The sequence below is a fragment of the Euphorbia lathyris genome, chromosome 3 (genome assembly GCF_963576675.1).
Source record: "Euphorbia lathyris chromosome 3, ddEupLath1.1, whole genome shotgun sequence".
In the NCBI taxonomy this organism is placed as follows: domain Eukaryota; kingdom Viridiplantae; phylum Streptophyta; class Magnoliopsida; order Malpighiales; family Euphorbiaceae; genus Euphorbia; species Euphorbia lathyris.
Genome location: NC_088912.1, coordinates 83,398,876 through 83,470,964, shown reverse-complemented (window position 1 = coordinate 83,470,964; position 72,089 = coordinate 83,398,876). Strand labels below are relative to the sequence as shown.

The following is a 72,089-nucleotide window of genomic DNA, read 5'->3' as shown; positions in this document are numbered from 1 at the left end:
GCAAGAAAGCAATTAGTTGAGGGTTTGCCCAAACTTAAATTTGAGAAGGATCAATTATGCAATGCTTGTCAGCAAGGTCAACAAACCAAAAAGTCTTTTCATAGTAAAAATGTAGTCTCAACCAAGCATCCATTAAAATTACTACACTTGGATCTTTTCGGACCGGTCCAGCCACTGAGCTTGGGTGGTAAGAGATTTTCCTTGGTCATTGTAGATGATTTCTCTCGGTATACTTGGGTCATCTTGCTGAGTAGCAAGGATGAAGCTTTTGAGATGTTCTCAACACTGATTAGAAAACTAGAAAATGACAAAGACCTAAAATTAGCTCACATCCGAAGTGATAATGGCGGAGAATTCAAAAACCAACAATTTGATGAATTCTATGAAGTCAGCGGCATTGACCATAATTTTTCTGCTCCTAGAACTCCTCAACAAAATGGGGTAGTTGAAAGGAAGAACAGAACCTTAGTTGAAATAGCCAGGACAATGTTGTGTGAGAACAGGCTTCCAAAGTATTTCTGGGGTGAAGCTGTCAACACAACTTGCTATATACTCAATAGGGCTCTAGTTAGACCTATACTTGAAAAAAAAAACCTTATGAACTTTGGAAAGGATGAAAACCCAACATTGGATATTTTCGTGCCTTTGGCTGTAAATGTTTCATTTTAAATACTAAAGACAACCTTGCTAAATTTGATTCTAAAGCTGATGAAGCTATCTTCTTAGGGTACTCAACAAACAGCAAAGCATATAGGGTGTTTAATAAACGAACTCAGGTCATAGAAGAGTCTGTCCATATCGAGTTCGATGAAACTGACCCTGCAGGATAGACAAGTCAGCTTACCGAAGATGACCCATGCTCAGCTTTCGCTGACCAAAATGGAGCCACTGAGTCATCACCTCAAGGGCTGACCAAAGGTAAAAATGAACCTGAAATTATCTTTGCTGACCAATATAATCCTGCAGAGATTGTTGAAACACCGATTCCTGAAAACTCAACGCTGCCAAAAGAAATCAAGATTCCAAGAGAACACTCAGAGAAGTCCATCCTTGATGCTGCTGAGAACACCCTGATGACCAGAAATCAACTCAGGAGATATTTGTTGGTCCCTAGTAATTAGTTCCAGGGGGGTTAGGAACTAATGTAACTTTTTCGCTTTTAATTATGCTGACTTAATGTTATTTTAAGAGTTTGATAACTCAGTGTGTTAGTCAGCACGACCGATTGATTAGTCGGACAGTTTTAGTTCTATGCAGACTAAGACTGCTTGACCTGAGAGTTGGGAATTGACACTTGAAAGGTCAGCTTCCAACTCAGCACTCAGATTTACTCAGTTTCAGTTTTAACAATTTATAAGCTGAGTAAATTTCACAAGCAACACATGCACATATATATATATATATATATATATATATATTGAGAGAAAGAGTTTAGAAGTTACTCAGCACGACTTATCCTGGTTCGGCCTCTCTGCCTACGTCCAGTCCCCAGTTCCTCCTGGGATTTTCAATCCAATACTGAGCTCTTTCAAGGTAGAGCACAAACCCTTTACAAGGCAGTGAGTACGCAAGAGTACATCCTCTATTCGTCTACTTAGCTCCTACTAAGTACTACAACCCAGCACTTAGATTTTTCTACCACTGAATACTTACAACCAAGTACTCAGCTCAACACTCTCAGTATTCCTATTGATTACACACTTGTTCTTTTTCAAGTAAAGAACATCTTAGATGATTACAAAACAATCAATCTAGCATTTACACAGAGAATAGAAATGTTGGTGTAAGATCTTTTTGTATTTGAGTGCTTTGAAGATTTTCTCTCTTGTATTTTTCTTTTGATACATCGGCAAATGTCCAAGTGAAATCCTTGTCCATTTTATAGACGAATTCTGGAGATTAGACCGTTTGAATTTGGTGTGTCCGTTGATTCCAAAACGGCTCTTTTAGGGAACATCTTCTGGTCAGCTTCAGACTGTTCTGCCATTCCCTTCCTCTATTTTCTTCAGGCGTCAGGTTTTGTCTTCTTGTATCAGACTTGTCTTTTTGTGCCAGTTGTCTTTTACCAATAATCCATTGGCCCATGTTTCTTGGAATTAGTCTTCTGTGTATTTTCGAGGCTTCAATTATTGGTGCAGAAGATTGGCAGACTTTGTCCTTTAGTGAACGGATCCTTCATGCTGTCCTGACTGTCACTCAGCTTCATTCGTTATCTTCGAATGTTCAACTTCCATGCTGAGCTCCTTCTTAGTCAGCTCCGTTCTGGCAACTTTAAAAGAGACTTCTGATTCGAGTTCTACTCCACTCAGCTTCTAGTCTTTCATGCTGAGTTCCGTTCCACTCAGCTTGTATTCTTTCATGCTGACTTTTGTCCTGTCTTACTTTATATATATATATTTTTGCACTCAATATTGAACAAACACATTAGTACAATTAAATCAAAGCATTTAAATTTAATTGCTTCTTAATCATGGATGATTTTGTCAAATCAAAATCTTGTGGAAAGGTGTTTCAACAAACTCCCCCATTTTGATGTTGGCAAAATACATAATTATGGAACTCTGTTATAAGTTACCCCATGATTGATTTGTTTTTAAAATGACTCCCCCGTAAGGGTTGCACATATTGTCTTAACTTAATTCTAAACCTTCCAATATTTAATTGAATTATCCTTAAGACATTTGTGTATACTGACTTAATTTAATGTTAGATTTTTCAAGATCTGAGCTAATTTGATTTAAGTCAGTTTTCAAAAATATTAGAAGTATGTTGCTACTCAGTTTATTACATAAGTATTTTAGTGTTAATGTATATTGAGTATATTTTACTTCTTAATTTGTTTGTTCAATTTTATCGATCAGATTGAGGAAATAGTACTTGTCATAGATTAAGCAAGAAGAAGCATATGAGCATATGAGGAAGGAAAGATTTTATGCTATGTTCTAAACATTAACTAGGTAGTATCTAGTTCTTCTTCTTCTGAGCTTGGTGGTCAGCTTGAGCTATTCCTTTGCCTTTGTCTTTACTTCCTGAGGCATTACCTGCAAGCTGAGTTCCTTCTTGGCTTGTCTCCCCCGTTTTGCCATCATCGGGTTTATAAAGGAAGGTATCGTTGCGAGCATGAGAGGAGAGGTGAGTTGAGTAACGCTGGAGCCTCTTAGTACTTTCACGCAAGCCATCAATTATAGGAACACTGTCATCTTGGACATGGCGAGGAACCCGGAGAGAGCTACTAATCATGCTGAGTAGGCATTCATGGGATTTGCTAAGCTAGGTGAGCGTGCTGGTGAGCTGAACAAAAGATTGGTGGTACATCTTTAGCAAGGCAGAATCATAAAACATGCGCTGAGCATTGTTGATGCGCATTGCCTTCATAATTGCTTGTGAAAAGCCCAAGAGTTGACTATTTGAGACTGGATCAACATCCATTTGTGCTTTGTTGATGTTGAGTAAACTTACTGCTTCACTCAGTTGGTCAATTGTGCACTGGGAAGAGGAGGTGACTAATTCATGCGTACTGGTCAGTTCGGCAGTTAGCTTGGCAAAGCAGTCTTGCAACTCAGCAGAGGTAGCATACTCAGGATTGCCAGTTGCGCTTGATTTGGACAGTTCTGCAGTTAACTTAGCAAAATGGCCTTGAAGCTCAGTAAAAGTTGCATACCCTGGATTAACTTCTGACGATTGTTGGATTTTGCCTTCAAGCGAGTTTAGATGGTTCACCATTGTGAGTACCAATTCAGTCAGCTTTGCTATTTGGTCTTGGCTTGGTTTCTGAGTTTGAACAGTGGTTATAATACTTACCAGATCCTTGAGTCCTCGAAGTTCATTGAGAAGCTGAGTGATACCAGACAGTTGAGAGGACTCAGCATGAGAAGATCTAGTAGCATCAGCTTGAGGAGGGTTCAAATCTTGAAGCAAGGACTGAGCAGAGGCAATGATTCGTCGTCCTGACTCAGTAGCATTCAAGTATTGGAATTGAGCAACATTTGACTCAGAGGCTGGAATTGAGCTTGATGGTGGTGGAGTTGGCTGTTTGCCAGATTGATTATCTTGATTGGTGACAGGACTTTGATGCAGGTTGGTTTCAGGAGCTGAGTTATCAACATGCCCAGTAGGAGGTGGAATTTGGTTAGTCATGTTGACCTGCTCATCCTGAGTGGGTGAAGTTGAAGCAGGATTTGTTCCATCTTGAGCAGTTTTTGGATTCTTCGGAGTCTTGGATTGTTCCTCAATATGAGTAACAGAGGCTTGGTTTTGCACAAGATCCATTGGAGGAGACTCAGGCTCAGCATCATGAGAGAAATATTTGAGCTGAATTTTGGAGAGTTCAGCATCAATATCTTGAGGAGGGGAATCATCCAGAAGATCAATTTGCTTTTGTGCTTTCTTCTTGAGTCGCTTGAACCTTTTTTCTTTAGGAGGAGATGGGTCAGCATTAATAACCTCCTCATCAGTATCGACTGTCTCTTCTACCACAGTTTGATGCTCATGTTGCTCAACATGATCCTCAACAACAACATTTTCTTCTTCCTCAACTCTTTGCTCAACATCACATTGAGGTTGCTCAACATCAGCATGTTCTTCCTGCTCAGTATGGACGTCTTCCTCAACATGAGTTTCTTTCTCAGTTTCCTTTTCTAGGTCAGTTCCATGACCTTTGGAAGATACAACCCAATCTAGGGGATCAGCTTCAACTGTCTTTAAGGTATTAACCTTCTTCCTTTTCATCAAAGGGGATTCCGGAGTTCCCTCTTCTTCATCCTCAGGCTCTTCTGGCCTCTTTCTCTTCTCTGCCGACTCAGTTTTCTCCTTAGCTTGGTCAGTATCAACATTCTTAGCTCTGCTCATAGCCCGCTTCTTTCTGGGCACTGAGTCAATATCTTTTGCGCATGTTGCCAGCGCTTTTCTCTTCTTCTTGTCCTTAGGGGACTCAGCAGGAGCCTCCACTTCTTTCTCAGGCTCATGCTCAGGTTCAACTTCTTGCTCAGCTTCATCATTTTCCTCAGCATCTTCAACTTCTTCATATCCTTTCAATGGTTGATTGTATAATAATCCAACCAGCAGAGCTGCAGTGATTTCGCTTCCCAAACTGTCTGTTTCATTCACGGTCTCAATCTGCTTATCCTCCAGAATTTTTGTGATTAGAGAGCCCAATCGAAGTTTCTTACCTCCTCGTTGAAGAGCTCCAACTAGAAAGACTGGAAGGTTGAGAGGAGTGTAGGTTAGCATGTGCCATATGAAGCACTGCTCAAAGTTGGAAGCGGATGAGGCTGAGTTGAGTTTGGGGAATATGAAGTTGGTCAGTATGTAGTGTGCCATCTTCTGGTCTTGCCCCATACACATGCTGGGTATTTCACCTTTATGATTCTTGGGTTTACAGAACCCTTTGATCTTGTCAAGCTTTTCCTTTGGTACCTTCTCTTTTGTTGTCCTAAATTCTATTCCTTCGTCTGGTAAATCTAGCAAAGTAGCTAGATAGGCAGGGGTTATGGTGATTTTCTGACCTTTGACCGTGGTCTCCAAGTAGTCAGCATCTTCTTCATCAACAAACATGTTGGAATAGAACTCTCTGACCAGTCTAGGGTATGTTTTTTCGGCGAGTGAGAAGAGACCGGTCCATTTGTTCTTCTCGATCCAGTCACAAAACGGTTTCTCAGAAGTGACGAATCCTGGAGAGAACCATCTGTATTTTAGAACCTCCAAGTTGTTGACCTTTTTATGGACCTTGATCATATTCCTTTCTATTTGATTCGAAGAACCAACGGGATCAGCTTGAGTGGGTTTGCCAGAGGTTTGGCCAAGCTGAGTGGTGACGTTAGGGATTTCATTTTTGCCGGAAGCCATTGTTACAAATGAAGGTTTTGAGGTTTAGGGAGAGAGAAGGGTTCGATTACAGAAGATCGTAAGCGTAAAGAGTAATGAGTGGGGATTCTTCCACTACTTATAGAGTTTTGAGTCACTAATGAACTAGCCGTTTTCATCTTGGGACTTTAATCGACAAAGATTATGCCATTTATAACAGGTTCGGCGCATGGGTATTCATTATTACTTGCGTTTTTCTAGGTATGATTTGTTACACGTGTCATTGTTTATCGGTGCAAGTGGGCTTTTACTCAGTTTGCCAGGATATGAATCGTTTATGATACTGAGTATTTAATTCTACGTAGATGGATTTTCTATCTCTTAGTAACTCAACATATGTTAATCACACAGCATGTACATCTACTCAGCATAAGATGATTACTCAATATGTTTATCTACTCAGCACAGAATATTTTACTCATCATTTGTATCCACTCAGCATAGACTTTTAAGCTCAATGTGCAGTAGTTACTAGATTGATATCAGTCAGCATGGTAATCACTCAACATTTATTCAAATAGTTAGAATTATTGAAGAGGATTAGACATACCGATTGCTTCCCTTAGTATGTTAAATTGCTCACGAGCCAAAGGCTTGGTGAAGATATCTGCAAGCTGTTCATTTGTTGGCACATAGGTTAGCTTGATCTCACCCTTTAGTACGTGATCTCTGATGAAGTGATGCCTTATGCTGACATGCTCCATCCCGCTGTGTTGGATAGGATTCTTGGATAGATCAATGGCACTCTTGTTGTCACATTTGATCTCTATTGTCTCAGTTCTTACACCATAATCCTCAAGCTGTTGCTTTATCCATAGGACTTGAGCTACACAGCTTCCAGCAGCAACGTACTCAGCTTCAGTTGTAGACAGAGCAACTGATGACTGCTTCTTACTGAACCAGGATACTATACAGCTTCCAAGGAAATGGCATCCTCCTGAAGTACTCTTACGTTTTAGCTTATCCCGTCCATAGTCAGCATCAGTGTATCCTATGAGTGTGAAGTCATTTGAAGCTGGATACCACAAACCTGCATCAACTGAGCTCTGCAAATATCTAAAAATTCTTTTTACAGCAATTAAGTGAGATTCCTTTAGGTCAGCTTGATATCTTGCACAGTAACATACTGAGTACTGTATATCAGGTCTACTAGTAGTGAGATAAAGCAAGGAGCCTATCATACCTCGATAGAGTTTACTATCTACTAACTTACTTTTCTCCTCTTTGCATAGGACAGTATCAGTACCCATAGGGGTTGATATGGGCTTACAATCTTCCATATCGAATTTCTTTAGCATCTCCTTGGTGTACTTGGACTGACTAATGAAGATGCCGTTCTTACCTTGCTTGATCTGAAGTCCAAGGAAGAAGTTGAGTTCTCCCATCATAGACATTTCGAACTCAGTCTGCATCTGTTTGCTAAACTCTTGACACAAAGATTCGTCAGTAGCACCAAATATTATGTCATCTACATAGATTTGTGCAAGTAGGGTATGTTTACCCTTTTTCTTAATGAACAAGGTTGTGTCAGCTTTTCCTCTGACATAATTCCTGGTCATCAGGAAGTTGGTCAACCTTTCATACCAAGCTCTTGGAGCTTGCTTCAGGCCATATAAGGTCTTCTTGAGTTTATAAACGTGGTTTGGAAATTTTGGATCCTCAAAACCCGGAGGTTGATTAACATATACCTCATCGTTTATAAAGCCATTAAGAAATGCACTTTTAACATTCATTTGATACAATTTAAAGTTCATGAAACTAGCATATGCACACAATATACGTATGGCTTCTAACCTAGCAACTGGTTCAAAAGTTTCACCATAATCAATGCCCTCTTGCTGACTGTAGCCTTGGGCTACAAGTCGGGCTTTGTTCCTAACTACATTTCCATGCTCATCTAGTTTGTTTCTAAAAACCCACTTGGTTCCTATGGATTTTTGATTCCTAGGTTTCGGTACTAAATCCCATACCTCATTTCTCGTGAATTGGTCAAGCTCTTCTTGCATAGCATTGATCCAATACTCATCATGCTCAGCATCAGCAAAGTTCTTTGGTTCATGAATTGATACGAAAGCAACGTTGCAAAGGAATTTCCTAAGTTGGTCTCTAGTCATTACTTTGTTATTGGCATCATCAAGGATGGACTCTTCTGAATGTCCTCTTGGAATTTTTATCTCCTTGGGTAATGTTGAATTGTTTGGAACAGGTGTTTCTACAATCTCTGCAGGGACAGATTGGTCAACAAAGGTAATTTCAGTTTTAATTTTACCTTTGGTCAGCTCTTGTGCTGATGGCTCAGCACCTCCAATTAGGTCAGTATGAGCTGAGTTCGGCTCATCCTCCATGGGTTGAGTTGTCTTACCTGCAGGGTCAGTTTCATCAAAATCTACATGGACTGACTCTTCTACAACTTGAGTTCTTTTACTATAAATTCTATATGCTTTGTTGTTTGTTGAGTACCCTAAAAAGATTGCTTCGTCAGCTTTGGCATCAAATTTTGCCAAATTGTCTTTTGTATTGAGTATGAAACATTTACACCCAAAGGCACGAAAGTAGCCAATGTTGGGCTTTCGTCCTTTCCAAAGTTCATAGGGAGTTTTCTTTAATATGGGTCTAACTAAAGCCCTATTCAATATATAACATGCTTTGTTGACAGCTTCTCCCCAAAAATACTTCGGAAGCCTATTTTCACTCAGCATTGTCCTAGCAATTTCTACTATTGTCCTATTTTTCCTTTCAACAACTCCATTCTGTTGAGGAGTTCTAGGGGCAGAGAAATTGTGGTCAATACCATTAGTTTCACAGAATTCATCAAACATTTGGTTTTTGAATTCTCCACCATTATCACTTCTAATGTGAGCTGCTCTTATGTCTTTGTCATTTTCAAGATTTTTGATTAATGTAGTAAACATCTCAAATGTTTCATCCTTGCTACTCAGCAAGATGATCCAAGTATACCTAGAGAAATCATCTACAATAACTAAGGAAAATTTCTTACATCCTATGCTGAGTGGCTGGATAGGTCCGAAAAGATCCAAATGTAGTAATTCCAATGGTCTTTTGGTTGAGACAACATTTTTGCTATGAAAGGACTTTTTGGTTTGTTTACCTTGCTGACAAGCATTACAAAGTTGATCTTTTTCATACTTTAATTTGGGTAATCCCTCAACTAATTGCTTTCTAGCTAGTTTGGCAAGGAGGTCCATGCTGACATGCCCAAGTCTCCTATGCCATAGCCAGGAGTTGTCATATACTTTTTGAAAATTGTTTTTCCAAACTCAACATGTAAACATTTTCTACACGAGGGGCTGTTAAAATCAAATCATTTGTTTTTCCCTCGAGTATTTGACACTTAGTATCATCAAATATAACCTTTCTTCCACTCTTGCAAAGCTGAGCTACGCTTAGAAGATTATATTTGAGACCTTTAACTAAGGAGACTGACTCAATTTTAGGGTTACCTCTGATAGTTCCTGAGCCAACTATCTTGCCCTTCTTGTAGTCTCCAAAGCTTACACTACCTCCTCGTTTAAGCTCTAGTGTGATGAACTGAGTTTCATCACCTGTCATGTGTCTTGAGCATGCGCTGTCTATATACCAAAGTTTTGATTTCTCCACGCATGTCAAGCTGACCTGCATTTTAAACTATTCATCTTTAGGTACCCAATTCCTTTTGGGTCTTTTCTTGTTAGTATGAACAGATGCAGAGTTATATTTCAACTTGTGATGACATACTTTTATAGTGTGGCCAGGCTTACCACAGAAGTCACAGAAAGGTACCCTTTGAGGGTTGTACTGAGTATGGTCAGCATTGTTGTGTTGGGCGTGCCAGCATACTTTTGTGGAATGCCCTTTTCTTCCGCAGAAGTCACATTGGACAATCCGCTTGTTGTGCCAACACACATCTTTTGCGTGCCCCCTTTTTCCACAACACTCACATTGAGTGAATTGCTTATGCTGACTAGTACTTGCGTACTCAACATGGGGTTTATTTCTACTTGAGCCTTTCATTTGGCTCTGCAAGATTGTGACATCCTTCCTAAGTTTCTTTGACTCAGATTGAACCTCCGCGACAAACTTATGCAAGATTTGCATGTTGGTATGTAAATCTGAGTTGTCCTGGAGGAGATATCGGAGATCACTCAGTTTGACCTCCTCAATCTCGTCGCAGCGCCTGCTGAGTGCCTTAATCTTTTTGTTACACTTCTTAGTTAGTGTATATAAGTCACTCAGGGCATTTACCATTTCGTTTCTAAGCAAAAGTAAGGATGTTACCTCATTGTTGTTCTCCTCCTGCTCAGAATCTCCAGAGAGGTCAGCTTGCTCAGATTGAGATTGGTCAGCTCCATCATCTTCCATGAAACATATGTTGGCTGTTTCATTTTGCTCAGCTTCAGATGATGTTGACTCATCAATGTCACTCCACGTGGCCACCATTGCCTTTTTGCTTCCATTCTTATCTTTCTTCAGATTTGGACAGCTTGACTTAATATGCCCAGTTTGATGGCACTCATAACATGTGACAGGCTTGGAGCTGTCCTTTTTGTATCTGGTGTCACCGGACTCAGCTTTATATCTGTCTCCTCTCTTGTATGGCCGCTTACTATTTCTTTCATTTCTTTTGAACAGCTTTTTCATTTTTCTAGTAAACATAGCCATTTCCTCATCATCAGTTGACTCAGCTTCTGTGGAGTCAGCTTTCATCACTAGTGATTTCTGTTTCTTATCCTCAGATTTTTCTTTAGCTTCAAAGTTTTTCATGGAAATTTCATGAGTCAGCAAGGAACCGATCAGCTCATCATATTTGTATGTGGTTAAGTCCTGAGCTTCCTCTACAGCTGTCTTCTTAGCTTGCCAGCTTTTGGGAAAACTTCGTAAGATCTTCTTCACTTGTTCTTCTTCAGTGAAATTCTTACCGAGTCTTTTAAGCTCATTTATTATGTTGGTGAACCTGGCATTCATTGCTGAGATGTCCTCATTGTCAGTCATCTCGAACAGCTCATACAATCACATGTGTTGGTTTACTTTAGATTCCTTGACCTTGCTGGTGCCTTCATAAGTCACTTCCAGCTTCTTCCAGATCTCCTGTGCTGACTCACAACCTGAAATCTTATTGTATTCTGCAGCATCTAGAGCACAGTGAAGCATATTGATAGCCGAAGCATTATTTTGCAATTTTTTGAGGTCATCTTCTGTCCACTCAGTTTCACTTTTGATAACTTTCTCATTATCAACAGTTTTGTAAGGTATATGTGGACCTTGAACTATTGCAAGCCATGCACTCATGTTTGTGGCTTGAATAAAGTTCTTCATCCTATTCTTCCAGAATGTATAATTAGATCCAAATAATAGGGGAGGCTGACTAATTGATAATCCCTCAGGGAGTATCTGTGTTGTTTGGTTCCCTAGAAGGAAACGAGTGCTGTTTTCAGCCATTTATCGGGATCAGCTCAAGATTGTTAGATCTTTGAGTAGTGAGCTTTTGGCTCTGATACCACTTGTTGGTCCCTAGTAATTAGTTCCAAGGGGGGGTGTTAGGAACTGATTCGGGATATGAAGAGGGCCCATTCGGGCAGGTGGGCTTTGGGCCCAAGCAACCTCTATAAAAACACACCTCACATTGAAGGAAGGGAGAGGTAATCACTAAAAACCATTTTGACATCTTACTTTGAATAGTTTCTTGGACCTCTGACTGTCTTGCTCGTCGGAGTATCCGCAGGGACCATTCCCGGTGCAGGGACGATTAGTCGGCAAGCTAAAGCCTCTTTCCGAAGACCCGGATCACGGTGTTCACATACCTAATTATTTGGTGCGATGAACGTGGACTACGAGTGACCCCGGATCTTCAGCCAAGATGGAGACCCCAAATGACCCGACACCAACGGCACTGCGAGAAGCTGGAGCAACTAGTTCTGTAACACACGCCAGTGGCGTGGGCATGAACGCTCGAATATCCCCCAGAAATCTTGGGCCGTTATTGGAGGAGGTAGGCCCAGAGGAGGAGGCGACCTTTAACGCCACTCAACTCCTCAGTCCAGTACAAGGTTTTCAGACGACGCAGGCCGTGCACACGGCGGCTCAAATGAAGATCATCGACCAGCAGAGAAGCCTGCAGGAGGAAAACGCTAAGATTTGGCAGTACCTCAAAGAAGCAGCGGAACTACAGAGGGAAGGAGCTGCCCCGGAAGAAGTGATCATAGCAGGAAAAGGAGCCACAACCGCAGACGCCGAAGAAGGCGAGGATCGAGGAGCTGGAGCCACAGCCGTGAGCAGCGAGGAGCTGTTGGAGCTGAAGATCCAGCGTTTCCTTGACAAAAGGGCGCTCGGGGGTGTAATGGGAGGCAGCGTTACATCCAGCAAAACGCCGTTGGTGCAGAGGATTATCGAAAAGAGATTTCCGCGTGACTGGAAAGCTCCTCGACTGGCCCAGTACTCCGGGACCGAGGACCCCAATGATCATGTGGCGTCATTTATGAGTACCATAAATTTGTACTCGAAAGACGAGGACATCATGTGCAAGGTCTTCCCCACCACTCTCTCCTCCAGCGCGCAGGAGTGGTATCGGGGACTTGCCCCGGAATCTATTGATTCGTTTGATCTCTTGAAAGACCTTTTTCTCTCTCGGTTTGCCGCAGCGGCGAAGGTTAGGAAAATCAGTTCGGACCTCAACGGCCTTAAGCAGCGAACGACTGAGCCTCTGCGCAATTTCCTATCAAGGTTCCATCACATGGCATCGCAAGTCAAGGGTCTCAACCTAGAAGTGGCCCACGATGCCTTAGCAAAAGGGACCACCTGCGAGCCTCTCAAGCAGAAGTGTTTCCGAAAAATGCCCAGGTCCTTCGAAGAGCTGATGACTATGGCACAGAACTTTGTCCGGTACGATGACTGTGACCGACCGGCCGGTTATGAGGAAACTGAGAAGGATAAGGCCAAGGGCGACGCATAGAAGCAAGAAAGGAGCAGAGCAGTCCCGGAGTCGCGTGAGGATGTCCGGGTCCGCAGAGAGGCTCCAATGCCCTATCCCACCCGGGCCGAGCGCTCCCACCCAGAGCGAAGAGGGGATCGGTCCAGGGGCAAGGAGGTCCATTACGCCACTCAACATCAGCCACGCCGATATGCGCAGCAGCTCCCGGTCGGTGAGAAGGGAAAGACCCGAGCAGAGAAGGAGTACTGCAAGTATCACAGGTCCTCCGGACATTCTACAGACAACTGTTTTCAACTACAGAAGGAAGTCGAGCGAATCACGGAGCAGGGGGCTCCGCCCAGGTTGGGCAGGCAAAGGGAGCAAAGCCCGAAGCAGCGGGAGACGGGGCGGGCAGAGGAATCAAAGAAACCAAGATACCAAGGGGAGATACACGTGATCAGGAAGGGAGCGCTGGCTTTCCTCGCACGGCCTGACGGCTCCCGAAAGAGGAAGGCAAGCGGGCAGACATTAACACTGCAACCCCCACTCCAGACTAGTCACTCGGAAGCACTTGTGGTCACCGTGAGCATAGCAGGTTTCAAAACTCATCGGGTACTGGTTGACACCGGGAGTTCGGTGAATCTGCTCACGTGGTCGGCCCTCCGCGCTATGAAAAATACTCGCGCTGCCCTCCTGGCAGGGACTTTCCCTCTGGTCAGGCTATCAGAAATCGAGGTGCCAGTAAAAGGAGTCATCTCACTGCCGACTAGTTTGGCCGAAGAAGTTGAGGGGACCGAGCAGGCCGTGGAATGGGTGGTGGTCGACATCCCCCTGGCTTACAATGCCATTATCGGTAGGCCACTCCAGGCCGCACTGAGGGCCACAGTGGATATCTCCGAGTTGTGCCTGACATTTCCCTCTCCTCGTGGAAAGATCATTATCCAGGGGGACCGATTGTTGGCCAAAAAGCTACAGTGGGAGGCGACTCAACCTCGAGAAACGCTCTACCTAGAGGACGGGCTGATGGACGTAAGGGGATACAATCCCGTACCTATTGAGCCTATCGCGGATTGTATCCTCGGAGATGGCATGATGGTAAAAATGGGAACGAAGCTCACTTCCCCGGTAGCTGAGGAGATCAAGGCCGTTTTGGAAGAGCATTCAGATGTGTTCGCATGGCACACCGAAGACATCACGGGGGTCGCACCTGAAAGCGCAATGCACAAGCTAAATATCGACCCATCCGTTGAACCCGTCAAGCAGAAGATGAGAGTGCAAGCAAAAGATAAACAGGCGGCAGTAAAGCAAGAGATCGACAAGCTCCTAGCTGTAAAATTTATCCGGGAGGTGAACTATCCGGACTGGCTTTCTAATGTCGTACTTGTAAAGAAAGCCAGCGGAAAGTACCGTATGTGTGTAGATTTCACCAATGTCAATAAATCCTGCCCCAAGGATTCTTATCCGATGCCTAACATAGATCAACTCCTTGATCTGACGGCTGGTCGAAAGATCTTGTCACAATTTGATGCCATCGCAGGTTTCCAGCAGATCCCTTTGGACCCTGCCGACGCCAAAAAGACCTCCTTCATCACACACGAAGGAACTTATTGCTATAATGTCATGCCGTTTGGTTTAAAAAACGCGGGGGCCACATACCAGCGATTGGTGGATAAGATGTTCGCTCACCTCATCGGGAAGACCGTGCAGGTCTATATTGACGACATGGTGGTCCTAAGCTCCGAGGAAGCTGACCATTCGCGAGATTTAGCGGAAGTACTCAAGATCTTCAGAGCCTATAACCTCAAGCTCAACCCTGAGAAGTGTTTTTTCGGAATTCGCAGCGGAAAGTTCTTGGGATGTGTAGTCTCGGAAAAAGGCATCGAGCCTAACCCCGCAAAAATAGAGGCCATTTTAGCAATGGAGCCACCACGCGACCTGCAGGGCGTGCAAAGGCTCAATGGAAGGATCATCACCTTGGGACGTTTCATCTCCTGCTCGGCTCAGCGATGTCTCCCATTCTATAAAGCGATCAAGAAGGAGCACCCCTTTAGGTGGTCGACTGACTGCCAGGCCGCATTCAGCGCCATAAAAACTTTCCTCGCAGCTCCCCCCTACTCTCGGCGCCAAAACCTGAGCGGGATATTCACTTGTATTTCACCATTTTAGATGAAACGGTAGCCTTCGTCTTAACTCAGGAGGAAGGGGCAGAACTGTTTCCGATATATTTCCTGAGCAGGGTACTGAAGGGAGCTGAAATCAGGTACTCCGAGGTGGAAAAGGCTTTATTTGCCATCACTCAAGCCTCAGAGCGCCTGAGACCATATTTTCAAGCACACACGGTAATTGTCAGGACAAATTATCCGCTGAGAAGGGCCGTGCAGAGGCCGGAGGTTTCCGGACGCATCACAAATTGGTCGGTTCGTCTCTCCCAGTTCGACATCCGTTTTGAGCCCAGAACGACAATCAAGGCTCAGGCCTTATCTGACTTCATTGTCGAATTCTCCGGCCACGTAAACACCAAGCTTGAGACGACACTGTCTCTTTCGGGTGACGTCTGGACTATGAGCGTTGATGGGTCATGTGCCCCGGGGAGGGCAGGTGCCGGGGTAGCAATTCAAGGGCCCGGTAACCTCCGTTTGCGATATGCCGTCCGGCTGAATTTTCCAACTACCAACAATCAAGCCGAATATGAGGCCCTCATCGCTGCCCTCCGACTATCGAAGGCAATGGTCACCGGAAGCGTGACAATATGCTCGGACTCGAAATTGGTAGTCAGCCATGTCAGCGGAGCTTATCAAGCAAAGGACCCCGTAATGTGTCAATACTTGACCCTCGCCACATCCCTGCTCAATGATGTGAAGAGCAGAGGTGTAACCCTGCACCTGGTGTTGGTCCCGCGAGAAGAAAACGAGGAGGCTGACGCTATCGCTGCTCTCGCAGCAGGGGAACAATCTAGTGACCCGCTCACCTTTATTGAGAGTGCAAGCGCCCCGGCTTTTCACACTCAAACTCTGTTATCAATTCACTCCGAGGAGGTTACGCAAGGAGGATGGAGAGGCCCGATTATCGAGTACCTTCAGGACGGGACTCTTCCAGCAGATCGGGCAGCGGCGTCACTGATTGTCCGACGTTCTTGGCGTTATGCATTACAGAATGGCTTGCTCTACCGCAAATCGGCCACGCACCCCTGGTTGCGTTGTATATCTGAGAAAGAAGGAGATCACTGCCTAAAGGAAATTCACCAAGGTGTCTGCGGCTCGCACCAAGGAGCCCGAACCATTGTGAGGAAGGCCCGGCTCTAGGGGTTTTACTGGCAGACCATGGACTCCGACGCAACGCGTTTGGTCCGCAGTTGTCAGGCTTGTCAACTACACGCCAATATTCATCACACCCCAGTGGCCCCATTCAAGGGTATCATCACTCCATGGCCTTTCGTAGTATGGGGCATTGACCTGCTCGGCCCTTTCCCAATGGCTTCAGCGCAAAAACGCTTCGTGGTCGTGGCAGTCGATCATTTCACCAAATGGATTGAGGCTGAAGCACTAGCCAAGATAACCGCTAGCAACGTCATCAACTTTCTCAAGCGAGCTATCATTTACCGTTTTGGGGTCCCCCATTCGTTCATCACCGATAACGGGAAGCAATTCGACTGTGGCCAGTTTCGTGATTTTTGCGCAGACTGGGGAATCAAAGGCCGATACACATCGGTCGCTCACCCTCAGAGCAACGGCCTAACAGAAGTAAGCAACCGCATGCTCCTTCGAGGGATCAAAGCACGATTAACCGATCAGGGCAGGGGGTGGCCCGATCACATTGCGGCAATCTTATGGTCATACCGAACCACCCCGCACACTGGGACTGGGCGCACTCCCTTTTTCCTCGCTTACGGGTCAGAACGATGGCACCATCTGAAGTCATTTTCCGATCTCCTCGACAGGTAGATTACGAAGAGCGCGACAATAATGCAGAGCTACAGGAAGCCAGTGACAGACTTGAAGAAGAGCGCCTTAACGCCCTGTTGCACATTACGACCCATAAGCAGAATATGGCGTGATATCATGATAGAAGAGTTCGCCCACGCATGTTTCAGGTCGGGGACCTGGTGCTTCGAGACGCCGCGGCTGCGCAGTCTCCTTTGGCCCAGGGAAAGCTCGGCCAATCATGGGAGGGTCCGTACAAGATCGACACTGTTCTCCATAATGGAGCTTATAGAATTGCCTCTCTCGAGGGGGTAGTTTATGACAATAGCTGGAATGTCCAAACGTTAAAAAGATATTATCAATAATATGCGAACTACGTTTCATAAGGCAAGGGATAAAACTAATCAACAACTCCAGGCGTCCAGAACCCTAATGTGTTCTCCGCCAATCAAGCATTCGAAATGCTCCTCGGATAGGCTCTTCGATCAAATCGAATGCCTCCCTCATCGTCTAACTCACTTAGTTAACGATTTTAGGCGCCCAAAACCCTAATGTGTTCTCCGGCAATCAAGCATTCGAAATGCTCCTCGGATAGGCTCTTCGATCAAATCGAACGCCTCCCTCATCGTCTAACTCACTCAGTTAACGATTTTAGGCGCCCAGAACCCTAATGTGTTCTCCGCCAATCAAGCATTCGAAATGCTCCTCGGATAGGCTCTTCGATCAAATCGAACGCCTCCCTCATCGTCTAACTCACTTAGTTAACGATTTTAGGCGCCCAGAACCCTAATGTGTTCTCCGCCAATCAAGCATTCGAAATGCTCCTCGGATAGGCTCTTCGATCAAATCGAACACCTCCCTCATCGTCTAACTCACTTAGTTAACGATTCTAGGCGCCCAGAACCCTAATGTGTTCTCCGCCAATCAAGCATTCAAAATGCTCCTCGGATAGGCTCTTCGATCAAATCGAACGCCTCCTTCATCGTCTAACTCACTTAGTTAACGATTCTAGGCGCCCAGAACCCTAATGTGTTCTCCGCCAATCAAGCATTCGAAATGCTCCTCGGATAGGCTCTTCGATCAAATCGAACGCCTCCCTCATCGTCTAACTCAGTTAACGATTCTAGGTGCCAAGAACCCTAATGTGTTCTCCGACAACCAAGCATTCGGAACGCTCACAGGACAGGCTCTTCGATCAAATCGAACGCCTCCCTCATCGTCTAACTCACTTAGTTAACGATTTTAGGCGCCCAGAACCCTAATGTGTTCTCCGCGAATCAAGCATTCGAAATGCTCCTCGGATAGGCTCTTCGATCAAATCGAACGCCTCCCTCATCATCTAACTCACTTAGTTAACGATTTTAGGCGCCCAGAACCCTAATGTTTTCTCCGCCAATCAAGCATTCGAAATGCTCCTCGGATAGGCTCTTCGATCAAATCGAACACCTCCCTCATCGTCTAACTCACTTAGTTAACGATTCTAGGCGCCCAGAACCCTAATGTGTTCTCCGCCAATCAAGCATTCGAAATGCTCCTCGGATAGGCTCTTCGATCAAATCGAACGCCTCCCTCATCGTCTAACTCACTTAGTTAACGATTTTAGGCGCCCAGAACCCTAATGTGTTCTCCGCCAATCAAGCATTCGAAATGCTGCTCGGATAGGCTCTTCGATCAAATCAAACACCTCCCTCATCGTCTAACTCACTTAGTTAACGATTCTAGGCGCCCAGAACCCTAATGTGTTCTCCGCCAATCAAGCATTCGAAATGCTCCTCGGATAGGCTCTTCGATCAAATCGAACGCCTCCCTCATCGTCTAACTCACTTAGTTAACGATTCTAGGCGCCCAGAACCCTAATGTGTTCTCCGCTAATCAAGCATTCGGAATGCTCGTCAGACAGGCTCTTCGATCAAATCGAACGCCTCTCTCATCGTCTAACTCACTTAGTTAACGATTCTAGGTACTAAGAACCCTAACATGTTCTCCGACAACCAAGCATTCGGAACGCTCACAGGACAGGCTATTCGATCAAATCGAACGCCTCCCTCATCATCTAACTCACTTAACAAGTTCTAGGTGTTCAGAACACCATCTCATAAAGAGCACCAAAAATAAAGCAATTCAAAAAGAGCACAGAGCAAACATGAAATTAGAAACAAGTTCTCCAACTACCGATAAGATTCTTTCATCTAAAGCAAGGAATACATAAAAGACAAATCAAAGGCTATATGAACACAGTACAAACAAGCTGCTCAGAAAGGTTTCGGACGGTCAGGGTCCGGTATTTCCTCCTCGTCCATTAGGTCCTGATACATCGCCTTCCAGTCCACACACTCATCAGTGTTATGACCATTTTGCCTATAATACAGACAGGCTTTGCCCACATGAGTCACATGATGGTTAGGATTAGCCGGAACGGGACCCAGGCTACCTTTCCTCGCAAATTCCAGGAAGACTACACTTTGCGGTTTGAGAGGGTCAACAAAAGTCGGCCCATAAGGACGTGAGGGGGAAGCATGGCGCCCTACCCGATGATACTCCACCTCATGAGGCAGATTCAACACCCTTTCCATCTCATCCGCTAAAAGCCTCTTAATCCAAGAAGGATGCGGGTTGAGTACCGGGGCGACAGTCTCGTCAGGAAGAAGGTACCCGATGCCTTCGTGAGACCAAGTTTTCTTTTCCGTTGATGAATGTGCGCTGACAGCAACCTCGCAAGAATCAGTAATGGATCCGGTGTACGGCATGGAAGTCTCACTCTCCACTCTTCTCTTCTGCGGAGCCAAATCACGGTTCAGCCAAATAGGGGACGAGTACCTCACTTTTCTCTCCGCATCAATCTCCTCGGATGGAGGGCAATAAACATAAGGATGCGGCATCGCCGATATGGCTTTCTGAACTTCGAGCACCCGAGCAGGATCAATAACATCCCGAAGCGACATTTTCCAAAGAAACTTAGAAAAAAGAGAGAGCAGAGAAGGAAACACAAATTGCCATTTCATACCACAGCAATCCGACCCCTTTTTATAGCAGGTCGAGGAAAAGACATGAAAGACGGCACAATGCACAAACAATCACATCAAGCAGATAAAACATCATTAGATACAAAAAGATATCCCAAAGAAGATCCAAAGTGTACGAAGTCATCATTACATCTAAAAAATCAAAAAGCAAACTCCCTATTACTTATTAAACCGACTGCAAAATTCAACAGCTTTCGCCTGAGCAGCTTTGTCGTAGATATTCGGAGCGAAGATCACCTCCGGGGGAACATTGTAACCCGCAGAGTGAGCTGCGGTAATCAGCATCATCCGATCTAATTTCCTTAATTTCTCCTCGCGTTGACCTGCCAGAGCACGAAGATCGGCGGCCTCTTTGCGCGCAGCCTCCAGTTGTCGCATAAGAGACTCGTTCTCCTCGACCAGCTCCGCCGAGCGTTTCATCTTCTCCTTCACAATCCCCGCCACATGACGAGTCCACCCGACTGCCATCTTCAGCAACACCCGATACGCGCAGATCTCCTCAACATCCTTCTTCAAATGCTGCGAAAGTTCCACCCGGCCGGCAGTTTCTACCTTCAGCTTCTCCGACAACACCACTATCTCAGCTTCGCGATGATCTAAAATTTCCCGAGCAGTTATCAGATTTTGGTTCGCCTCCTCAAGATCTCTGACAGATCTTCGCAGACCCGCTTCCATATCGCGAAAAGAGTTTTCATCATTAACACACATATCGAACACCCGAGTTGCATTTTGAATTGACTGCGTGAAAGAATGAAAGTAAAGATAAGGCACAACAAAAATCGAAGCACTCGATACAAACAAAAATGAACAATAGAGCTCACCATGCCAAGAGCCGATAGGGTCTCTAAACCCAAGTTCATTTTTGAAACACCATCCATCCGCTGTTGCTCACCAGGAACCCGGGCCACGCGGGCCATTGCACGAGCCAGGTCGGAGGTCATCATATCAGAATGCACTGACAGATCCATCACATACTCCTTGAACTTGGCAATTTTCATCTCCATTCTCTTCACCATTTTCGGATGATCCCGTATCCGATCTGTCACATCCGTTGACATTTGATTGGCACCATTAGAGGAAAGTTTCTCCCCGCCTTCGCTAGCACCAGCAATTACTTCCTCAGCATCTCTCTCTCCGGCTACATCTTCAACAACGGTTTTTTCAGCGTCCCTTTTTCTTTTCCGAGCAACCATCCCACGGTTGGGACTACCAGATCCCTCTTCGCCCAACTCAATCATCTCCACCCCTCCCGTCGGCTCCTCAACAGCCGGGACAGTTACAGGTTTCCCCTGAGGGACATCAACCTCCCCGACAGCACCTTCCCGGGTAGCAAGAACACTTCCGATAGTTTATCCTTCAGACCACCCATCACTCTAAATTTCTGATGAGAGAAAGTCACATGCTGCGATCTTTGCCCTTTGCTCGGCTTGAAAAATTCTCGAAACACTAAGCCTGTGGCTCGATATCCGGCGGAACGACACAAGGAGTAGAAAGCAACCATCATTCTCCAGCCATTCGGATGTATTTGACCAGGGCACAGGTCATATTCTTTTAATACCTCTACAAAGAAGGGCAGGAGGGGGAGCCGCATCCCCGACTCCAATTGCTCTTCGTAGATAATGAGTTCATTGGCACTACCCGCATGGTGAGCTCTGGTCTCCTCGTTTATCGCCGCTAATTCATAGGGCTCCCCAAGCCGGTACACCGCAGAGATCGCCGAAAGATCATCCGCGACAATTATGCTATGAGCATCTTCAACAACGAGGGACTCCGGCCTCCTAGGGCGCTCCACTTTTTCGAAACGCTTACCCTCACTTCCAGCAGAACCAGGGGCTCGCGACCACACTTTTTCACGCATTTCCTCGTAGATTGCGGCAAGAGGACGTTCTACAGTAATTAAACCTTCCGGAACAGTCACTACCACCTCTAGCACATCGGCGGCAACGCCCCCAGCTGGACGTTCAACGGTGGGGAGCGGGCGAGCAACGGGTATTTTCCTTTTCTTCAGAACTTCACCCGTCGCGCTATTTTCACCCACCTTTTCAGCTCGCCTCTTTCGCACGACTGAACGAATTCGCGCAGACTCTCGAAGCGTGAAGTCACCTGGGGCGACCGGCGGCAGTCTGCTTAAAGCTCCCCGAGAAGACTCCTCTGACATAATACCCCTACCCCGAAGTCGAAATAAAGCGAGAAAAACGCAGAAATCAGAGAAAGAATAATGCGACTAACCTCACTAAAGGCACGGCAAGTTCTGCAGCAAGCAAAAAGCTCCCGACGACGGAAAATAGACGACAAGCGAACCAACGGACCCTTGCAAACACGAACAAGTAGGTATGGAAGGTTACAATTGCAGAGAGGTGGAGCGCAACGGCACGAACTTTTTTAGACGAATTTGAAAGAAAAGATTTCCTATTCCCCTCCTAAATATTTATAGTTGAGGGAGAATTCATTACGCCGGCACAGCTGTCAATTCGCAATTAATACTGGCGGCGCACGGGTAATTTAAAGCGAATAAATAATGGCACTAAAAACGAGACGCGCATGCAGTGAAAGGGCCGTTTTTGCGTTTCCAAAGGCGAATGTTCTCGCATGACGAACGGACACATCCGGCAGTATTCTCGCATCAAATACTCGACCGGGCTTTTCGATGGGGGGGACTACTTGATTCGGGATATGAAGAGGGCCCATTCGGGCAGGTGGGCTTTGGGCCCAAGCAACCTCTATAAAAACACACCTCACATTGAAGGAAGGGAGAGGTAATCACTAAAAACCATTTTGACATCTTACTTTGAATAGTTTCTTGGACCTCTGACTGTCTTGCTTGTCGGAGTATCCGCAGGGACCATTCCCGGCGCAGGGACGATCAGTCGGCAAGCTAAAGCCTCTTTCCGAAGACCCAGATCACGGTGTTCACATACCTAATTAGGAACTAATGTAACTTTTTCGCTTTTAATTATGCTGACTTAATGTTATTTTAAGAGTTTGATAACTCAGCGTGTTGGTCAGCACGGCCGATTGATTAGTCAGACAGTTTTAGTTCTATGCAGACTAAGACTGCTTGACCTGAGAGTTGGGAATTGACACTTGAAAGGTCAGCTTCCAACTCAGCACTCAGATTTACTCAGTTTCAGTTTTAACAATTTATAAGCTGAGTAAATTTCACAAGCAACACATGCACATATATATATATATTGAGAGAAAGAGTTTAGAAGTTACTCAGCATGACTTATCCTGGTTCGGCCTCTCTGCCTACGTCTAGTCCCTAGTTCCTCCTGGGATTTTCAATCCAATACTGAGCTCTTTCAAGGTAGAGCACAAACCCTTTACAAGGCAGTGAGTATGCAAGAGTACATCCTCTATTCGTCTACTCAGCTCCTACTAAGTACTACAACCCAGCACTTAGATTTTTCTACCACTGAATACTTACAACCAAGTACTCAGCTCAACACTCTCAGTATTCCTATTGATTACACGCTTGTTATTTTTCAAGTAAAGAACACCTTAGATGATTACAAAACAATCAATCTAGCATTTACACAGAGAATAGAAATGTTGGTGTAAGATCTTTTTGTATTTGAGTGCTTTGAAGATTTTCTCTCTTGTATTTTTCTTTTGATACATCGGCAAATGTCCAAGTGAAATCCTTGTCCATTTTATAGATGAATTCTGGAGATTAGACCGTTTGAATTTGGTGTGTCCATTGATTCCAAAACGGCTCTTTTAGGGAACATCTTCTGGTCAGCTTCAGACTGTTCCGCCATTCCCTTCCTCTGTTTTCTTCAGGCGTCAGGTTTTGTCTTCTTGTATCAGACTTGTCTTTTTGTGCCAGTTGTCTTTTACCGATAATCCATTGGCCCATGTTTCTTGGAATTAGTCTTCTGTGTATTTTCGAGGCTTCAATTATTGGTGCAGAAGATTGGCAGACTTTGTCCTTTAGTGAACGGATACTTCATGCTGTCCTGACTGTCACTCAGCTTCATTCATTATCTTCGAATGTTCAACTTCCATGCTGAGCTCCTTCTTAGTCAGCTCCGTTCTGGCAACTTTAAAAGAGACTTCTGATTTGAGTTCTACTCCACTCAGCTTCTATTCTTTCATGCTGAGTTCCGTTCCACTCAGCTTGTATTCTTTCATGCTGACTTTTGTCCTGTCTTACTTTATATATATTTTTTTGGACTCAATATTGAACAAACACATTAGTAAAATTAAATCAAAGCATTTAAATTTAATTGCCTCTTAATCATGGATGATTTTGTCAAATCAAAATCTTGTGGAAAGGTGTTTCAACAATATCTCAGTAATGTTGTGTTCGTCTCAGTTCGTGAGCCAAAGAACTTCTCAGAAGCTGAGCATGATGAATTCTGGATAAATGCTATGCAAGAGGAACTTGATCAGTTCAAGAGAAACGAAGTATGAGATTTAGTGCCTAAACCGAAGAATCAAAGGACCATTGGAACGAAGTGGGTATTTTGCAACAAACTAGACGAACAAGGTAACGTAGTCAGAAAGAAAGCCAGACTTGTAGCTCAAGGTTACATTCAACAGGAAGGTATTGACTATGGTGAGACCTTTGCACCCGTAGCTAGGTTAGAGGCAATAAGAATATTGTGTGCATATGCTAGTTTTATGAACTTTAAATTGTTCCAAATGGATGTTAAGAGTGCATTTCTTAATGGAGTTATAAATGAAGAGGTTTATGTTAGTCAGCCTCCAGGGTTTGAGGATTCAAAATTCCCAAACCATGTTTATAAACTCAAAAAGGCTCTGTACGGCCTAAAGCAAGCACCACGTGCTTGGTACGAAAGGCTGACCAGCTTCATGCTTACTAGGAACTATGTCAGAGGAAAAGCTGACATAACCTTATTCATTAAGAAAAAGGGTAAAGATACCCTGTTGGCACAAATATATGTAGATGATATTATCTTTCGTGCTACTAACGAAACCATATGCAAGGAGTTTAGCAAACAGATGCAAACTGAGTTTGAGATGTCAATGATGGGAGAACTCAACTTCTTCCTTGGACTTCAAATCAAACAAGGTAAAAATGGCATCTTCATTAGTCAGACCAAGTATGCTAAGGAGATATTGAAGAAATATGATATGGAAGGATGTAAGCCCATATCTACCCCAATGGGTACTGACACTGTGCTTTGTGCTGATGAGAAAGGTAAGTCAGTAGACAGCAAGTTATATCGAGGTATGATTGGCTCTCTACTTTATCTAACTGCTAGTAGGCCAGACATTCAGTACTCAGTATGTTACTGTGCGAGATATCAAGCTGACCCCAGGGAATCTCACTATATAGTTGTGAAAAAAAATTTTAGATATTTGCAGAGCTCAGTAAATAGAGGTTTATGGTATCCAAACACAAATGACTTCACACTCATTGGATACACTGACGCTGACTATGGATGAGACAAGCTGGAGCGTAAAAGCACTTCAGGAGGATGTCACTTCCTTGGAAGCTGTCTAGTGTCTTGGTTCAGCAAAAAGCAGTCGTCAGTTGCCCTGTCAACCACTAAAGCTGAGTACATTGCTGCTGGAAGCTGTGTGGCACAAGTCCTATGGATTAAGCAACAACTGGAGGATTATGGAGTACAAACAAAAACAATCAAAGTCAAATGCGATAACAAGGGTGTCATTGACTTATCCAAAAATCCAATTCAACACAGCAGGATGAAGCATGTCAGCATTAGGCATCACTTCATAAGAGACCATGTACTCAAGGGTGAGATCAAGCTGACCTATGTTCCAACAGATGAACAGCTTGCGGATATCTTTACGAAGCCTTTGGCTCGTGAGCAGTTTAACATACTAAGGGAAGCTATCGGTATGTCTAATCCTCTTCAATAAGTTTTTTGCATGAAATGAATGTTGAGTGATTATAATATGCCGAGTGATTATTGCTTCATGAGTAACTATCATATGCTGAGCTAATATGAATGACATAAAATCACCTTATGCTGAGTAGACATACATATTGAGTGATTACTATGTGCTGAGTTACTAAGCATGCTAAAATCCCTTATACGCAAAACTGAGCACTCAAAACTTCAAACGTTTAGTATTCTAGATACTGAGTAAAGCCACTTGCATAATTAATGCTAGCACGCGCATTTAAGTAGCCACCTAGGATGACGTAAGCGTAATAATTAGAAAACCATGCACCAAATGTGTCATTAATGCCAGAGATAATGGTCAATTGATCAACCCGAGGACAAACCGCCATTCCGACCTATCAGATTAACATGGAACGACTATAAATAGTGGACGATTTCCCACTAACTTCTCTTTACACTTGAAATCTTTGGCATTCGATTTCTCTCTCTCTAAATTCCCAAATCTTCTGCATTTCTCAAGTTCTCAAGAACATCATGTCAAACGATTCTCAGAATATGTCCGAGGAGCAATACGACGATAATCGCTCCGACATTAATCCTCCTTCTCTTGCTGAGCAGGAATATCCAGAGACTTCCATAGAGTCTTAAGAACAAACCCACGGTCAGCATGATCAATCTGTTCCCGAGGTCAGCATGCCTCGTAAAAACCCTCAAGCTGACCAAGCAACTCCGTCAAGAAAGAAGGAGAAAAAGAATGAAAAACCTAAGGAGAGGACGTTCTCCCCTATCTTTAAAAACGTAAAAAATCTTAAGGTTTTCCGTTCCCGCTGATTCTCCAAAGGATTTGTAAAAGCTAAGAAGCCCTTTTGCGAATGGATTTCAAAGAATGGCTGGACCGAGCTCTTCTCTCTCCCTGGAACCACTTACCCGCAGTTAGTGAGGGAGTTCTACACAATCTCAGAGTAGCCGATGATGACAATGACTACATGATTACAAAGGTAAAAAACAAGGATATCATCATCAATCCATCTTATGCAGGGAGCTGCAAAACATATATTGTAAGCCAAGAAAATTTATGCAGGGAGCTGCAAAACATAAAAAGAACATGATACAAAAACACATACCCACTAAATTAGTATAGCAAACATGACGCAAAATTACATACCCATAAAATATAATACTTCATATATATAACTATGTTCAAGGACTAATTTTGAGTAAAACTGTTAAAAACGAAAGCTATTACAAAAGAAGCCTTACCAGCACCGGTGATGAAGCCAATAGAACCAACTCCCACGGAAACTAAAATCTTTTTAAGCGGCAATAACTGCTTCCTCAGGAAGATAAGACGGCGGCGACACTCCTACCCGGTTTCGTGCCGTCTCAAATCAGAGTTAATGGATATAAATAAAGAAATAATGGAAGGCCGAGTAGGAGATAATCAACCTTGATATTTTAGAGATACCTGAAATTGGGGAAGAATATGGAATGAAAAAATAGGGAAAGAATATTTTAGAGATAAGTCATATCAGTGAAAGAAAAGAGCTTACCATACCCGAAATTAGGAAAGAACTTGAATGAAATTTTAGGGAAAATAACTTTTGTGGTAGAGAATCGCTCTAGAAGTAAGGAAGGAAAACATGAATAATCGATTTTCAGACCTAGTGGGTGGGAAAGGGCTAATCCGTGGCTATGAAATTTTGGCGGAAATAACTCTCTTTTTCTCCCGCTAATGGATAAGTAAATTAAATTAATAAGTTTTGCTTATTATAAATATAAACAGAATAGTTAGAAATTAATTTTAGAATAATTATTTTTTTATCCTTTAGAATAATTATTCATAGAGAAAAATCAATAACTGCTTTAAGTAATTTTATGCCACGAGTAAATTTTTCTCGTGGCATTAATGGATTTAGCTATCGGAAAAAAATTACCGTGGCAAAACTCGTGGCAATAATGCATGTTTGCCACGAAATAAAATTACCTGTGGCATAAATATATCAGGATATCCTAAGTTTGTAGTAGAGTATGTTTTTCCCGTGGCTAAATGTAAATATGCCACGAATTTTGAATTCTCGTGGCATGATTCGTGGCTCAAGTGATGATTTGTTGTAGTGACTAATCTCAGAGTAGCCGATGATGACAACGACTACATGATTACAAAGGTAAAAAACAAGGATATCATCATCAATCCATCTTATCTCGCTAAACCGTTAAAGCTGAAGGCAAAAGGATCAGAACTCAGATCCACGAACGACTATTTGCGCATTGATTATGTTGTTGAGTTCTGTAAACCAAAGAACCACAAAGGATAAATTGCCAGCACTTGCATGGGTCAACATCAAAAATAATCCCACTATATCCTGACCAACTTTTTGTTCCCCAAGGTCAACTCCTCCTCCTCAGCTTCCAACTTTGAGCAGTGCTTCATCTGGCACACGCTGAACTACAAGCCGCTCAACATGCCCGTATTTCTCATCGGAGCATTTCAAAGAAGCACCAGGATCCTTAAGATGGGCTCTTTCATCACCAGAATACTTCAGGATCACCAGGTCAGTCTAGTAGAGGAAATTAAGATCGAGGGCACTGAGATCACCTCAGCAGTACTGTTTGGGTTAGCTCACAGCCAACCCATCAAACCCAAGAAAGGAAAAGGGGCTATTGAACCCGCTGAGGGAGATATGGAAGAGGATAATATGGTTGAAGGGGATAATATGGTTGAAGAAGCACATGATGAGCTGACTACGAAAGGAAAGAAAATTAGGGTTGAAGAAGCACCCACTGAGCACACTAGACAGGACAGAAAGAGGAAAGCTGACCAATCCTCAACCAAAGACATCAACACAGCTCCAAAGAAGCTTAGGATTGTATCCAGTGTAAAGAAAGCTGCTCTTGCTGAGCAAGCTCAAGGGGAACCTAAGTCAGCTGAAAAACAAAAAAGGCAAGTTGAGCCTGAGGAAGAAAGTGAGGAAACACCTGATCAGCCTTTGAAGAGGAAGAAAACCTCTGGGTTGAAGCCGATCGATGCTAACCCACTTGACTTTGTGATTACAAAGGAATCACACTTCGTGCGAAGTCAAGAAATTGATCTGGAAAAGACTCTGTGTGATCAGGAGGAAGAACATGGTGATACTGAGGGTTAGCGTTAAGCTGACAAGATAGGTTCTGCTGAGCCAAGTAACACAGGTGCTGCTAAGCAACCTGCTGAGAACCAAACTGAGTCACCAGTGAAGGACAAGGTTGTGGAAGGCCTTGATGCTGACCTTGGACTCAACTTTTCCTCTGAGTCCCTTGACTCCATTGTTGCTGATCCTTTTCCTCAAACCAACACTCAAAAGGACAGCATAGAAAAGTGGTTCAAATGCAAGGCTCTGAAACCCAAAGTCATAGACTTACTGGATGAATCGTCTCTGAGGGATCCAATCACTAATCTTACTGGTCTTCAATTCCAGTTCTTCATAGACATCGTTGAACCCTCTCCCGACCAAGTGAAGGAAAAACAAGCCTTTGTTTCTTGAGCTGAGGAACAAGCCGACCCAAAAGCATCTAAGGGTCCCATCTTTGCCGATACTTCTGCTCATCCTTCCACTGAGCAAGTGCTTGAAGTCCATACTGCTCAACCCAACGAGTTAGCAAAGGAAACTCCTCCTGCTCAAGCCAGCTTTGAGTTGCCTCAACCACCAAACTCTACTCAACCTCAGACTGACACTGAGCAGGTTAATAACTCTGCTGATCAACCTCTTCCTACTCCTATCAAGCAGACATAAAACCAGTCAGCTCCTGCTGCTGGACTAAATAAAAGTGCAGCTGCTGACCAAACTGGCACCTCCGCTTCTGGGCAGCACCAAACACCTCCTCCATCCGGTGCTGACAAGATTTCGACCCCTGAGGATATCACTGATGAATCCTACACCTATCTGAATGTTTCTGAGTCTGGAAGGAAAATCATTGACTCAGCTCAAGCTCTACTTCAAGATATTCATCAGTCTCACGCCACCGCTACTGGGTCTGTTCCTGCTGAGCCAACCCAATTATCCTCTGTCACTCAACTTCTGACCGAACTTAATGGTCTCAAAGAACTGATGAGTGTTATGACATCTTTCGTCTCTCAACAGCTCAAGCGAGAATCTATAGTGAAGCTGGCTGAACTCCAGCTGATGATGGTGAATCACATGAACTCCATCCAAGGTCAACTTAATGCCTTATCAGCTGCGAACTCAACATCTGCAATCTCTGCTGAGGTCAATCATCTTTTCTCCCAGTTGTCCTCTGAGCTGACCGGAGCTCGTGACCTTATCTCCTCCTCTTCTCAATGCTCCATAGAACAGATTGGTGAAGCAATTCGCCTACTCAACCTGAGCAAAGAGGAAATGGACACTGACCAAGTCAAGACCAACGAGATTCTGCAATGCACTCAATCCACACTTGCGTATGTCCGGCACATGAATGTTCAACGTTAGTCATATGATACTGCGCTGCTCAGGATGTACTATCAATCCTATGCACGGATGACTGAATCGATAACCTAGATCGGGAAATCTTTAGAGTATTTACTCAGTATGCTCAGTGCCAACATAAAAATCCCCACCTCAAGTATGGCCGATGGCGTGCAGGTCTTTAAAGGTCTAAGGGAGAGTACGAGTCAAATGCAACAGTATTCCTCGATACTGACTCGTGCTGTTCATCAAGGGACATTCTATGCTCCTCCTCCATCTCATGATGCTGGCAAAACGGGGGAGAAAGATCACACAAAGCAAGCTACTGGAACTGAGCAGAAAACGAGGGAGAAAGGTAAAGCCAAAATGCCAGCTGCCGGAACTCAATAGAAGCCTGGTTCAACTCCTGCTGTCCCGAGCACCCACACTCAGCAACACCGAACTGCCCAAACTAAACCCAAGTCAAATCAAGTTCAAGCCAACATTAAGAAGTAGTACTAGCAATAGTCTATAGTCTTTTGCTTGTAACTTATATTTTATGGCATGTTCATGTTAAGCTGAGTACTCTTATATAAACATCTTTTATCCAAAACTGACTATGTTTATGCGATGCTTACTTGTGCTTATATGCTAATATGTCATACTTAACTATTCATTGAACAACAAATTAAAACTTGTGAACATAAGGAATATACAAGTAAAACATACTCAACATAAACTCTGATACCTATATTTGAAATTGAGTAATAACTAAATGTTCCAAGCATTGACCTACTTCTGAAAACCGACCTTAGGCTCATCTGAATTAGATCTTGGAAGGTCTAAAATTGAACTAAGTTAGTAAAGGCATGTCTTAATTTCACTCGATTAGATCTTAGAAGGTTTAGAGTTGAATTAAGTCAATAGATGCAACCCTTACGGGGGAGTAATTTCAGAAGAATAAGAAAGGTAAACAATCATGAGGGATGCTCAACACTGAGTTCCTTAATTAAATATTTTTTCCAACATCAAAATGGGGGAGTTTGTTGAAACACCTTTCCACATGATTTTGATTTGACAAAATTATTTAAGTTAATCCCATGATTAAGACAATTAAATTTAAGTGCTTTGGTTTAATTGTACTAATATGTTTGTTCAATGTTGAGTATATTTACTAATGAGAATAGGAACTAAAAGTTCATAAAAGAAAGACAGAACAAGTCAGCATAAGCAAAGACACACAGCCGATGCTGAGTGGAATGAAACTCAGTCTCGTTAAAAGAAGAGTCTTCTTCAGAATAACGCTTGAAGGCAAAGCCGACCGAAGAAGCTGAGTGGAATGTAACTCAGTATATATAAAGAAATAGATTGAAGGCAATGCCGATCAAATCAAACTGAGTATTCGTCAGGACAGCGCCAATGATTCGTTGACTAAAAGACAAAGTCCGACATAGATCTGCAACAATTCAGAAACATTGGAAATCCGTCTAGAGACCTTTTCGAGACGCATGGATCAACTGGCATCTGGAAAGAAGACAAAACTGGCGCTAAAAGACGAACATGGCGAAAGAAAATGAAACTGGCAAGCCTGACGCCTGCTAAAATCAGACGACAGGATTGGCCTGCGATTCTAGAAGCTGACCAATGAATGACGATTGAAGACCGTTACTCCCAATGGATATGTCAGAATTCAAATGATTTGAAGCTTCAGAATTCACTATAAAAGAACAAGTTCATCACTTGGATCAAAATGACACATACAAGCCAATATAGACAGAAAAGCAAATCTTTACAAGAGTGAAAATCCAAAATAGAAGCTGTCTGAAAACAAAGCAAGCTCTTACACCCAATTTCCAATCATTGTGTAAAAGTCTAGAGTGAATTTTTATTCATCTAAAGTGTTCTTCATTTAGAGAGAACAATTTTGTATCAATCGTAAAGGTTAGTAGAGTGAAGCTGAGTACTCGGTTTTAGTACTCAGCGGTAGAGAAAATTTGAGTGTTCGGTTATAGCGCTCAGTAGGATTGAGTAGACGAATAGAGGATGGTACTCTTGCATACTCAATTGCTTTGTAAACGGTTTGTGCTCTACCTTTAAAGAGCTCAGTAGTGGATTGAAAAAGCCCGGAGGGATTCTGGGGACTGGACGTAGGCGGTGAGGCCGAACCAGAATAAGACTGTTGAGTAATCTCTAACCCTTTCCTTTGATATATATATATATATATATATATATATATATGTATGTGTTGCTTGCTTAAATCACTCAGTATATAATTTGTATAAGCCGACGCTGAGTAATTAGAGTGCTGAGTTGGAAGCTGACCTAAAGTGTTATCTCCCAACTCACAATTGAAACAGCTCTAGTCAGCGTCTGATTAAAGCTGTCTCACACTTCACTCAGCCTTGCTGACCTAAAGCTGAGTTAAATTATCAAACATTTAATTAAGTCAACATTATTAAGAGAAAAAGTTACATTAGTTCCTAACCCCCCCCTTGGAACTAATCATATTAAGTTACACTGAGCTTTGGTCTACTCGTGTTTGGCTCGTTAAAAAATTGACGAGCTCAAGCTTGACCCCGAACTAAACATTCTATTCATAAGTTGTTCACGAGCTGTTCACGTACTTGTTAATGACCTTATTCACGAGCAGCTTATTTATTCAGTTCATGAACTTCGCTCGCGAACAACTCATTAATTATATTGATTTGAAATTTCTTTAACACAAAACTACATAGTTTCGAAATCTATGAAACACAAAATTTACCCAAGCTGCCAAAAACCTACTTTGAGATTCATCCAGAAGATCGTTAGAAGATGGCATTTTGCATTCCTACAGCCCAATATCAATGGAGAGTTATGCCCTTTGGGCTAAAAACATCCTCATCTATGTTTCAAAAGGCCATGATCAAGATTTTTGAGCCCATCCTTCATAGTGCTTTCATCTACATTGATGATATTTTACTTTTCTCTAAAGACATCCAAGCCCATAATAGTTTTTTGGCCCAATTCCAGCACATTGTAGATCAGCATGCCATAATGCTTTCTGAAAAGAAGAGCATTATTGGACAAAACTCAGTGGAGTTTTTAGGCATGAGATTCCATGATGGCCAATATCAGCCTGGACCCCACATTTCTCAAGAATTATTGAGATTTCCTGATGAAAATCTTTCTGTAAAGCAAATTCATCAATTCTCGGGAATCATCAATTACATCCGGGAATTTATCCCCCATGTCTCTGAGCACACTAGCTAATTATAAAAAATGTTGAAAAAGAATGCCCCAACGTGGAGTCACGTCCAAACTAAAGTTGTTCAACAACTTAAAGTTGTGGCTCAAAATCCTCTAGCATTAAAAATACCTGGCACTGGAAAGCATGTTTTACAAACAGATGCTAGTGATGAACATTGGGGTGCATTGCTTATTGAAGAAGTTGATCGAACTTCTCATTATTGTGGACATGCTAGTGGATAATTCAAAGCTGCAGAAAAACATTATCACACCACGATCAAAGAGATTCTTGCGGTAAAAAAATGGTATAAAGAAATTTGAATTCCATCTCATCGGCCATTTCACTACCAGAATGGATAATTCATCTTTTCTGAAAATCCTTGAATTCAAAAATAAGTCTTTCCCTAGCCAACAATTATTGAGACTTAAAGACTGGTTTGCAAAATATGACTTTCATGTGGAGCATATAAAAAGGCAACCAGAACCTCATCCCATACTTACTTTCCAGACCACAACCTTCACTTATTACCTCTATCACCTCCCTACCTATCATCTTCATGGCATCCTCTACTCCTAAGAATCATGTAGTTCTTCACCCCTTTCCTCCTCCTAAAACTAATTTAAAAAACCTTTTTGAAATTCAGTATTATGCCAAAACCAACATGTTTGTTCACTTCAAAGACTTTCTCACTGCAAGAAACCTCCATAAACCTGAAGAATTTTACTAGGATTGCCCATTTCTTATCCTTTTTCGTCTGAAACCATCACAAGATCTCCTCCCCTTCGAGTTATGGTGTATTTGGTGTTTGACGGTTCTCTATTCTATTGCCATTGAAATACCAGTCTTGGAAATGTTTTATCACCTCCATGAAGAACAGCAATGTGATTCTCTGTTATGGACTTTAATGGACTGGTATGCCCCCCTTTCATGGTGAGGAAAAGAACTCCAGAAAATAATTGAAAGACTCAAGCTCTGGGATAGTGCAACGTCCCACTTATCAACTAGTGCAGTCTTTATCATCCACATGCCATACTTCCAGGATATGCAAGGGAAATTTTGGACTCAAAATGAAGCTTATGAATGGAATACTTTTTTGACTCCAATATAGGAAACCAAAGGCAATGAAAAAATGGCACTAAAAAATTATCTTTGTTGCCTTAATGGTTATGATCTCAATGCTAACCAAATTCTTAGTACTACTCTGTACCCTACTAAGCCAGTCAACATTCAATTAGTGTCAACTCGGACTCCATTTATGACTTCACAACAACAGCCGGAACCAGGACAAGCATCATCTTCCAGATCAAGACCACCGCAAGCAACTTAAGTGCCACCCCAAATGCCACCTCAAGCAACTCAAGCTCCACTTCAAGAACCTCAAGTTCCACCTCATTACTTCCAAGATTCCCAAGACCCCTATCTGGACCCACGAGAAAGGAGAGGACCATGGTATGAATCTCTATATGGCGACATTGATTCAGACGATGAAAACTAGAGGAACTTCAATCTCTCTCCCAGTCATCACATATGAAAATATCTAGAAGACATAAGTGCCACTTGTCCAAAAGTTGTGGTTTAAGTATCAAGTTTGTACTTTTCTTGTATTATAATAATAGTCTAGTGTGGTGTGATGTGTAATAAGAAAGATAAGATTTTTATCTTTCAAAACGATAATGGTGTAAAAAAGATAAGATTCTATTCTTATCTTTCAAAAAGATAATGGTGTGGTGAGTAAGCAAGATAAGATGTTATCCTTATCTTTATTTTCATTTTGTCTTGTTCCTAAGAGTTTTCCTATATAAGGAAGCCTTAGCCCATTTGTAAGATCATCCTTTGCTCCCATTGTAAAATACTCTTTATGGCTTTCTAAACCCTTCTCTCTTTCCTAAGTACTTTCTTAATTTGGTTTAGTCATATCATATCTTAGATAATGATCCTAGTCTCTGGTCTCTTTGCAATAAAAGAACCATAGAGTGTAAAAGGCCTTCGTTTCAGTGTGAATTGCAGGAGCTCCCAGTCGCCCCATAAGGGTGCCAATCGAAAATAGGTGTAACCACAAGGTTTATTTTTGTACTTTTCCCTAAAATCATTTAAGTTTGGTTTTGTCCCAATAAAATCACTTTGGACTTTCTCTCTATCATTTTTCCGCTAGTACCAAAAATTTATAGTTTCATGTTTCAACGTCATATGATATAATAAAAAAACCACAAATTAATATAGTGGTATACTGATTGTCAATTAAAATGTGTAGTTATATTTTTTTAATATGCCACGTCAACAATTTCGGTGAAAAAATGTCTGAAAAATGTTCAAAGTGACTTATTTGAGACAAAATCTAACTTAAGTGATTTTATTGAGACAAATTGAAATTTTGTGACCTTTTGAGTATATTGTCCAAACTTTAGTGATCGGCGATGCTAATTACCCGCTAAATAAGTAATATTAAATATCTAACACATAAATTGCAACATAAATATCATGAGACAAAATTCACAGAAAACTTTAAATAGACGTTCTCTCAAGTATCTCTTCCTTCTTTTCCTCACAATTCATCCCCGATTCTGCTCATAAAGTCATACTCTTTTGTAGAAATCGTGTCTACACTTACAAAATGAGATTTTCATGAAATTTTATGGAATCAATATTTATAACATCGTAGCTATTTATGTTTGATAAATACATAAACAATACATACTTATAGATGAAACTCTGTTCCAATTTCTTATAAGAGGTTGCTGATAACTGTTCATAGAGCCTTGCTGGTAAGATACACCAACATTGGAGCCTCCTAAATTTTATATAACATCGCACAAGAAAAGACATATAGCCAAATAAGTAATAATCATTAAAGAAACATACTATGAACTTATCAAATAACAAACAATTGAAAGAACCTGAGCATGTTGAAATAGTGATGTGAACTGTATGTTTGGATGCAAAATATGTGATGTAAATTGCATTCCTGCATGAATAACAACATGATTGAATAAAGGGTGAAAAGATAAATTATATGGCATTTTGAATTTCATTTTGCAAGGTATATCGAGGTATCTGCTATAAAATTTCAACATTGGGTTAGCAAAATAAAAATCATTACACTACACCATAAATGGTCTACTGCAACATGCAATAAGTGTTGGCTAAGACCAAAGGCAACACTTTTACCCATAGAAAAGTGTTGGGTTTTTGGGCGTCGCCATAGATGTATGTAGCAACACTTTTTCAAATTTGTGACAACGTCAATAAAAGTGTTACCATTCGAGTCAATGCCAACACTTTTCTTACTCTAAAGCAACTCCAATGAAAGTGTTCCCATTACCATATATCAGGTAACAATGTTGTCTGAAAAAATTTGAGCAACACTTTAATACATTTACGCAACACTTTATTAAGCAATGCATTTTTCCAAAGAAACTCTTTTGTATGCTTATGCAACACTTTCCAATTTAACATTTTTGTTCCATAGCAACTCTTTGATATACTATTGCAACGCTATTATGTCACAATTATATTTTAAACAACACTTTTTCTTTTATATGTAACATTTTATTAATGTAACACTTTAATATATACATCACATTCTTTAATAGATGCAACAAATAAAAAAATTAAATCAATTTTTAATTTAAATAATAGCATAACGATATCCTTAATTTCAAATACTCTCATAACAGGTAAATATAAAAAAAATGGAATTTAAATTGTCATATAAAAAAACAAAAAAAGTATAATACAATTATAATATAGACTATCGTTCCATCTCCTTGCAAGAGTGTGACATTGTCATTTTCAATTGAAATTACGCCACAGTTATCCTTCATATCAATCTTGAGATTGGGATTGATTTCTCCCAATGTTTTCATCATCCATATCATTTTTTGGTTCATCTGATGGTAGTTGACATTTCAGAAATGGATCTTGGATAACCTCAATGATCATCACTAAGTGTTCAGTCTTGTCTCTCACACGGACGTTATGTACCTGAAATTAAAACTGATATTAGACTTGATTTTCCTACTGATCTAGAGAAAACAATAAAGCAAACCATTCACTCAAGTTGCAATCAAACCCTATCATATTCACTTGGATATCTACTTTGCTACGAAACCTTTGAGGAATGAACTACTGATAATTTCTTAAATTCAATCATCAACCAAATTCGTATGAAATCATTAACTTCATAATGAAAATGCAAATAGATTGCGTCCCTCACCAATTTTAGGTTAAGAATCCCACTTAAAAGAATCCCAATATTTACTACTACCCTTTCATAACCAACTTATGTGTAAAAAATATAGTAATATATTCAAATCAAAAGGAAATTGCATCATCCAAATTGGGCGTAAACATAAATTTTGAACTAAAAGCAAACATGTTTGTATTAAATTCCAATATTACATTAATTCAATAATATCAGGTATACTGACATTTCAATTATAGCCATGCATTCTCTTCTCCAAACCAATGAAATGTCGAGGTGGAACAAATCCACGCACCATATGTACAGGGGCAACCTCCCTTTGTTTATCTTCATTCTTAAACCCATCAAGTGCATCATTTGCTATTGGCCTGATTTGATTTTAATATTAAGAGTTAAGAACGGGAATTATAGAAAGTGTATACACCTTAAACAAAGCATTTAAGACTGTGTAGAACAGAGCATCACCTCTCTCATTAAAGGTGCATATTGTCCAAGGGTTGCCATTATTTGTAACAGTTACAATCTCCAGCAGTAAATGACGAACCTTCTATTGAACAGACAAGCTTTCAACCAAGGACAAGTTGATAACATGGTAATTGAGGAAAACAAAATAAAGATATATGCTCCTAAAAAACAGATTAGAGGCAAACCCATGGACATAATTCTTCGATTTTGGCTTCCCCGGTCAGAAAATCTTTGAATTAAGGTTCAATTTTGGGGTGCAATAGTGGTTTGAGATCCTCTGGAAGCAACAAGTATTTATGCTGCCAAATTTAAAATTTTTCTTAATAGGCAATGGAACTATGTGTTCTTAAATATAACCGTATTATTTACGAATTACAAGGCACATGCTGCTTGGCATGATTCTTTAGTTTTCACCATTCTCAGTCATTATTATATATGGGATAAGGTACCAAAATAAGCCTATAGTTTTTGGGGGAAGTACCAACTTAGGCTGCACGTCCAAAATAGCACCAATATGGGCTTAACGTTTAAAAAAGTATCAATTTAGGTCTCGAGAATGGATTGGACATGTCATTCCTATTATTCTGTTAAGTTCTGATTTCTCCTCCACGTACAATTAACAGAACTTAATGGAGTAATATCAATGACATGTCTAGTTCCGTTATCGAGGCCTAAATTGGTACCTTTTTTAAACATTAAGCTTATATTGGTGCTATTTTGTACATGGAGCGTAAAGTCTCTTGAAAAAAAGTCTTTGGCTGGAAACAAATGAATTCAAAGAGTTGAGTGAAGACTGAATAAGATAATAGTTCACATCCAATTTTGAAAATTCTGATTCCTTAATTATAACAAAATTAACTAGGTTGAATTCCTTGAACCAAAACCATTAAATTATAAACCTTACTCACCTGCAATTTAAACTTGCTCATCTTATGTTTCATAAAATAGCAACTTGGATCCACAACAACACAAATTAAACTCTAGGAAACCTTATCCATCTGCATAATATCAACAACATTAGTTCCAAGCCAAAACACATGCAACATCAAACCAAATCACTAAATAAAGTGAATTCTCTTTACTGGAATAGATGATTAAATAGACTTTATTCTTGGACCACAATTTTATAAAATGATCACAAACATTTGCATCTCTTCAATTTAAAACTCTTTATGGGATGATCATTTTTTCTGAACAGGTTTCTTGGACAAGAGAAGAAGAGAAGATTGAGGCATATAAAGCATACTTTAGAGTAATTGAACAGATGCTTTGGCTTCTTCATACATGATGGAAATTTAAAAGGACCAAATCGCTAACCATAATGCTTTGGCTTCACTTGAACACATCATTAACAATATGCAATCTAATTTGGTGCAAATTTCATTTTCAATTACAAAGCAAAAAAATCATTGCAATCAAATATCCTATAAACTCTTGAAAAAGTCTTGTAAGTGAATATGCTAGATTTTCTAGATTAACCATGCAACTTTATGCAAAATTTCACACAGGGATAATCCTTTGTACAGAGACTAACTGCCAAAATCTCAGAAATAAAAAGACTTGTAAATAGGGTGCACGTTGGACAAGAACAGTGACCACAAAATCAACAAGAAAGGATCAATATGATCACAACAACATGAAGATAATGTAACTTATCAAGTTGAGTTTCTTACATAAGAATATTTAGTGGAAGACCGAATGAAATGTATTGAGATGCAAATTTTCTAATGGATGCCATAGAGCTGAGATATATCTGCATAACTTCTACATTTCTTACTAAAATTACCACATACACTCCTCTCATTGCAAGAACTCTTGTTGTGTCCACTCCAATTCCACTTGATGCTCCTGAATTTACATCCAATAAAGGATTAAAGAAAATGGATTGAATTGAAGTAACAGATGTTGAGAATCACTCAAAAATTCTGAAGTAATTATAAAGTATGTGAAGCCATGCAAATGAAGGAGACCTTTGACTATGGCGGTGAGGACAGTTCCATTAATCCCTTGAGTAAATTGTTCAGCAATAGAACGTACTGAAAACCCAAATGGCCCTTTCCACCTAAAAATCCACATTTTAAAGATTATGATAACTCTTAATCAAACCTCAGCTCTACCAAATATGATATGGAATGAAGAATTGTAACCCACAACCTTTCTTTTTGACTTTGGAGTTATGATCGATCTATATTTAATTATTAATTATCTTATTTTCTTTGCTTATACGTGCTTCCAGCTAATTTCTGCTTTGTTATGCAGTGGGGGCTAAGAACCCCAAACAAAACCCTTGGGAAGACTAGAGCCACATAAATAAACGAATAGTAATTATTAATCATCCTAAGATCGAACCATCGCCCCCCAAATACCTAAATCCATATATCACAATTTCAATACAACTTATTTATTTACAAATTAGATGCTGAAGAAGGTAACCAAATAGGACATAAAAATGGATACCTAACATTAACGAATCGAAGGAGAGCAGGAATTGAGTGAGAGCATGTCGATGATTGAAGTACCAGTGATAGGAACGGCCTCTCAGCACCGACTGACTGGTCGGAATGAGATCGATAAGGTTGCTAGATAAAAGGGCTGATGAGAGAGTAGTAAATCGATTTGAGAAATAGGGCAGATACGTCGAGAGAGAACAGATGTGAAATTACCCAAAATCGTTTAATCGTACCTTTAATTTTTATTTAACTTTTTTTAGAAATGCTTTTATTTTATTTTTACTTTTTGAAATGGAGGGAAGTTTCCCTCCAAACTCAAAATTTTCAAGCCAAAAATTTACAATTTTTCTTTTTTTATTATTAGCGACATTTTAAAAACAGTTCTACCAACACTTTAAAAATGGTGTTGCAATAAATAAGAGTGGAAAAATTTAATATATCTACTCCAACACTTTTTAGTAAGTGTTAGAATAGACGAAATTTGATCACATCTCTACCAACATTTCGGAGGCAACACATGCATTTTGTGTTGTAATAGACAATATATGGTGTAGTGTTAAACAAGAACATACAAGTGTTAAAATATTGTACCTGTTCATTCATTTGATTTTGTGAAGCAAAAATTCTTCTACAATCATCACTTTGAGATGTCACCTTAAGACTATATATTTGTGGTTCCCTTTGGTGTTTTGCTGAAATATCTACATCTTTCTTTGATCTTTTTCTCTAGTAAGTTTCTCTAGAGCATTCTTTGGTCTTATAAAATCCTCCTTATGAATAATTATTTCTTTAGTCTTGATTTCTTTCACTATATGCTCACCAAACTCATCAGTCACAACCTCATGTGTAGTATTATTAATCACTAATGTGTCTTTCGGAGGATGCTAACAGATCCTTAAACATGTCTTTACATCAGCTAATATCTTGTAAAGAGCATTTGAAGCCATTTCATAAGCCTCATCTGATTCGGCAGTAATAGTTGCCAATTCAGTGTGTAACCGAGCCAAGTCTCTATAACACCTTGCTATTTTTCCCTTTCGATCATCATCATCATTTGAATTTGGATAAGACGCCTTCGGTACTTGATCTCTAATATAGTTTCTCCATCTCTTTGAAATGTATTGGCTAGGAATAGTCTTTAATCATTAGCCGAAAGAACCTTTAAAGCATGTGAACACAAAATTCCAGCAAATTCGAATGTCTTGCAACTGCATGTGATTGTATTATCAAGTGAATCAAATGTCACAATATGATGGAAACATTTTCTATGATTAGTCACTTCATATATCCGCACAGTTCTAATGTCACTAAACAAATTAGAGGAGCAATCATGAGCTTTACATAACTCATTTTGGAACCATTTAAATACTGCTGGTGTGTATACCTTTACTACATCTTTTAACATCTGACATGGGAATGATAATGCAGGGGTTGTGTGACTTACTTTAAAATCAGCTACTAACTCTTTATAACAACGATAATCAACTAATCGCTGAAAGTGACGAAAAAGTTGCAGCAAATCATACTTGTAGCTCACATACCTTTTTATAGAATTATTCATGCTTTCGCTACGATGGGTAGTAGTAATGTCTGCACTGAATGTTTCAGGCCCATAGACTAAAGCCCATTTCTCCTTCACATAAAATAATCGGCTCAACCATGTGTTATCTTCGAGTTTGTATTTTTCAAGCCTCTTCTGCCAAGCTATTATGAAGTCTTCAACATCTTTATAATCATATATTAGACTACTAAAGTCTTTAGCAAAATCCTTAAACTTCTCAAAGATACATTTAAGATGCTTAGCAGCATTTTGATATATGTGACAAATGCATAACCGATGATGTGAATCCAGCCATTTAGTGGCTAAAGCTTTAGCCATTGCAGGATCTTATTCGATCAATATACTTTTCGGTCTTTTTCATGACATTGTATTCACAAAAGTGTCAAACAATCACATAAAAGTTTTAGCAGTCTCATCATATAACAATACAACTGTAAAAATAAGTGTTTGCTTGTGATTATTAACACCAACAAACATTGCAAATGGTAGTCCTTCTTTATTTTTCCTGTAAGTGGTGTCAAAACATACTACATCAGCAAAGTAATCATAATCTACCTTCATCTTTGCATCAGCCCAGAAAATATTAGTTATCAAATCATTTGAATAAACTTGTATAGCATAGGTAAAACTAAGATCATTTGATTGCATTTTTTGTAGATATTCTAATACACCACTTGTATCCACTGACTTCATCTCTATTATTCTCTTTGAACGTAAATAGTTCCTATAATCTTCTCTAATAAATCAAAGATGCTCACGCCCACCAGTTTGTCTACTCAATAACTCAAGAGTTTCTTTTAGATCTAGTCCTGAATCATCAGCCATGTCAGCCATAATATTTTGTGCTAAAGATATTTTTCTATAAGCTCGAAACCGATGTGTCTTACTAGGAGTTGAAGTCAAATGAGTATGATTAGCAACAAAGTCTGAAACAACATACTTTTTGGACAACAGATCATACCTAATCTTCATTCTTGCTCCATAACCAAATCTTGTTTCTGCATGATGAAGTTTTAGATACAAGCTTCTCTTGTCTTTTACACGTTTACCTTCAGACGAGCAAACAAATATTATGCCTGTTAGAAATCCAGTGGATGATGTATGTGCTTTACTTAGGCTCGCACCCAAACCGAATTTATATGCATATTGATTATAAAAATCATGTGCATTTTTTCTGTTTCAAACTCCATACCAACAACAAGGATAAATTCTTGATGCATTTTTGAATGAATAGAATCACTATCTTCCAATCCACTACCTTTATTTGATTCTTCTTCACTATATTCATTCAGTTTGCTAGATATTACATCGTCATTAATATGTACTTTCAACATCCTTCAAAAATATAAAATCAATGTGTTAGGCACTCAAAAGTAGAAGTGGGCAAAACCGAACCAAAAACAGAAAAAAAACAAACCGAAAAAACTGAACCAAACCAAACCAAAATTGAATTCGGTTTGGTTTGATCCTGATTTTTTAATATTTTCGGTTTTTGATTTGGTTCAGTTCGGTTTGGATATAAGACGAAAAAAACCAAAATCCGAATTACTCTATTTTATTTTACAGTTTTTAGAAATCGGTTAACCCCAAAAATCTAAAATTAAAATTTAACACTAAACCCACCCATGTATTTGAATGTGTTGAACTAAAAATAAAAAGAAACAAACCCACCCACATAAAATGAACACTAGCATATTATATTTATGTATTATATTGTTTTATTAAAAACAATAAGAACTTAAAGGTAAAAAGTTACATAAACTTTCCAAAGTTCCAACCAAATATTAGACTATTACTGTGATTTGGATTCATAATTAATCTTTTATTGTGGAATTATAATTATTATTTTTGTTGTGGAATTATAGTTATTGAATTACAATTTATAATTATGAAAAAAGTTACATAGTTAAAAGCTTCACAAAAAGTTATAAGAGTTAGAATTTTACAATTATGGAATAAATCATTCCTTGACAAATTATTTGCACATTCTCGGAGTACAAAAAAAAAAAAAAACAATTACAGAGACTTTTATATAATTAATGCATTTCGGTTTGGAATAGAACCAAATCGAAATAGTTTGATTCGGTTTATAAAAATCACCATTATTTGATTCGATTTTGTTTAGTTTGGTTCGATTTTTAAACCGAACCGGATCATGTTCACCCCTACTCAAAAGTACAAATCTTTATTTAGCTTCAACTTTTAAAGGTTATATAATATAACCTATAGTTCAAATAATAAAAATAAATTATTATTTAACCATAGAAAGCTAAATAAATATTTATGTTTATTTATTTTGCACTGAAGTAATCTGATATCACTTCAATAACTAGTTAGATTAACTTGTATTTCCACTTTAAGAATTTTATTTTTTAATAAAAACAATCCTAGTTATTGAAATTGGTTTTTGTATTTAATCTCATTATCTTAGCTTGTTTGTTAAAGATTTATACCTAACTAGTTTTTGACCCGTGCGATGCACGGATTCATCATAATATATAAATATTAACAAAAAAATATAATTTAATAATTACAATTAATGATATAAAGGTGCTATATAAATTAAATAATATTATTTTATTTTCACAATTAATTTAAATAATCTTTTTATAGATAAATATAATAATATAATTAAAATTAATATATTATATATTATATTATATTTTTTATCAGTAAAAAATAATGAAGTGACACCTCAGCTCTATCGTTACTGTTTTATATTATATATAGATAGATATGCAGAGAATTAGAGAGATTTTAGTGATTAATTTAAATTATGTACAACTTTTAGATAGAGATATGCAGAGAATTAGAGAGATTTTAGGGATTAATTTAAATTCTGTAGAACTTTTAGATATAGTACGGATAAAATAATCTTTTTATAAATAAATATAATAATATAACTAAAGTTAATATATTATATTTTTTATTATATTTTTTATCAGTAAAAAATGAGGAAGTGACACTTCAGCTCAATCGTTACTGTTTTATATTATATATTATATATAGATTTTTTATCAGTAAAAATGAGGAAGTGACACCTCAGCTCCATCATTATTGTTTTATATTATATATAGATATGCAAAGAATTAGAGAGATTTCAGGGATTAATTTAGATTCTGTAGAACTTTTAGATATAGATATGCTGAGAATTAGAGAGATTTTAGGGATTAATTTAAATTCTGTAGAACTCTTAGATATAGTATATAAATTAAATATTATTATTTTATTTTCACATTTAATTTAAATAATCTTTTTATAGATAAATATAATAATATAATTAAAATTAATATATTATATATTATATTATATTTTTTATCAGTAAAAAATAATGAAGTGACACCTCAGCTCCATCGTTACTGTTTTATATTATATATATATATATATTCAGAGAATTAAAGAGATTTTAGACATTAATTTAAACTATGTAGAACTTTTAGATAGAGATATGCAGAGAATTAGAGAGATTTTAGGGATTAATTTAAATTCTGTAGAACTCTTAGATATAGTACGGATAAAATAATCTTTTTATAAATAAATATAATAATATAACTAAAGTTAATATATTATATTTTATATTATATTTTTTATCAGTAAAAAATAAGGAAGTGACACCTCAGCTCCATCGTTACTGTTTTATATTATATATAGATATTATATTTTTTATCAGTAAAAAAGGAAGAAGTGACACCTCAGCTCCATTGTTACTGTTTTATATTATATATAGATAGATAGATATGCAGAGAATTAGAGAGATTTTAGGGATTAATTTAAATTATGTAGAACTTTTAGATATAGATATGCAGAGAATTAGAAAAATTTTAGGGATTAATTTAAATTTTGTAGAACTCTTAGATATAGAACGAATAAAATAATCTTTTTATAAATAAATATAATAATAACTAAAGTTAATATATTATATATTATATTATATTTTTTATCAGTAAAAAAAGAGGAAGTGACACCTCGGCTCCATCGTTACTGTTTTATATTATATATAGATATATAGATATGCAGAGAATTAGAGAGATTTTAGGGATTAATTTAAATTCTGTAGATCTCTTAGATATAGTACGGATAAAATAATCTTTTTATAAATAAATATAATAACATAACTAAAGTTAATATATTATATTTTATATTATATTTTTTATCAGTAAAAAAGGAGGAAGTGACACCTCAACTCCATCGTTACTGTTTTATATTATATATAGATATAGATATAGATATGCAGAGAATTAGAGAGATTTTAGGGATTAATTTAAATTATGTAGAATTTTTAGATATAGATATATAGAGAATTATAGAGATTTTAGGGATTAATTTAAATTATGTAGAACTCTTAGATATAGTACGGATAAAATAATCTTTTTATAAATAAATATAATAATATAATTAAAGTTAATATATTATATTTTTTATTATATTTTTTATCAGTAAAAAAAGAAGAAGTGACACCTCAGCTCCATCGTTACTGTTTTATATTATATATAGATATAGATATGTAGAGAATTAAAGAGATTTTAGGGATTAATTTAAATTATGTAGAACTTTTAGATATAGATTTGCAGAGAATTAGAGAGATTTTAGGGATTAATTTAAATTCTGTAGAACTCTTAGATATAGTACGGATAAAATAATCTTTTTATAAATAAATATAATAATATAACTAAAATTAATATATTATATTTTTCATCAGTAAAAAAGGAAGAAGTGACACCTCAGTTACTAATTCCATTTACTAATGCTATAATATTATTTCTTTGAAAAAAAACTATAATATTATATATTCTATTAATCATATTAAATATCAGTTATATTAATGACATGAGCACTTCACAATAGTATACAAATTAAAGAGATTCTAATATTATATACACAGTACTCTATCTTACTTAGATATGGATATAAACACACAATAATAAAATAATCCAAAACTATTTTTGCAGATTGCAAAATATAAACAATAATTTAGTGTATGTTGCTTCTATATTATGATGAAACAAAGATAGAAAATATAGGTTGTTTCTATATTAGGATCAAATAAAGATAGAAGATAATTGGACTAAAACCAATAATTTAAGGGACAATTACAAAACTAGCACCTTTTAAGGGGCTAGTTTTCTTTTCTAACTCATTTTGAGAAACTCACCAAAACTAACACATTTCATTAACAAAATTCCAACCTTGCCCTCCTCTCTAACACTCCGCTCCCGCTCTTTAACATTCGAACATCCATCTCTCTAACCTAACACCCCGATGTTCATCTCTCTAACTTTCCGGCGATTCATTGCCCGATTCTGTACATTTCATCCGGCGAATCTCTGTTACTTCGAGTGGACATGACGAGAACACGAAGCTCAGACAACGAATCGAATTCAGAAGGAAGGACGAAAAAGAGGGTAAGTAACTTGACTTTACATTTGCATTTCTCTCTTGTATTGTATGTACATTTGTTGTGTTTGAGAAGGAATATTTCGTTTCGTTTCGTTTTGTTTACTTCTTCTGGTGTTAGGGTTTATCTAGGTTCGTCTGGTGTTAGGAATTCATTCGGTTTGGTTGAAATTCGTCGATGTGTATGTTCATCAACAACCTAATTGTAGATAGTACATAGATATAGACAGACGAATGACCGATAGAACATTCATATCGACGATAGAATATTCATATCGATGATCTATTGCCGATAGAACATTCATATCGACGATCTATTGCCGATAGAATATTCATATCGACGAGCTAATTGTCGATAACTCTCTTATTTTAGCATACGCTAGCTCATTCTAGCTCAACGTTATAATTAGCTTAATTATATGTTCCCTGATGATATGTCTACAATATTTTTCAGCATGATCGTGTAGACAAGAGGAAGAGAGATGAGCATAGCTCTCCTTCGAAGAAGAAAGCCAAGAAGAAATCTGAATATAAATACAAAAAAGCATTTGGAACGGAAAGCGTCATCACAGTTAGGTGTAACGTAGAAGCAGCAAAACATATAAAGGAGTTTTTAACACCAAACCAAGTAAATCTATTTAGGAAGAGTTGCTTCGGGCAGTATTTGGATATGACCAATATAGTATTTGCAGGAGTCCTCTGTCATACCCTTTTAACAAGGGAGATCATACGTGAAGACCTCAAACCCAGGGATCTTTGCTTCAAAGTTAGAGGTGTTGAGTTAAGATTTGGGGATTGGGAGTTTGGACTCCTAAGTGGGTTACGGTTTGGAGACATGGAAGCATTTACTGAAAGGTTTAGTGGGATAAATAAGCCATATAGATTTAGGAACAAGTTTTTCCCAGGCATCCCTACACCAACCTTTAAAGACGTGGAAACAATTATGTTGCAAACTGCTTGGAATGATGAATCTGATCAGGATGCAGTTTCATTTGCCATGTTGTATTTTTTCATTGGTTGTGTGTTGGATAACATGTATGATTCTTCAGGTGTACCACTTGTGCTATCTACCGCCCAACATCTTGCTCTCCAAGCTTGCATATAGGATAGGTTGATTGAAAATAATTTTTCAATCTCCCAAATGATGTGACTTGGACGGTACACCCTATTCTCCATATCTAACTTCTCACTAAGTATGATACCTGCAATTCGTTTCCCCGCTTGCCTATGATGCGGCAATAGTTGTCCACCCCTATCGCAAGTGTGACTATCCATACTGTCAATTCTTCGGAGCATGAATATATCTGAACCTAGTATGACTCCACCTCTAGCCCGCCACTTGCATGTGTCAACATGTTTGCATCGGACCTCAAACAAAGACTTAGTTGATCTGTGCACCTTCCATTCGAACATATTATCAATTGAATATCTCCCAAGTGCATCTTGCAGTTCTCGTTTGCTTTTGAACATATCGTGCGCCTTCAAACCACCATCCCCCGAAGATTCTGTAGTTTTCATCAGAATGTCCGTCTCCTCTGGTACTTGTGGAACATACCGAAATGGATCCGTTCTCCTTCTCATTCTTGCTTCATCATCAATCTCATTCAAACTTGGTTGAACATTATCAATCGATGGTTCTGAAACGGATCTTTGGCGATCATCGTTATCATATACGTGATCATCATTGTCATATCCATTGTAATCGTTATCATATCCATGATCATCGTTAACACAGCCATTACCATATCCTTGATCATCCCCGTTCACTACATTCTCATACCCACAATTGTGATCCAATGTAATATCGTCTAGCCCAAGAGGAGATTGGGTATATGGATTCATGACATGTTTTGCCGGAGCACGAGTCTCAATTGCTATGTTGGGAACACAAGAACTTATTCTGGTTGCCTCTACTTCAGCAACATTTTGTGTCCATACTTCAGCAACAATTGGTCGTCTTACTTCCGCAACACTTGGTCTTCGTACTTCAGCAGTAATTGGTCGCCTTACTTCCGCAACACTTGTTTGTGGAATCATAGAAACATATAATGGCATCACATCGGGCTTATTCCATCGACAAAACTCAACGAATCCAGCAATATCACTGTCATCCACTATGTCTGCTAATCTTCCAAAAAGTTTATTTGGACCGTATGTTGTGTGCATTGCCATTCGTATGTCAAAACAGCTTGCATCAACGTTCAACGAAGCATGAATCCTACCTCTCAAATTTTGATAATCAGTTGGCGTTGAAAAATGGAGCACCTTCGATTGACCACCAACGTATATCATTGTGTCCATGGGCCCCTTTTTTTTCCATTCTCCATCCCACGAAAGCATACACAAACAAGTATTCGGGGTGGACATATTTCTGCATTATCATAAAAACAGAAGTAAATTATATATTATTTGTAACTTAACAAAGAAAGCTACCGAAACATATCATGGTATACACATTTCAAACTATAATATACATCGATATACGTCGAGATATGTCGATATATGTCGATACAACTTAAATATCGACACCTACCGGCACATTTCGACACATAAGACTAACTCCTCCGTCGAGATCTGATATATATCTACGATGCATTCTCGTGATAGCTGTCGATATTGATAATATATCGACGGAAGATCAAAAGACTCTATTCTAGAATGATATGTTAATGAGCATTAAATGCAGGTAATGATCACTAAATGCAGGTAATGATCACTTTGACTTTCACTCTCCACCGAATATCACTCTATCAATTAAATATGAGTCTTGTTTGTTGAGATTCCCCATGAACAAGCCAAGTTGTTTCTCCTATAAATAGAGGCTTTGTCTGTTCATAGTTTATTCATTCATTCTAGTAAACTCTTAAACACTCTATAGCCAGAAAATGGAAGCGCCACCACCACCACCTCCTCTTCCCGAGTTCGAAGCACTTATAGCTTCGTTCACTGATTCATTCCGTGAAGCTGACACGGACGAAATTATCCGATTCATGCAGGGCATGACGAGAACCATGTCTTTCGCTGTTGAAGCCATGACTGACCATCTGGAGTCAGTTAGGGAAAAAAACAGGCGGCTGAAGAGGACCATTAGGCGCCTCAAAAGGCAGTTGGAGAAGTCCAAGATGGACTTCGCTGACGCCCTTTTGGGGCCTGAGTATCTGAATGTTTAGTTTATGTGCTTTTGTTATTATGTGTTTTGTGTTTGTTTCTCTTTTGTTTATGTGTTTTGTGTTTGCCTCTTATGTTTTATTGTGTTTTTGTTCGGTTTTTTATGTTTTATGTATTTTTTTTCTTTATTATAATATAAAAATATTGTTCTTATCCATGTTTTATGTGTTTTGTGTTTGAATATTATGATTTAGAATGAAAAATCACATTTAACCGAGGTCGATATACGTCGATATTCATCAGCTATCGACGCCGATATGTCTGTCGATATTCATACTATATCGACGGATATCGACCATTTCTGGAAAAAATCACAGGGTGAAGTTCCAAACCAAATGCATCTTCCTACAACAATGTCACTGTTTTTAGGGATTCGAACGAACAGGAATAACATGAAAAGGCAACAGCAACAATATACATTGGGTTTTAGAGAATCAAAATGCTACATCTTAACCATGAATACGATGAAGCTTTAAATATTGTAAATAAATAAAAAAACTTACATGATTGTGTATAAAATCTTGAAGCACAAACTGTGGGTTGGATAGATTGTAGATCGTTGTCTGTAAATTGATTTGTTCTTTATAGAGAGAGAGAGAGAGAGAGAGCGCGAGAAAAAAGAGGAAAATGGGGGGAAAGACAACGTTATAAAAGGTTAGAGAGGAGGGCAAGGTTGGAATTTTGTTAATGAAATGTGTTAGTTTTGGTGAGTTTTTCAAAAGGTGTTAGAAAAGAAAACTAACCCCTTAAAAGGTGCTAGTTTTGTAATTGTCCCATAATTTAATGTTGTTTCTATATTACTCTATTAATAATAATTTTCTTCAAAAAAAAAAAACTCTATTAATTAGATTCCATTTGAATTTTTTATTTCATATTCTGTAATTTTAGAATAGCAGAAGAATAAACAAAATTTCTTATGAAACTCTTGATACTTTTGATGCATTAAACCATTGATATTTCAATTTGACACACTGAAACTTTGATCAATTATAATGTAAAATATATAAATGGTGTCTTCTAAATACATCTATTGATTCTTCCTTGTTGCTTGAGTTTAATGATACATAATTTCCATCTTCTATGAATGCTAAGTTCTGTCTATCACACCTTTGCCCTAATACGGGTTAAAGTCGAATTGGTTTCGACCGGGTGGAGATGGAAATAATAGGGACTGAAATTGCAAAGAGAAAGAAATTGGAAGGGACAAAAAATTGATCGGAAGAAAATGACAATGATCCGAATCGGAAGATAAATTTTGATTGAAAGAGAAACGTCAATAATAATCGGAAGAAGAAAATTTGATTGATGAGAAAATTTAGAAATAAAAAAGTATCAGCAACACAAAGAAATGAGAAGTACTATTTAATAAAGTTCCATTCAATCAAAATTGTGTACTGTTTAATGGAAAATTGAAAAAATTAGCAATCAAATCCTTATGAATTTGGATGATGATGGTTTAAATAATAAAAATTAAGTGGGATATGGTTTTTGTTGAGGTGATATGGAGAGATTTCAAGAGAAAAAATTGATAAAAGAGAGAGGATGAGAGTTCTAAAGAGCTTTATTAGATGGGTTGTTAAACAGGAAACACAGGGTAATTAGAAATTCAAAATTTTAGTAATTAACTAGGATTAAAAAGGTTTTAAAATATTAAATGGTTAATAGATAAAAATTACACATGTCAAAAATTAATAGAGAAATAGATATGGGAACATATAGGTTGGGACAACAGATTTTTTTTTTTTTCCGTTTTTATCAAATAAAAAATGATGAGAAGATGGAAAGAAAAATCAGGGAGGTTTAGAAAATGTGGGAGACTGGTTCTGATCATGGACCAATTCAAAATAAGAAGTTTTTTTAATTAAAATTAATTTTCGAAATTTTTATTTAATTAAATAAAAAATTCTTAAAATAAAATAAAATAATTGACACATCAATCCGCCCGCCCGGCCGGATAGTGCTGATGGTTGCATGTGGTAAACTAACCCTTATGTAGGTTCTCACCCTTCACAAAACCGGTTACCTTTTGGGACACACTCCAATAAAACTTACAAGTACTTGTTTTTCAATGTGGGATACATTCCATTCCCGAAACATAAAAATAGGCTTAAAATGCACAGTCTTCCTTTGTAAAAATTCACAAATGGGCCTAAACTTGAACAACACATGCGTATATAATTTTTTTTTCTCACATTATCTTAACACTCCAAATTTTAATATTTCAAAACTAGAGGACTAGAACTACTATCCTTAATAGAAATGATTCCGGTGTCCGGAAAGCCTAAGCCCCTCCAAAAAATCCCCTTGTGTCCACCCTTCCTCGTTATCTTTTTTTTTTCTCTAGAGACAGAAGGAGTGTCATCTCTTGAGGCAGAATTTTCCATTATTGCAACATTGATTTATAAAAAATGTTATTTTTTATTCTTTGATTTATAAAAAATGTTATTCTTTATTCTTTAGCCAATTATTTGGTAGCATTTGTCCTCTAACCTATCTAAAATGTTGGTTTTTGCTCCCGTCCTATTATTTGGTTATATTTTCCCCATAAACTATCAAAATTGATAAAATCTGCAATTTCACCAATTTTGATAGATTAAAAGACAAATATAATTTACTTCAAAAAAAAAAAAGACAAATATAATAAAATAATAGATGTACGAGGCAAAAATAAACATTTTGGATAAATCATAAAACAAATCTTATCTAATGGATCAAGAAGCAAAGACAACACTTTAGATCAGTTAGAGGGCTTAGCTATAATCGTTCAAAATTATATGATTTTCAACTTGAATAGATAAAAAAATTGTTGATTTCATAGGGCAAAAATAGTCAATTAGTACTAACGGCCGATATGGAGGAGAGTAGGAGGTATCCGCTCCCTTCTCGCCTTGCTCTCGTGGTTCCGTCATTATTAAAAAATCATTTATCCTTCTTGTGGAGTGTTTCGTTAATGTTTCGTTAGCTTTCAAACTTGTTTAAAGTGATATAATATTTGACCCTCTTTCAAAAATGTATGTTTTGTTAACTAAACAAGGAGCAAAAACATTCGGGTACAATAAGAAACCATTACACAAAACAGAACTCCAATATACAGACACAAAACTTCCTCCTGCATATGAAATGCAAGTGCAAGTTACTCATCTAGCTCTTCTTCTTCCTCATCCTCCATCAATTCTTCCTCTTCTTCCTCATCATTTTCTCCTTCTTCCTCATCATCATCATTCACAATAAACCCTCCTAGTGTATCATCATCATCATCATCAACTTTCATCCTTGAATGATCTGTCTTTCTTTCTTCACCTTTATTTTTGTCCTTGGATCTTGTTGAATATTTTGGTCTACCAACTCTTTTGATTTTTGCTGCAGTTTCCATATCTTCACTCTCATCACTCCATTCACCATCTTCATCTTCATCTTCATCTTTCTTCCTTTTTCTTCTCACACCTCTTTTCCTTTTCTTCTCATCATCACTATCATCATCTTGCTTAGTTTCCTCTAGAAACCAATCCCAATTATTAGGGTTGCGTATTCTTTGATTAGGATAGCAATCAAACTCGTGACCAATTATCAGAAATCCAAACTCTGCATACAAATTTCAATTAACCAACCATAAATCAAGAACTCAAATTAGAGAAATTTTGGGAGAAATTAGATGAAAGTACCAACCTTTAACAGGGTCAATCTGTGAAATGTCGAGACTTTCCGAATTCCCATTCAATCTTTCACTTCCATTATCATTCCCCAAATCTTTTTCCTTTTCAACTTCAGTTTTCTTCAGATTGTACCACACAGGGCTTTGACTTGATATGCAGAAGCAGTCACCAGCTCCCATCTCACCCTTGTCGAGCTTCCTGAAAACTTCAATCTTTCTCTCGCCATCACCGCTTCGTAACCACAGTGGGTTCTTCCCAACAACTTGAAATGAAACCCTAGGCTCTGTTTGGTTCTCGGTGTTGCGGAGCTGAAACAACACGTGCCGGCGAGAGACTGTTCTGTCTTTGGTATTAAACCCTGAATCTCTTCCAAATACAGCTTTGGAATCGGAACCGTCGTCTTTCAGTTTAACCGTAGAGCCATCTTCGCCTACAATCTCCATTTTGATTTCTGGAATTTGGGGATGAGAGAGAGGGATAAATTCAGACTTGAAATTGATTCTCTTTATAGTGAAACCAAACGGTGCCGTTTCAGCCCCCTCATCTTTTTCTTTATCCCATCAAACTAGCCAACAAAATATCGCATCGATATGCTCCAAGGCCCAAAAGCATAAACCAGCCATGGCTATGAGCTCAAGCTTTTGCCCTATAACCCTGTTGGTGAAGACCAATAACACCCATCGCTTGAAATTCTGCACAGCCATGGCTATGTGCTCAAGCTTTTGCCCTCAATTGCCCGCCCATTTTAGAGCAACGCCCATTTCTTCTTTCTCCCCGAGACTGCAAGTTTTTGTTTCTTCTAAAGCTTTCTCTGTCCAAGCAGCCTCTGCAAAAGGTAATTTACGCATTCATGAATTTCGAGATAGGATTCTTCAGCATCATGTGAGATTTTTGAAGTGTTAGCAAATCATAATTTTACACCTACTAATATGACAAATAATATGATATCTAATGGGAAAATGTTATGGTTAAGGTTTGACAACTTCATATAAAAAATGCAGCTAAACTAGCAATGTGATTAGTAAACTATAGGAGTAAGTGTCCCAAAACAAGTTGTAATATATATATATATATAATCTATGATTATATAATATAGATGCAACAAAAATGAAACTTGTGTTGTGTCAAGCGGTTTTTTTTGTAAATCATGTTATCGTGTCAGAAATTGATAACCTTAATTAGGAGAAGCCATATGGAAATTACGTTTCAGGCCATGGTAGTGAAAGTGAATGGATGACGAATGTTGAGGTAACTGTGCCATAGTTATGCTTTTGTTAATTGGACCAACATGAAATGAATTGTCTATAACATTGTTGTTTGGAAAATGTTTCAAAAAGGATTTGAAAAAAGAATCTACTAGTTGCTTGTTGTGAAAGTAGAATCACACACATAGTATCAGTCCAGTAGTTGATGCAGAGCCGCTATTAGAGGGATATAACACTTCAGTTTTATTGGAAAAAAACATAGACGTTATTACCGAGCTGAGTTATGATGATGAGGTGGCATGGTGATATGTAGAGTATTGCACTCTTACTTAGCATTTGGGATTGTATATTGTGTATGGTGAGCTGCTGCTATATGGTACGATGAGTGCTGGTTGGTGATGAAGTTCTGGTTCAAAAACATTATTGAAGCATCATTTGATCCAGTTAGTATTTATAAGCAGAGTGATACATGTTTTGCTCATGTATAAATACTTCATTTTGTTCAGAAGTATTTTAATCTTTCTTTTGTGCTTATCGTTATGGCTTTGTTTATTATCCTGCTTAGCTTAAATCTTGTTGTGAATCTGCAGCTGATGAATCACGCGCTCGTATTGGATTCCTGGGTTTGGGGATTATGGGTTCTCCAATGGCACAGAATCTCATAAAAGTTGGGTATGATCTATTTTTTCATTAAGTTAACTTTATATAATTGTTTATCATGTGAAAACACATCCAGAGATAATTGATTATATTCGGATATTACAAAAACAAATAGTTTTTCTTAACGTTTTTTAGAAGTTTTTGCCCTCTTGCTACATTTCTATGCTTATTTGAACATTTTTTCATTGCCTAAAATACAATAAGAATTTTGTTAATTGTTTGGTTTACTGTTTTGATCTAACTATGCATTTTCACATCTTGCAGATGTGATGTGACTGTTTGGAATAGAACTAAAAGCAAATGTGATCCTCTCATCAGCTTAGGTGCAAAGTAAGTACCTATTCCGGGCTACAGTATGCGTTTTTTCTTTTTCTGAGCTGTCACATTTTATATCAGAACCACGACTTTGATGAACATTTGTTGAGACAAGAATATGCTATTGAAATTTGAAACTAAAAGCTTTTCACAAAGTCTGTTATGAAGTAAAATTTAGAACCAAATATACTAATGAAAATTAGTATGAAATGGTTTATATATGCTCTTGTTTATCTACAAATTGGTGTTTGATGAACCTTCTGGTGAAAGCTCGGGTTATTTTGTTATAAGCTACTAGTGGTAGGATTTAAGAACTCTTATGCATAAATACATTACTTGAACGCGAGCAGTGAACTTGAGACATTATACAAGAAATAAATACTATGAATCCTTCATTTTTTTTCCTAATCAGAATAGCGGAAATAAAAAACTCATCAAAACTACAAACAACTAGGTCCAATTAGGACCAAACACTCCAGTCCACCCTATGTGTCCCGCCTAAGCTATACAACTTGAGTTTCACGACATACACAATTCTATGAATGGAATACAAATCAACAGAAATAGATTGAAACACCAACATGTTTCTAGCTCTCCAAATCTCATAAACACAAGCAGAGAAAGCAATTCTTCTAATAGCAGCCTGTAAATTTTTACCCACTGCCTTCCTCAACAGCCAGCTGAACATTCGTCTCCAAGAATTTGATAACCTGGGGGCAGCCAAATCTATTCTTGATATCTTTCCATACTTAACACATTTCTACACAATCAAAAACACAGATGCTGCAGAGTTTTCAGAATGATTGTTACAAAAAACACACCTATCATCAGTCAAAACATTCCAGCTGAACAAACGATCTTTAGTGGCTAGCCTATTATGAGCTGCAAGCCAAACAATAAAACTATGCTTTGGAATATGCTGAGAGCCCCACACCACTTTCCACCAAGAAACAGGATCTCCATGAATTTTCAACACCTGCCAAGCAGTTTTAACAGAATACACACCAGTACCAGCAGGCTTCCACCTAATGTCATTGTTATCCTCCATTGAAGGACTAATCTGCAAATGTCACACAGAACCCCAGGCATTTAACGTAATCACATTTACAGGATCAGGTAAAGTAAACACCACCTTCCATTCCTCCAATAAGTAGCAACCTTCACATTTCAAGGAATATCAGTATCCATAATACTAATATTGGGAAATAAGTCAATTGAACTAGTATCATTAATCCAAGGATCAAACCATAAGGAGAAAGATTTACCATTTCCAATTTATACTCATAAAACTGTTTGAATTCCTGCTAAAATCCTTCATTAATGCTCAGGACAAAGCAATGATTATGTGTGGACATAATGCCATGAACTTATACTCATGTTTAGAAATCAAACAAGTGAACTATATTTTTTAAAACAGGAAATAGTTAATTTTCTCTATCATTCTGAACTTGGTGAAATTATTGAATTTTTAGACATTTCAGCTTGAATCTCTTATGAGGGCTCTGAATTTGAATATATATGGTAAAGCCATGTTGTGGTAGTGCGTTTCATAATTTAGTAGCAGATAATATTATGGCATTAGATAAAAATTTGGTTACAGCCGGTTCACCTTGTTATACTTTATCTGCTAAAACGTTAACTAGCAGTTTACTGTTTTTGGGCTTTTGCGTAAACTCTGCAAGATGGCTGCTTATGCATTTTAATTTAAGAAGTAAACACTTTGCATGAAAATTTATTCATCTCTGCAGGTATAAACCTTCTCCTGAAGAAGTAGCTGCTGCATGTGATGTCACATTCGCCATGCTTGCTGATCCTGAAAGTGCAGTGCGTCTATTTCCATTCTCATCTACTGACTGCGATAGTACAGTAACTTAAATCCATATAATTTCAGGTGGAGGTGGCATGTGGAAAGAATGGAGCTACGGTTGGTATGAGTCCAGGAAAAGGGTAGACTTGCTTTCCCTCTTTGTTCTTTTGATCATCTCCAACATAATGCAAACTCTGATACTTGATTGAGTATTAATAGAGCAGTTTTATCTTGCTGGTTTCATATTGCTGCCAAAATCTAATTCTTTAGTTCTTAATTCGCTCATAGGCTGTGAGAGTTTCTACTTTCCTAAATCAGCTTCAGTATATTAAGCCCCTTGATGACCACAAAAACCAGCTTTGAACATAAAATTCCGTTGACAAAGCCTTATTAGAGAATCTGTAAAATTTGCACTTTTAACAGTTTGAAAGCAGTTCTTTTTATGTGTTTTGTGGCTATAGAGAATCTGTAAAAAACTAAAAACCTTATTTCAGACCGTCAAAAATACAATTTCTTATACACATATGAAATGTATAACGCTCTTTTAACAGAACTAGTTGTTCACAACTAACTAATTTGAGAAGGAGCTTAATGTGGCAAAAAATAAATGATCAGGGGTCTGATGTGTTGAAATAAAAGATCAGGGGGTTAATCCACCAAAATCGGTATGATTAGGGGCCTCATGATGCCTTTTGCCTTCTTTTTTTTATATGAGGGCTTTTCTATTAGAATCACTGCTAAATTTCCACCTGATTTGGCTCAGGACACAAAATAAAAATATACTGATTAAGGACTGATTGCACAAGCCATATGATTTTTCTTTTCTTTTTCCTTTCTAAATTGTTTGCTTGTCGTTCCTAAGTTGGTAATACCTGTAATATATTGACAGGTATGTAGATGTTTCAACTGTTGATGGCGGCACATCTAAATTGATAGGTGGACAGATCAAAGCTACCGGAGCATCATTTTTGGAGGTGAAGATACCTCCTCGTTATTATGGACATATTTGCTCAACTACTTAAACCTCAAATTTGAATGATATATATGAATAGGATGTTCTCTGAATGTCTGAGTTTTTTTTCCCTTAGGCTCCTGTTTCTGGTTCCAAAAAACCAGCAGAAGATGGACAACTTATATTTCTTACTGCAGGTGAGACGCAATTTTCTTATAATCAATCATGTTCAACATCAATTAGGGCCGTTACACGAGTATAGGTCCATTAGTTAGCTTCTTTTTCTGTAACCTTATTTTGTTTGCGGTTCTTAAATATGATGTGTTCTGTAACACAGTGAATGGCCTAGTAGAAACTGAAGCATAAGATGTCATATTTCAGGTGACAAATCTCTGTATGAAATAGCTGCTCCATTCTTAGACATAATGGGGAAGGTACTTAATTTATACTCTATATTATCGCGTTTGAATTTCTCTACTGCTGCGGTCTTATGTAGATTTGTGAATTTGAACAGTCAAGATTCTTTCTTGGAGAGGTTGGAAATGGGGCTGCAATGAAACTTGTTGTCAACATGGTCATGGGCAGGTTATTATTTTTAACAAGCTCATTTCCTGTAGATCGATATTGTGGTTGTGTTGATCGATTGAGATTGTGACACTCGCTTTTCGCAACCAATTTCAGTATGATGGCATCCTTTTCTGAAGGGTTGCTTCTCAGTGAGAAAGTCGGGTTGGACCCAAATGTACTCGTTGAGGTATTTCGGAAACCAAAATATATCTTATTCAATTTTATTTTCGCGCATTTACGTATAAGGATGGTATTTCAGGTAGTGTCACAGGGTGCCATTAGTGCACCAATGTACTCAATGAAAGGTCCTTCTATGATAAAATCTCAATACCCTACTGCTTTCCCTTTGAAGCATCAACAGAAGGTTTGGGACTGATCTAACTTTCTGCGTGATTTAAACGGGTCTATCACATCATATCTGAATATATGTTCGTTCGTGTCAGGATTTGAGACTCGCTCTGGGATTAGCGGAATCTGTTTCCCAACCAACTCCAATTGCTGCTGCTACAAATGAACTATACAAAGTTGCTAAAAGTCACGGCCTCAGCGATAGTGATTTTTCTGCAGTTATTGAAGCACTGAAAGCTAAACTGCAGTCTTGAGAGATATAAACTTAGATCAACTCAAAGCAGCTTCTATATACAATTCAAATTCTGCACTAATCCTTGTATTTTCTTCTAGCTGTTAAGAGTTGTAAGATAATCTTCAATTGTTATTATCATATGATAAGAGTCATTTAGAGTTTCCTTTTTATTATTCCATTAATTTTTATCAACACATGTGGTTAATATGGTTTAGACGCAATAAATTTCTCCATGAGCAGGAGTAGATCTAAAACTTTGTCTTTAAGAAAAAAAACTTTATGGGTTTTGAAACCGTTGATCTATTGTATCAAAAAATGTCTTAACCAATTCAACTATCTTAACATATCATAATGATACTATAAATACGTAAATATGAATTAAAAGTAGAGGGGCTGACCAATAATGAAGGCATACTATTCAAGGATGGAACCGGTGGCCGGGAGGCCGGAATCCCCGAACCCTGAGCTGGCTCCGTCCCTGTATATACACAGACTAAAAAGAAATGACCTTTTCTTTTTTAAAGATAAGCTGTATTTCTTTTTTATTCTATATTTACTAATTTAGCCCTAATTTCATTAATGCTTCAAGTATTTTCTATTAATTATTTTTTATTTAGCCATTTTGAAATATTATAATTAAAAGCATAGTTGGGTCAACTGGCTGATTTCTTGTTAGAAATACAAAATCAATTTTAACCTTGTAAATTTAGTTGAATATTTTGACTATTATATTTAATAATTTTTACATTTAGGCAAGGTGTTTATAATTGTGTTAATAATATAGTAAATATTTTAGTCAGTTTTTTTTATTAATTTATATGTGACAATTTTTTTTTAAACTGAATAAGTTATTTGTAACTGTATTAATATCATAATAAATGAATGTTTAAATTGTCCGATGTTAAATAACAGTAAATCAATATATTCATATTTTCGCCAATGAAAATTGGTCCGAGTGGTAAGGCGTTGAACCTCTGCTTGACAGGTTTGAGGTTTCCACTGTAAACCCTTATCAAGGTCTGTGGTTTGCACTAACCTTAGGAGTGGGTAGACCTACCCTTACCTAAACTTTTTATTACCAAAAAAATATATCCATATTTTCTATGGAATAAAATTACAATTAAATAACAGTAAATCAATATATTCACATTTTCTATCGAATAAAATAAAGTTAATTCTTACTATGAAATTTAGAGATAAATTTCACCTTAAAAGTAAATTTGCAATTCATGGTAGATCTTATCTCTATATTAAATATTAACTAGTCGAAAACCCGTGCGATGCACGGGGTATGAAACTTTTATATAATTTAGATAAATAAATAAATTGACATATTTATTTTTAAATAATTTTATATCATGCTATGAAAAAAATTTATATTATATATATTTGAAATTAATATATATTTTTTAATGATAATTCAAATTAAATTAATTTTAAAATAATTGACTACTTTTTTTATAGAATTTTAACTAAAGATGAATGATTTATTTATTTTTATAAAATTCAATGATTTGTACTTTTTAGGAATTTTAATACATTTTTATATTCCAAATATTCTGTGAAACAATAATAATAAAATAGCAGATTAATTAAGAAATATATTAGAATATGATAAAAAAAACCAAAAATTGAATTAAACTATAATTAAAATTAAATATTATATTTACGATACAAAAGAATTACAATATAGGTTAAACAAAAATTGAATTAAACTATAATTAAAATTAAATATTATATCTACGATCAAAAAGAATTAAAATCTATGTTAAAATGGAAGCAACATCAATATATTATTCTATAAACTATTACAATCAATACTTTTCTAATGTTGCATATGAAGAAACTTTATCAATTCAATATGTTACATATAAAAAAATAAAATTCGTAAGAATTAGTCACAAATTCATCTTGATGATAATTATTTTGGTTGATGGAATTTTATGATCACCAAATATTCGAATTCAATTATTCATTATGCTACAATAACCCAATATATCTAATTGAATCAGTTTAAGATGATGATTTCTCCTATTTTCATCTCGTAATATCTCATTAAGACATTCGATCAATTTGTTCTTCATTCTTTCACTATATAGAATATCAGTCATACTCGCAGATATCACTTATTTGACTTCATTAATATTTTCTAATAATTATATATTCTTGAATTTTGTAAGTAAGAAAAACAAACAAAAGAATTGAAAAAAAAATGAAGGGACGAAAAAGATAATTAGGAGAGAACAATCTTCCTCTCGAGTTTTTTTTTTTTTTGAAAATAAGAGAGAATGTCGAGACATAAGCGTATAAAGAGGAGAGTGAAAATATTTTTTGCCCATTAATTAAACATTTTATTTTTTCTTAATGAAGTATTAAGTCCATAAATTAATTTTAGTTAAATAGAATTATATCGCAATTGTAACCACTCAGTACAAAAAAAATGTTTTATAATTAATATGTGAAATTAATTATATTAATTAGAATCATTATGCTCAACATTTGAGAATTTGAAAAGATTCAAATAATAATATTTTCTTAATTAATATTTTTCAATAATTTGTCCTATGATCATATTTCATTTTTATCTGTTAAAAACTCTTGAAATACTAACAATTTTGTACGAACCATAATATAATAGTTAAAAATTATATAAGCCAATGTTGCAAAAGCAATTATCTCAATATCCATAATTAATGTACATTTTTAGGATTTTGAGCATCAAAATTTATTTTTATTTACCTTGATTTTGAATTCGTATCTAGCATAATCCACATTCTTCAAGAATAAACATCTCATCAAGCGTATTAGACGCTTACAATCTCATTGTCTAGAAAATTAGGAAAAAATAACTTCTTGATAATAATAATAATAATATAACATAATTTATATTGAAATAAACTTCATTATAAGTATAATATTCCAATATCTCTTTAATATTTTATTTAATATGTCTCAAACTTCAATGAACAACTATCGTGTGAAACTTTATATCTATTTGTACCAAAATGCATAAAAATAAAAAATACAATCCATATCAATTAGCTAAACTCAAACTAAAAAAATGAGTGGATTTCAACATGTTCCGAATTAGAAAAATTAATCTAACTTCAATTAAAACTAAAAATTGAGTTCATAAAAAGCCGAAAATCTAAATTTTAGTTAGAGTTAACAATCAAAACGATAACACCTAGGAACATATACTAAAAAAGAATGCAAATATACAAAATCTTTATTTTAGTCATTTTGAAAAATAAATAAATAAGAAAACATGGATAAGGTAGCGAGAGATATGAAATCTGGATAACGACAGAAATGGAATTTCATCTCTGAAAGATGAAACTATAACAACAATTATTTAATAAAAATAAAACAACAGCACAATTGAGAAAGCCAAAAATTGAGTTCATATAAAGCCGAAAATTTAAATTTTAGTTAAGAGTTAGCAATCGAAACGATAACACCTAGCAACATATACTAAAAAAGAATACAAATTTACAAAATCTTTTATTTTAGTCATTTTGAAAAAAAAAAGAAAAAAAAAAAAACATGGATAAGGTAGCGAGAGGTATGGAACCTGGGTAACGACAGAAATGGAATTTTATCTCTGAAAAATGAAACTATAACAACTATTGTTTAATAAAAAGAAAACAACAACACAATTGAGAACAAAAATAACTACAACATATGAAAAAAATCGAATAATTACCTTGAGAAATATAAATTTTTTTTGTAATTTTTGACACTTTTGTGTTTTCCGGTTTTAGCTGTTCATGCATCTTCTATTTCTGTCGGATTTCTTCAATTGAAGCTATCAGTTTAGAAAAAAAAAAGACAAATAAAAAAGAAAACATTGATAAGATAGCGAGAGGTATAAAACTTGGGTAACAACAGAAATGAATCTGAAAGATGAAACTATAACAACTATTGTTTAATAAAAATAAAACAACAACATAATTGAGAACAAAATAACTACAAAATATGAAAAAAATCGAATATTTACCTTCAGAAATATAATACTATCTATCGTGACCAATGAATATAATGGTGAAATACTATCTATCATGCTTTATATAGAAGTTTATTTGTGACTTTTGGATTTCCTTTGCTTTGTGTTTTTTCATCTTCCCGTAACTCTTGCTTTCTTTTATTATTTTAATTAATAGGCTAGTAATTATTTAATATATTATAAATATAAATTTGTTATTTTTAATTAATTAAATATTTATTTTTAATTAATTAAATATTTTTAATCTTATTTTTTACTACGTTGACAACTCATCAAAAAGACCTCTAAAACACTTTTTCTCATTTCTCTCTACTTCCGTAATTATATATAGTATAGATAGATATAAATGTTACTCTTTTTTTTTTCTATCGATTATTTTTATTATTTTGATTTTATGCTACGTATATATTTTCTATATTAAATTTAAAGTTTATTTTATTTTTTTATTTTAAATATATTTACCATTAAAACCCCCTATATTCCAATAGGAAAGAAAAGGCAATTTTAATTTCACTACCCTCTCCAATATTGATGATGGACAATCACGAAATCCCATTTCTATCTCGATTCTAATTTCAGTGCCACGATCTCCGTCAAAGTTGATAGAGGCCTCTTTTGGGAAACGCTCGATCGATCGGTTGCTTCTTCTACTACCAATTCAATTGCAGATTGTGCATTAGAGAACATGCGCAATCTGCAATTGAATTGGTAGCTGAGGAGATCAGATCTGTTAAATTACTAAGGTGAAGGTCAAACAATTCGGAATCTCTCTTTGGATCGGACAAAAATGCAAACAGACTAATGAGCAAATTTACATCTTCATGACACAATGATGCATCGGTCATGTAAGTTAAGGTATTACATCTATAAACAGTCAGTTTTTTTTTTTTTTTTTTTTTTTTTTTTTGTGTGTTTGTTGGAGAATCTGAAATAATATCTTAACGTTCTATCTTGATCGTTATAGTTTGAGTTGAAATTTCATTTCTCGTTGCTTTGCAATTGTTTTTGCAGTACGAAGTCAAGGCAAAAGAAACATGTAAGCTAAGGATGCATATTCCTTCTCTTGGTTAACAGAACTGTTTTATTTCTTGTTATCAAAACTGCTGCATAAATCCAGATTTAGGACTATCAAGCTTCGAGCTTAATTTTTCTTATTATCATTTTGTTTTCAGTTTCTATGGCAACGTGTGATTCAGATTTCCCCAAATTTCTGAAATGCATTCCTGATTATACTAACTCCTCCGACCCAAGTTTTGAAACCATTTACACACTGGAACAATTCTTTTTTTGAATCGAGATTAAGAGCCTATATGTGAGCTAGCAATTTTATGACCTTTGAAGCCCCAAAACCCCTTGCCATTATAGCTACAAAAGACAAAACTCATGTTAAAGCAACTATTATCTGCGCCAAATAAAATGATTTGCTGATCAGGATTCAAAGCGCTGGCCATGAATTTGAAGGCCTTTCCTATCTATCTGTTGTCTCATTTGTCATCCTTGACATGTTTAATCTACCAGCAATCAATATAGATTCTAATTTTTTTCTGGATGGGTTCATGCAGGAGCGACATTGGGCGAGCTTTATTACACAATTGCTACTAAGGTAAGAAAACGACATGCCTTTCTAGCTGGTGTGCTTGCAACTGTAGAAAATGGAGGTCATTTTACAGGCGGAGAGTATGAAACCTGATGAGAAATTATGGATTGTCTGTTGATAATATTGCTAATGCCAGAATTATTGATGTTAACGAAAATATACTTGATAGACAATCCATGGGTGAGGATCTGTTTTGGGCAATCAGAGGCAGAGGCGGAGCGAGCTTTGGAGTTGTTCTTGAATAGTACTATATTAACTTGGTTCCGGTTCCTGAAACATTTCACTGTTCTCAACATTAGACGAAATGTAGAACGTGTAACAAACATTGTTTTCAAATGGCAACTAGTTGTTAGAGTATATCCAAAAGTTGTGAGCGAGCAAAGTAGGCGAAAAGACTGTTGAGGTATCGTTCATTGGAATATTTCTAGGACAAAGTGAAAGGCTTGTGGAATTGATGAACAGAAGCTTTGACTCATTTGTGTCTAGGAATCCAAGGATAGCATTTCTCAACTATAGAGATAATGACATTGGTAGAAATCCTAGAATTTACTGATTTTAAGAAAGCTCAAGTTTATGGCCGAAAGTATTTCAACATCAATTTCCTAAGGTTGGCAAAGGTTAAAGCTAAGGTTGATCTAAATAATCTCTTCAAGAATGAACAAAGCAGTCCTCCTCTGTTCTCCTAGGGGGAAACATGTTAAATATAGCTATTGCATAATCAGTTTGATTAGATAGTTATGAAATCAATAATAAAAGTTTATATCATTTTTCTAATGTAACTATGTATTTTTTTTATTGTGTTATACCTATTATGGTGCTACTGATATAAATAATAAAAACATTTCTAACATAACAACAAATAACAATTTGAAAATTTAAAGACATGCTAATTGAACCAATGGCTTGAAACTACAGAGGTAATCATCTTGTGACAGTCTATAAGATTTCTTTAAGGGCCAGTTTGGTTTAGCTGATGTTTGCTTACTTTTCATGTATAAAACGCGAACAGTAGGTCTTTAGCCAAACACCTGGAGCTCTCATTTTTAATATGAAAAGGGAAACAGGAGTAGAAATTTTTTAAACAAACAACCCCTAATTTAGTCCATCAACTGTTGTAGGGTAATGATGGAATTGTGATATAGGAATTTTGGAGGCTTTATGAAACTATGTCAGTTTCATTTTGATATTACCCTTCTTTACTTCAAATTAATGATTCTAAAAGATGGTGAATTTGTTTGCTATAGGCATGTTCAACAAAGACATTCAATCTTCCAAACCTGTCATCAGCTTCTGCAGAGCAGCTGGAATTTAAGGTCTCTCTGCAATACCGGCTGAAAAGTAACGTGGTATGTAAATCTTCTGAGGTAAAAGTAATGTTGGGAAGAGAAGCAAATCTTCCGAGGTAATAGTTTTGATGCCAATGAAATCATTTTGATCAGTTATGATCTCTCTGCAATTATACAACTGAATTTCTCCTTTCTTTTGTAACTAAGTAGAATATTCAACCTAATGACTTCAGCTTGTCTCATTTTAAAGATGGTCCTTTGGTGAGTTTCTCGACAGCATTGAAGCTGGTTGGAAGCCAGAAAATAATTGAACTAAAGACACCTTATTATTCTATAAGGCTCCCCCTTGTTTGAATCCTTGAAGCAGTATACGGTGGCAACAATTCAAGGCTTTTCCAGTTTACATATATGTTTCCATCAGCATTATATAAATCACTACTGGTTGTTTTCCATTTTAGGAACAACGTTTCTGCTGTAATTAGCCTATGAAATCTTGCAATGAAGAAGTTAAATCCAGCTGGTCCGTGAGAGTTGTCTACAGACAAGAATCATTTTCAGGTTTGTCTTAAAACTTAATGTCCATTATTGCCTGGTAGTTGTAAAAATTAGGCACAGATTCTGTAAAATTTTACTCTTTTGTTTGAGAAATTCTACAATACTCCCGGAACAATGCACTCAACCAATCAATTGATACCACTCCCTCACATTTATTTGTTAATACCAATCATCTCTCATGAAGAGTGTATTACTGGGGAGTATAGTATAAATTCTCCTTTTGGATCTGATGGGAATTGGAAAGGATAAATAGAACAATTTATAGATAAAACTCAACTCTTATATCCTAAATAATATTAAAGTAAACTTTATGACTTCTTGGGATTATGGTACCTTTTAATTCAAGTGAACTTTTCTATAAGCATATTGAGGTTAAAATGCACACCAAACTTTTATTAATGTTTCATTATAAGGTCACTAAAATGACAAAAGATAGCCTTGTAACTGAATACAGTTTACTCCATGTAAACTCACCTGAGGTTGGATTTGAGTATCCTCCTTAATTAGACGTGAGTATTCTCCTTAATTAGACATGTCTAAGAGTATGAATCAATCAGCAGTTTTTTTTTTTATATATTTTCTCTTCAACAAGTCTCCAGGAACTATGGCTCCGTTGTGCCTATAGACACTAGAATTTCACTTAATATTATAGGATTATCATATTAGAGTTTATTCTCAAAATGAGACCATAAACTCGAAACCAAAATCTAGCATAATCCTTTCCTTTGAATATCCAAAAACTCGCACATTCTGAAAACTATATATGTTCAGGCGGCAGCTGAGCTGCTGTAACAGAGTACAGTATGCTCCACTTAAACTCAGCTCCATCTTTCCTCCTAACATATAAAACAGCTACCTCTGGGATAGTATTATACGAGAAAAAAACTGATACAGATACACCCATCTAAAATGTGCAAACCAGTCAAATACCCTTAGATTTGGTAAACAGGCTGTGTGACTGAATCCCTTCAGAAAACGCTTCTTTCGCCACATCAAATGCAACAATTTGTTGTTTCGGCAGACCCCTACTATCCCAAAGCCATGTTGGTAGGTTATATAACCAGTGCAATTCCCCATGTGCGAAGTGTGCAAAATTTGATTCGTTATGTGCTAAGTATGCGAATTTTGATTCACCAAGTGCAAAGTATTCAAAATTTGATTCACCACATGCAAAGTATGCAAAATTTGAAAGATCAGCTTACAATGAATCTTGTTTTCGGAAGATCTATTCAGGTGAGCCTTTATGAAATCTTAGCTATTAACGATTGCACGTAAAGATTTAGAAACACATCTGAAAAGCACAAGAAACTTTACTCGCGACCAAATGTAGGATTTAATATATTACTTTTTGTGAAAGTTGTGGCATCACAGCTCCCTGATCAGTTTTCTATATTAAGAAACATAATCGGATTGTCCCTGATTGAGCCATTATCTCAACAAATGTTCACAATTAACTACTAACTAGTTGCAGGTTATTGCTTTGAGTGAAAGCATCATTCTGGACAGCAAAGAAACAAAAGGAGACGAATTAGGTCTAGAAGAAGCTCTACAAGGTTTGTATGAATTGGCAGCCTTGACCTTTCACACCTTTGGGAATACCTGATTCTAATAATTGGGTTTTGTCATCTCTTTTTCAGGTACCAAAATTGGAATTAAACAACTGCTGGAGGCTGGGAAGAGAAACAAATCTTATGAGGTAACAGTTCAGTGCATGACAAAGCTTAAGAGCTTTTTTTTTCATTTTTATCAGTTCTGTTATCTCTGCAATTATACAAGTGGATGCATGATTTTGAGCAATCAATTATAAGAAATAGCAAAAAAAAAAAAAAAAAAAAAAAAAGCATTATAACTCAGTCCAATTGTCGTTACAAGCTAAAAAATATGAGTTTTTTTGTATTCTCTGTATAATAAAAAAGCATTGTAACTCAGTCGAATTGTCATTAGCAGCTCTTTTTGCACTTTTCGTTTTCAAGAAGTCTACAGGAACTATGGCTCCGTTGTGCCTACAGACATGAGACTTTCACTTAACATTATAGGATTACCATATCTAACCTTAGTTTTACCTATTATATCAGTTTCTGCGAAAAAATTCTCTTTAAGATCATTCGAGACCACAAACTTGAAACCAAAATCGAGCAGAATCTTATCTCCTTCCTTCAAGTACCCCAAAACTCTCACATTTCTAAACTTATGTATTTTCAAGAACGGCGGCAGTTGAGTTGCTGTAACAGAGTAGAGTGTGCTCCATGTAAACTCAGCTCCATCTTTCCTCCGAACATATAAAACAGCTTCCTCCGGGAAAGTATATGAGGAAAAACTGATACAGAGACACTCATCTAAAACGTGCAAACCAGTTAGATACCCTTTGATTGGGTAAACAGGTTGAGTCACTATAGAAAATGTCTCTTTTGCCACATCAAATGCAACAATGCTTTGCGACTGTTCCCGTTTCCAACATAACCAGTGCAAATCACCATGTGCAAAGTATGCAAACTTTGACCTAGAATGTTGTATGTTAGGGAAATTCCCAACCCTTCTCCACAAACTGGTCTTCAATCCAAAAATCCAAGCTTGACATCCAATCCCGTAATAGAAATGATTAATTAACACAACCTTGTAGTCATCAGAAGTAGAGTCATAACCCAAACCGATCCCGCATATATCAGAATGGTAATAATAATGTGATCCTTCAATGGGGATATGCGGAAGATTCCTGCATTGTTTGGTGGATGGATTCCATACAGCGAGATTGAATAATTTAGCATACAAGAGAAATAAACCGTTGCAATAGCCATACGGTAGAATGATTTCTCTTCTTGGGGTCTTGAATAGAATCTTTGTTTTGAGGCCATCATCATCATCAATATCACAAACACGAAACCCCCTAAACTTTTTCTCCGAATGATATATTGCTAATTCTTGACTGATCAGCTTGCGATGAATCTTGTTTTCAGAAGATCTGTTGAGTTGCATGTTTATGAAATCTTGGCTATCAATGATTGCGCAGATAGATTTAGCAACACATCTGAAACGCAATATAGACTTTACGGGCAACCAAAGTAGAATTTCAGTGATTAGTTCTTGCGGAAGTTCTGGCATTATCGTTCCCTGAGAAAAGAAAAAAGCAATGTTTTAAAGTGAACCGGATGCAAATGAGATGCATAATCTGGATTGTTGTACTTATTTTATAATGAAATATCAATTCAACCAAATAAATAAACTTATAATATGGTTGAAGAAATGCATGATTTGGAGAAGAAGAATTGCCTCATTGGTTTTTATTTGTCTAGCTCTTTTTTGTTTGTTCAAAAGACATCTCATTTTTTGAAAAGGATTTTGAAAAGGAATGTGGTTGCCTCTATGTATTGTAGTTCCTTTTTGCTTTTTCACTCCACACTGCAAAATAGAAGTGTTTTATTAGAATTGATAAATAATTTCAAATAGTTATTTATTGGAAGAAAAATTAAATGAATTTTATCGGCTAACAACATTAAATACATATAAACAACAAAATAACTAAACTAAAGGGTGTTTGGTTGTTCTTTCTTATATTCCTGTTTGCACATTTTCATTTCAAAAAGAAGAGTTTTATATGTTTGGTTAGTGATCTTCTATTTACCTTTTAGATCTGAAAAATATCATTTTACAAAATCAGCTTTTTGCAACAAATAACAGCAAAGAGTGGTAAAAAATTTCAACAAATAACAGTAGGCAAACAAACGGGCCTGAATTCTTCTTAAAAAATGGTCCTAAATGCTAATTTTTATTATTATTATTTTATAATTGTACATATATTTGTGTTATTGGGGTGTAAATACCTAGAAAACTGAAACATCACAATTTCTATTCCAATAAAAAAAAGTTGGAAGTCCCTGGTAAATACAAACTAGATTGCTAGAATTTTTGTATCAAGAAACATAATCGGATTAATAAAAAATTATAGTGCATCTAATCAAAATTAGAAGTGCTTAGAAATATCTAAATGAAAAAAAAAAAAAAATCAGAAAAACAAGTGAAAACTGACCTTTCGAGTCATTTTATGTGATCCCATAGCTTGATTAGTTTTCGCCATTCCGGGGGAGAGGGAGGAGTTGAATACCTAAGGGTTGTAGCTCGGGTGGTAAAAAAAGGCGTGAAAAGCTTTAAATAAACCCTCATTCTTGTGGTTCACGCAAGGAGAAATTAAACAGAAAGAGGTTTCTTTTAAAAATTACTCCTATTTAATTTGAGAATATCTTTTCGAATAAATTAATTACTTAATTAATTAGCTGTAATTTTTTTAATGAAATTAATTAACTGTATTAATCATACTAAAATATCCTATTTTATTTGATAACTAATTTGTGTTCCAAGTGCATCTCTTTTAATATCAGATGTACATATTAAATCAAACACTTATTAAAAAAAAATAGTATCTTCTATGTTTACTTTGTTTTTGACAAAAAAAACGTTTTACTTTGTTTTTTCTACC

General features: G+C 37.3%; 2 protein-coding genes and 1 long non-coding RNA gene across 7 annotated transcripts; 2 read left to right on the top strand and 1 right to left on the bottom strand.

The window, feature by feature from the left end:
- Positions 1–53,565: 53,565 nt before the first annotated feature.
- Positions 53,566–54,528, bottom strand: LOC136223021 (DEK domain-containing chromatin-associated protein 4). The gene is made up of 2 exons (XM_066010801.1): positions 54,099–54,528; positions 53,566–54,014 (listed from the first exon to the last, which is right to left on the bottom strand). Exons 1-2 carry the CDS (start codon positions 54,526–54,528, stop codon positions 53,566–53,568), a joined length of 879 nt encoding a protein of 292 aa, XP_065866873.1.
- Positions 54,529–54,706: 178 nt separating this feature from the next.
- Positions 54,707–60,342, top strand: LOC136223020 (glyoxylate/succinic semialdehyde reductase 2, chloroplastic). Its single transcript, XM_066010800.1, has 12 exons — positions 54,707–54,920; positions 55,881–55,962; positions 56,215–56,280; positions 58,014–58,089; positions 58,157–58,212; positions 58,962–59,046; positions 59,161–59,221; positions 59,406–59,458; positions 59,539–59,609; positions 59,706–59,778; positions 59,851–59,955; positions 60,035–60,342. The coding sequence occupies exons 1-12, from the start codon at positions 54,707–54,709 to the stop codon at positions 60,191–60,193; spliced, it is 1,101 nt and encodes a 366-aa protein (XP_065866872.1). The 3' UTR covers positions 60,194–60,342.
- A 4,366-nt stretch (positions 60,343–64,708) lies between these two features.
- Positions 64,709–70,965, top strand: LOC136224766 (uncharacterized). 5 transcript variants are annotated; one of them, XR_010686604.1, is made up of 6 exons: positions 64,709–65,025; positions 65,192–65,216; positions 65,743–65,783; positions 67,022–67,621; positions 69,090–69,171; positions 69,256–70,965. It is a non-coding gene; the product is annotated as an uncharacterized lncRNA (long non-coding RNA). The 5 variants fall into 5 exon arrangements; XR_010686602.1 differs by having other exon boundaries at positions 64,709–65,035; XR_010686605.1 differs by lacking the exon at positions 65,192–65,216.
- Positions 70,966–72,089: the final 1,124 nt, after the last annotated feature.

Bases quoted from the DNA above. Each gene is read 5' to 3' on its own strand.
- LOC136223021 (XM_066010801.1), bottom strand. From the start codon at position 54,528: ATGGAGATTGTAGGCGAAGATGGCTCTACGGTTAAACTGAAAGACGAC. The intron at 54,015-54,098 runs GTTGGTACTTTC...ATTTGTATGCAG, and splicing joins ACAGATTGACCCTGTTAAAG to AGTTTGGATTTCTGATAATT.
- LOC136223020 (XM_066010800.1), top strand. From the start codon at position 54,707: ATGGCTATGAGCTCAAGCTTTTGCCCTATAACCCTGTTGGTGAAGACC. The intron at 54,921-55,880 runs GTAATTTACGCA...GTGAATCTGCAG, and splicing joins CCAAGCAGCCTCTGCAAAAG to CTGATGAATCACGCGCTCGT. The intron at 58,090-58,156 runs GTGCGTCTATTT...ATATAATTTCAG, and splicing joins TTGCTGATCCTGAAAGTGCA to GTGGAGGTGGCATGTGGAAA.